Raw genomic sequence first — 56,832 nt, forward strand, 5'->3', positions numbered from 1 at the left:
ATCAAAAACGTCTTCGACCACTCCACGAGGAATCTTGACAGATCGGTCTGCCAGCTGTAGAGTGATAGATGTTGGTTTCAACTCCCCAAGACCTAACTGCTCATAACAGAATATGGCAGTAGGTTAACACTTGCACCTAGGTCTAATAACGCTTTATTGACCGTGTGTTCTCTATAGTGCAAGAAATTGTTGGACAATCCTGGATCCCTAAACTTGGGTGGAGTTTTGTTCAGAATGATGGAACTCACCTGCTCGCTAGAAAGCACTTTTTGCCATTGAGCTTGCGCTTTTGAGTACACAAGTCTTTGAGGAATTTGGCGTAAGCAGGGATTTGCTGATTGCTTCAAGAAAAGGAATGTTTGATGTTGACTCTCTTGAACAGATCTAACATCTCATGTAATGGGTACTTTTCTGTTGATAGATCAATCTTTGAGGAAGGAGCAACAGGAAGATGAGTTGGCAAAGGGACATTCACAGCAGTAGAATTGTCAGATTTTCCAACTTGCTCAGATTCTTTGATTTTCTGGGGTTGTGGAGACAACGTGGAATTTGCATCAGACTCATTAGGTTCGCCTACGTTGTTCTCGATGACTTTACCACTTCGGAGGGTGGTAATGGCATGGATTTGATCAGGTGAGGTTTCAGTGGCAGATGTTGTGCCTGTTGGAAATATCCTCTTTGGATTTTTGTTGGGGTTGGCTCGGAAGTTTACCTTTTCTCTCTCACATATTTGATCCATCTTTTGATCTAGATTTTCTGACTTTGCATCAAACTCTGGAACATTTCCTCTAAGGTGGATAATCTCTTGTCTGTATTGTGTTGAGGATATGATTGTTGTTGAGAGTTTGATTGTTGTTGAGGGTTTCTCGGGTGTTGATAACCTTGATTGTTCTGATATCCCTGATTGTTTTGATAGCTCTGATTGTTTTGATAGCTCTGATTGGGTTAGATGGTCCTCCTTGAGTGGGCCCTTTTGACCATGAAAGTTAGGGTGGTTTCTCCATCCTGGAGTAGTCTGTGAATAAGGTATGCTCTGGTTTCTGAAACATGGCAGTGCCTGTTCAGCCTAGACTCCTGGACTGCAAGCAAATCTGGACAATTTTGGAATGATGGTTGGGGTCGTTACAAACAACAAATAGATGAAACGACATGTTTTCTCGGAGAGTAGTGGTGGAAGGTTTTGAATTTTATGTAGTTCTAACTCTTCTAATCTCCTAACTATTGATGCCATGTTTGCTCTACCCTCAAAATCCGCTTCAATCCTAAAGCCCTTGCTTCGGATGTAGTCTTTCTGGTTTCAACGGATGGATTCCCACTGTTGCGTCTTTTCAGCTACTTCAATTAAGAAGTCCCAAGACGCGTCGCAGTTTTATCTACGAATAGACCCATTACACATCGACTCAACCGTTGTTCGGGTGGACCATCTAGACCTTCATACAAAATTTGCACAAGTCTCCATTTTTCAAAACCATGATGGGGACATTGGAGCAATATTCATTGAATCTCTCCAGGTATCTAGCTAAGGTCTCACCTCTAATTGCACAAAGCTATTCAGACTTTGACGAATTGTCGCAGTCTTGTGGTTCGGGAAAACGTTTTGAAAAACTCCTTTATGAGGTCATCCCATGTCATGATGGATTGAGGCTGTAAAGCATAGAGCCAGCCTTTGCCTTATCTTTCAGGGAAAAAGGAAAAAGCCTTAACTTCAGGGTTTCGTCGTCATTTGAGTGAAACGCAGAGTTCCACAATTTCCGCGAATTCTCTCACGTGGTGGTACGGGTTTCATTCTCAACACCTCTAAAATAGGAAGCATCTGTATTGTGCTAGATTTCAGCTCATAATGGCCATTAGCCTCGGGCAGCAAAATACAGGACGGTTGACTGGCTCTAGTTGGGTACATATAATCCTTGAGAGTACGTGGTTCTCTCCATTGTTTCTGGTTGATCTGGACTGTCTCCCTCAGAACTTAGAATTTCGATAGGTTTCGTCTGGGTTAATTCTAACAAGTCTGTTTGTCTGGTCTCTGTAGGTCACAATCATGTCCTAGTAGGTACCTTAACTACATGTTGGTCAACAGAAGACAAGCAATCGGAACAATTTGGCCCAAGGATTTGAAGATTTGGTTTTTGAATGGGTTTTGGTTTAAAGAAGGGGTTTTGTTTTTGGTTTAAAAATTTTGGGTTTTGAAAATTTTTGAACTAAACCTAGCATAAATTATCACAACTCATAAAGAAAAAAGAAAAATAAAAGAAAATAAAGAAAAACAAAAAGAAAATAAAAAAAATACAATCCCAAATAAAAAAAAGAAAAAAAAATAAATTATTACAATCCCAAAATATAATTAAATAAATTATTACAAGCCCAAATTTGAATTTAATGAGGCCCAAGTGGTTAACTCATGGGTTAGGCTTACTTGTTTTTGGAGGGAAGCCCAAAAATAGGCTTTTAGTCCCTTTTAGTTTGCAAAGGCCCAGTTGGCTTTAGGATCGTCCTAGCAGCTCACGTCCAAGCCCAGCAGCAGCAAGTGTAGCAGAGCCCAGCAGCAGCAGCAACGGAGCCCAGCAGCGAAGACCACGAGCCCACAACAAGGAGGCAGAGCCCAGCAGCACTTGGTGAAGCCCAATTCAGAAAAGTACAAGCCCACTAGAAAGGGCAGAGCCCAGCAGCTTCACTTCAGTTGGCAGCCCAGCAGCTTCACTTGGCAGCAGCAGTTGCTTTGGTTCACCAGCAGCAGCAACAGCAACAGCAGCAGCAGACTTTGGCTTGGCAGCAACAGCACAGCACAGCTTGGCAGAGAAGGCACCAGCACCAGCAGCAACAGCAGCACAGCAACAGCAGCAGCAACAGCACAGCAGGCTTTGCAGCAGGCTTTGCAGCAGGCTTGGCAGCAACAACAAATAATGCACAGCTCCAGCAGCAGTTAGCAAGTGAACAAGATAGCAATGAACACACAACTATGCAAGCACAACAAGGCCACAACAGCTATGAAACTTCAAAAATATGGCAGCCAGCTCCCCGGCACGGCGCCAAAAACTTGGTGTGATGATTAAGATGCACACAATACACTTGCAAGTATACAAGGTCAAGATTTATAATATAATGATGAGTAGGGGTTTGTCCACAGGGAGAGGCATATAAGAAGTTTTCCTAGCTAAGGTGTGTAATGAGCTAAGGGCAGGCAAGGTTTCAGGCAGAGAAATAAGAACACAAGTAAAGCAATAGAGAAGCAGGCTAAGAACCAAAGCAGGGTAAGCAATACAGAAGCAGTTAAGAAAGGCAACAAACAACCAAGGCTTGGCAGCCAAGGGCAAGAGGCAGGATTGTGCACTGACTTCAGTGCACAGTAGCTACAAGATGCAGGGAAATAAAAGCAAGAAAGTAACAGGTGATACAAGCATACAGGACTGAAATTAAAAGTGACTGAAAGAGTAGTGGTGGTAAGCCAAGGCATATGATCCACCTTGTATCCTAATCAAGTGACATGGTCTAGGTTAAGTTCATTCCTAAGCATACAACTAGAAATGAAAGAACACCAACTTGCTCACTAGTCTACCCCTAGCATTGGCTGTCTTTTGACAGTACAGCCAATCACAGGCTCGATGAGCATTGGCCTCTCTCAAATACACATTCACACACAGCAACAGGAAGTAACCACTAGCTCATTCACACTTGACAGTGCACAAGGCTCACTGAGCCTTGGCCTGAAGATGATTAGCTCATGCTAACCATGAAGTGACACATGCATACACTAACATAGATAATTCATACATAACTAGCCATATCAGATAATTCAACACATAAGCAACTTGCACTGTTAACTGAGAAGACACTGAAAAATAAATTTGAACCAATTCTCTACTGGCTAGTCCAGAGAGGTAAATAGTGTCTTTCTAATGCTTCCCCCAACACCAATTTATCCCATTACACAAAATTAGGTTTTCCCCCAATTTTCCCCAAAGTCAGTAAAATTAGGTTTTGCCAATTACCTACTGTTGATGAAATTCTCGCTCCATCTCGTCGACCCATCCTTCTATTTCTCTTCCTGAGTCATCTCCCGCTCCAATTGCTGCTCTAAACTCAACTTATATCTTCAATTTCTCACCTAGGGTTTCAGTCGGCAGAGATGAGAAATTGAGGAGATTAGTTGATGTAAAACGTGATAGTGATGAGGTATAGGTAGAGTGATTTGGGGAGAAAATATGGAGTGATTTGGGGTGAGGTGGTGGTGATGGAGACGGACATGGTGGTGGTACAGAGTATGGTGGTTCTGCAGAGGGGGTTGATGGAGGAGATGGTTCGATGGAGAAAGGGAAGGGTGCGTTTGTTGAGGTGTAGGTGCTCGGTCGCTAGGGTGTGAGGCGAGTGTATCGAGTTTGATGATCTGCGACGCTGAGCCGTGGGATAGGGAGATGAAAGATTAATCTGACGGTGAGATGAAGTGAAGCTTGTAGCGACCGCTGGATTTTTTATACAACGAAGTTAACGGCTCTAGATGGGGTTAGGTGTTGTAGTGTAAGGCGGAGATATCAAACGTTGATGAACAGCAAGGGAGCGACCGTTGGATTCAACTACCATCTAATCTGAAGGCTTGGAATTTCAGCGCTGTGGTGCTCGGCAGAGACTTCAGATTTTGATGCTCTATGAAGGAGCGACCATCGGATGCTTCTGAGAACTGATCTGATGGCTGAGAACGGAGGCGCTTTTGTGTGTAGAAAATGAGGTTGTGCGCACCATTCTTCGCGGCTTCCTTGCGTAATTTCTCCCGGCTTTTCACTACTTTTCTGCTCTTTTCGCTCCGCGACTCATCCGAACTTTATTTATTACCTAAAAATGCAAAATTAATTAATAAAAATATTTATTCTTGAAAACAATGAAAATACAGAATATGGGATAAAATGTAGAATTAATGCATAAAAGATGAGTTAAAATGCCAACAAAAAGGGATAAAAATATACAATATTTGGCACTCATCACGAACCCAAAGACGAAGACTTGACAATAAACAAATCCATCTCACACAGACAAGTCTATAAAAGGATCAATTTGTCTCCCACAGATAAACCCTAAAAGGTTTTGTTCCGTATTTTGATAATAATCAAGGTGAACAGGAACCAATTGATAATCCGGTCTTATATTCCCGAAGAACAGCCTAGAGTTATCAATCACCTCACAACAATCTTAATCCTATGATAGCGTTACAAGATGTTGCGAAATCACAAACAATGAGACGAAGATGTTTGTGATTACTTTTTATATCTTGCATATCGGAGATATCAATCTCAAGCCAATCAATCTGATTGTACTCGTATGATAGAAGATGCAAGATCAGATCACACAACTACGATAAAGGTAGTATCGGTCTGGCTTCACAATCCCAATCAAGTCATTAAGTCGTTAACCTGGTTTTAGAAGAAGAAAACCAAAGGTTAAAGGAGAACTGACTCTAGTATGCAAACTAGTATCACACGTGAGGTGTGGTGATTAGTTTTGCACAGATACTAGAGTTCCCCTTATATAGTCTTTCAAATCAGGGTTTGCAATTAAGTTACCTTGGTAACAAAGCAATCAATATCCACCGTTAGATGAAAACCTGATTTAGATTCAAGCTAATATTTCTCAACCGTTAGATCGAAAACTTAGCTTGTTACACACACTTGACTATACACGCTTCTAGGTTTGTTAACTGTACCCAAACGTATGCACTTGTTGGTTCAACAATAGTTAACCAAAAGGTTATCCATATGATCTTTCCATATTAACCACGTTCTTCTTCATCATAACTAGTTCAAATGATTTCAAATGAACTAGTTAGAGAGTTGTTCAATTACAAGGAAATCTCATATACTACACAAGACACAATTGAAGCAAAGATGATATGATTCACTTGAATCAGTTCATGAACTTTTATAGCCACGGTTTGCAAACTGCATTCCTTAGTCTTTTTAAGTTTAAGTTCAGAAATCATCTTCAGATATATAACCTTCTCAAGTTCGCAGACTAGGTTTGTGGACTTAAGTTACCGGGCAGAGTTCACAAACTCCACCAGAAATTCTCGGGTATGAGAACCTTGCCGGTTCGCGGACTGAGTTTCACGCAAGTAGTTTGTCAATTCCACCAGAAATTCTCGGGTTTGAGAACTTCGGAAGTTCGCATACTGAGTTCGCGGACTTGGCTCACGCCATTCTTCCGGTTCTCTTGATCAACAAAGTTCACAAACTTTGATTCAAGGAATAGGACTTATACATAAGTGTGTTTCCACAATAATGCTTATGTCCACCATTGGTTATGTAATCTAAACTCTCATTTCAATCATTGAAACATTCTTAGAGGACGTTATATAGTTGTTACACCATTTCTCGTCAAAGCAATTTTCAAGATGATTGAAACATATCATGACTTTCGTCACATGGTAAAGATAAACTTGGTTAAAGCGAAAAGCTTACCAACTCATATTTCGAGATATGGTTAGGCGAGGTATACTCGGCTCGAAATACCAAATGTGTATAATCAAATTCTATATATATAGCATACGACTTCTTGTCTCAAAGAGTAGGAGATAGAGTATATAGACTTTTGAGTGATAGATAAGTTCAAGTCTTCACATACCTTTTTGTCGAGAATTTCCACCGGCTCCTTGAGTAGTTCTTCTACTTGTATGATGAATCACCATGAAGTCCTTGAGCTCAACTACACTTTCTATCCTAGTCCGAGACTTAGCTATAATAGACTAGAAATCAAGACTTATAGTTTTGATTACTAACATTGACAGCCATGCTTGAGATAACAACGGATGCGAGTTCGACCGAGCAATGCTCTAACAATCTCCTCCTTTGTCGATTTTAGTGACAAAACTATCAATACATATGGAATACAAAAAAGATAAATAAAATTTAAACCAAGCGCTGCATGGGAGGCAACCCAAATGAGTATCTCTTATCTTTTAATTTTTCTTGGCTTGTATTTATTTTTTCTGATTTCTTGTCACTTTTTATGTAAGATTTCCAACCTTGACTTTCTTTGGACGATTCAATTTACATTGAGGACAATGTAAAGTTTAAGTGTGGGGGAGTGGTTAAGCATTTGCATTGTAAATTTTTCATAAATTTTCAAATTTTGTGTGAATTAGTGAATAAAAAACTCCAACTTGTAGTTAGTTTAGAGTCACATAGTATATATGTCGCTAAGATTATATCGAGATTCTCACAAGAGTGACTGAACTTAAAGATGACAGAGAACATGATCGGGTTTCTTATTTGTATTAGAGTTAAAGTTGGATTTAACCATGGCAGTGGAAAATGAGGTGCGGAATGAAATCGGTATTAGAGTTGTGGTCCCCTATAGTGGAGACTACCCATGTTACATAATGTGAGGCACCGACCTTCAATTCTTTGTACGTGTCTAAATATGTGCTTTTAGAGTGTGTGTCACCGTACGTAAACTCCGGGTAGAATGGTGAGCTACCCAACCTACCACCAATATAAGCACTACTTTGATCTCTTGGGTGCTATTTTATCAATCATGATGGTGACATCGAATTCCTAACTTACATACCACTTGTAATCTTGTTCGCAGTTAGCACCATCCACTTTATGTCTCTCTACACCAACAGGTCCATAGAAACATTATCATCATCAATAAGAGGAGCATCACAAATTCTAAGGAAAGTTGAAGACATTTAAGGTTTACAAGCAACGGTATAGAAATGAGCAGATTTCAGATTCAAGTAAAGCAACAAGACAAGGAGTAGAATTTTTACAAGTTGAAGACTTATGTACAAGAGCGAAGATTATCAAGATGAGAGTTCAAGAAATTTGTGATATCGAGACATACAAGTTGTGAAGAATCAAGTGGTAAAGTACTTACACCATGTCCTGTGTACTCGCATTTTTATTTTATTTTATTTGTACTTTATTTCTCTTGTCTTCAAAAAAAAAAAAACTTGGGACATGGTCATCATTATGCTAGGTCCCTTATCCAAAAAAAAAATATTAAAAAAAATGAAAAAAAAGAGACAAGACAAAATTCTGTTCATTATTAATTTTATTATTTTGTTTTGTTTTGTTTTTGCTTTATTTTTCTTGTCTCAATTAAAAAAGAAAAGAAAAAAGAAAAAAAAAGGAAAAAAAAAAAAAAGAGACAAGAAAAATGTGTTGTATCATTTTAGTTCGTTTTTAGTTTTGTTCTTTCATTAAAGCCAATGGAAAGAAGGAATATTCATAATGAAGTTTCAAGCAACAAGGAATTAGAGGAAAGAATCACGTTGTCAAGATTCTACGAAGTTCTAGAGTCATCATCAAGATTTGAAGACTGAAGAGGAAGACAAGGATTGAAGACCGAAGACGTTACTATGCATATTATGAGAGTGGTGCTAGCTTCACGTCGAACGGATAACGAGATAAGTAAGCATATTCCCACCTTCGTTAAGTGGTTGATTTCCTTTCGTAGAGATCGTCAGGAAAAAAGGTTTTCAAAATGAATAAAAGATGTGGGTTTTCAAAATAATTCGGAGGGTTATACCTTCCTACCATTCAACGTGTCGCGGGATTCTCTCTTCACTCCTACCTGGACACATGTGTGACCCATAAAAAAGTTGTTTATTATTGAGAGCAACTTCATAAAACCTTTTCTTGTGAGGCAGAGTCGAGACTGTTGATCACTCTGAACCCGAATTTCTTTCAAGAAGGGATGGTTATTTCTCTCTCAACTTTTAAGGATGAGATTGTGTTCATATATATGTATAACTTCTTATGGATAGGTGTGCAGAATTTCTATGCCTTCTTAGCGCGTTGGATGCTATTATTTCGGAGAACTAGTAAGTTGGAAAAGTAGGTTTTGGGGTATATCTCTAGTAAGCCCTCACGAGACTATAACTCGTCCACTAGGGACACCTAGGGGTTTAAAGGCTTTTTATACATTCTAAGTGTGACCATAGCCTCGACGACACGGAGTTGTATATATTTTTAAAGTTTGTTTTGTTTGATTTGTTCGAGGACTAGCAAAGTCTAAGTGTGGGGGAATTTGTTAGGTGTCTAAAACACCTAATTTTATATCTAGTATTTATGCTTTCTCTGCGAGTGATCTTGTGAATTATGTATCTTATGATTACATTTGAGCTTATCAGGTACTTTGGAGTTATTTGGAGCAAAAGAAGAAGAAATTACTCATTTAGAGCGAAAAGGACAAAAAGATCAATTCACAGGCGAGAGATACATTGAGCAAGCTAGGTTGCGCAAGAAGGAGCTGAAGAATGTATTGTCAGTTCCACAGAACAGAACTGACAGTTGAATTGAACAGAAATTTTAAGCTGTTGGTTATTCGGAACCGACAAGCCTAATAATTTTGGATTTCCCTTATCTCAAGCAGTGGGTGCCAATATCCATTCCAGTGTATTAGATCCCATCCAGGACGAGTTCACTTTAGAACACAGAATTGGTTCTTTCCATCGAACCAGAGCTGCAAGCTTCTTTCTGCCGGCAAACCAAGGTCTGAGGTCACTACCAGAGTTTGAGCGGAGAAAATGAAGATCGAGAAGGAAGAATTTGTAATGGATTTGATGGTTGAATTTATTAAAGACATCTCGTGGTGGTTTCAGTGGGGGTCGAACAACAGTGAAGATGTGGGAGAAATTAGATCTGATGGTGGTTTGTCTGGTTTCTGAGGTTGAGAAGAGTTCTAATTCAGATGAGAAGGACTGAGAAATTGGTGATCTGTCACTGTTGGTTTGATAAATAGTTGGATGGGTTTGCTTCACAGTCAGATTCTAAGTGAGATTGAAGTGTTTAGAAGGGGGTTTTGGGTGAATTAGGCATTAAGATTGAAGAACTTGAATCCGAGAAGAAGAAATTGCTGCTGTTGGTGGTCAGAAGTTACAAGGTTGTGCCGATGCTATAGAGAACAACACAGAGAGATGGCGGAAGCAGGTTCTGATGGGTGTTTTCTTTGTGTTGGTTAATGAGCTGCAGATAATGGAAGTTGTGCATTTCGGGGAAGCGGTGTAGTTGAGCTGAATTAAAGTGTAGATGTATGTTAGGTCTACAGGGAATGTGCTAGCATTGGTGGTGACTTTGTTGAATTGCAATTGCATTGGTGGTGACTTTCTGTAAGGGACTGAATTTGCAATTGAGATGGTGAAGCTGATGATTTCGGTGCAGCTAAAGATGGTGCAGTTTGAATTGCAGTTGCAGAATCAGCTGTTAGAATGGGAAACAATGAGAGAATGGTGCAGAACAAGTACAAGAGTTGGTGATTCTGGCGAAAGAAGAGGTTGCAGTTGAAATTGGAATGGGTTTGTTGGTGAGCTAATACTGATGCAGGGAACTTGAGTTTAACTTTGGCAGTGTGGTTGAGTTGGAGATGGTCTTAATGCTGGAGTTGAATCAGTTGCAGGCAATGGCGTTGGGGAATGGCAGTTGGCATTACAGGAAAATTAGAAAGTGATATTACAGCTGAATGGAGAAGTTGGTCGATTTGTTGGTGCGGGTACTGAATGAAGCTGATGTGCAGTTGCAGGCTGAATCTGTGTTGCAGTTGCGTCATACATGGGAGTTCCAGTATTGTTTGTGCAGCTGAGCTAAGGGGTTGAGTGTTGATACAATGAATGGCTGAGTGAGATAATGGTTGCAGGTATATGTGCTGGAATACATGAACTGCAGGAACTGGAATTGATGGTTCATTGTTAGCTCGGTGTTGAATAGATGAATGCTAGGAATCAATGCAGAGGAGGAGTGAATTGTGCCGTTTACTGGTGAAGGTAGAAAGGCTGAACTAGCTTGTCGGTTCCACTAAACTGACATGCTTAGTAAACTGAGTGGGCTGTGATTGTTATTGGGCTTGGACTGAATTTCAAGAGGGAGTAGTTAAGGAGGTCGGCTGTTTGGGTTTGGTAGGCTACGACCTAATTTTGGGAGAAACATATAAAAAGAGAATTCCTTTTCCGAATATCTTATCTCTTGCTCTACTTTTTGTTCTAGGGTTTACAAACATGAAAGTTTTTCTTTTTCTTCTTGTTATGAACTCCATGAATATGAGCTAGAGTTTTATTATTGGATAATAATTAAGTTGATTTCACATAACATGGTTCTTTGATCCAATATATTAGTTTTGTCTCATAATTATCGTTCATGATTCTCTGGAAATATAGTTATATGATTGACGTATTATAACATGATTTGATTGTTTGTTTTGTCAAGTTGCAAATTGGTAGAACTTGTAATCACATCTATTGCTAGTTTAGGGTTAATCATCGAGCGATAATCCTTGAACACAGGTAGCATAAATATGGTTATAGGCTTGTAGTGATACATCCTTGTAAACATATGTGAATCGTGGCCTTTGTTAAATTGTTTGCGCAATGTATTTCGATTGCATTGATTAGCCTTGTTTCATGAATCTTAATGCTCCATGGGAACTGAACTTGATTAGCGCAAGGCGTTAGGTTATTCTTTTGGTAGAATTCATATTCGCATCTTTTAATGCGTTTGTTGATGAAATTAAGAAATTAGAGGGATATTCTTTCGATAAGGTATTCTAGGGCTTTTGATAATGAGAGATTAAATATCAATTCTAATTACTAAGACAAGAACATGTTAGTGAAGGAAAACGAAATCCTTAACCAATATCTTTACATCTTTGATTTGCTTGTTTATTTCTTTGCTTTGCTTTATTTGTTTTTAGTATAACTTAGTTTATTATAAACCAGAAATCCCCCCTTGTTCTATATAGGAAACCGAAACATATTGACAACCCAAGATCTCTCTATGAGAACGATCATTTCTTACCCTTGCTATATTATATATTTTGAGTAGTGAGAAAGTAATTTATTTTTGACGCATACGACAACGATCATTTAGAAGTTACCATTCAGTGCACCATTAGCCAAACTGCTCCTATGATGGTCATTGTTTCCAATGGTGAAAAAACTGTCAGTACTGATGTGTGTCCTCAGCTACAATGGATTATGCAGTGACATAAATTTGTAGAAGACTTGAGAATCTTACCTCTGAGAGGGTGTGATTTTGTCCTTGGAGCAGATTGGCTCGGAAAATTAGGTGATGTCCTTTCTAATTTCTCTAAGTTAAGCATTTCCTTCAAACACCATAACAAGAACATTACACTACAAGGTGCTCCACCACACACCTCCCTACTCATGATGAGTGGTTCAGCTGTCAAGAAATTCTTCTCCAAAACTACTCATGGAGTTATAGGCCACTTATTTTCTATTTCTGCCACTCCTACACATACTACAACTTCTACAGCTCTATCACCCTTGTTACAAGAGTTCAATGATATATTTCAGGAACCTACCCAACTTCCACCTCAAAGAAGTTTGGATCACAAGATTCCATTGCAGACACTTTCAACACCTGTTAACCAAAGAGCTTACAAATGCCCATACATTCAAAAATCTGCAGTTGAGCAAATTGTGCATGACATGCTTCAAACTAGCATAATTCATCCTAGCCACAGTCGTTTTACTTCTCAAATTCTCCTAGTCAAAAAGAAGGACAATTCCAGGAGATTCTGTGTGGATTACAGAAAGCTCAACAACATCACCATCAAAGATAAATTTCTCATTCCAATTGTGGATGAATTATTTGATGAGCTGAAAGGAGCAATAATCTTTACTAATATTGTTCTTAGAGATAGCTACTACCAAATTAGAGTTCATGACCTGGACATCTTCAAAACAGCATTCAAAACTCATCAAGGGCATTATGAATTCAAAGTTATGTCACTTGTCCTCGCCAATGCACCTGCTATATTCCAGGCATTAATGAATGAAAATTTTCAACCTTATTTGAGAAAGTTTGTTCTTGTTTTCTTTGATGACTGATTTGATTTGTAGATAATGGTAAAAGAGGTTCGATTCTCAGACTTGTGAAGGATATTAATTAGACTTAAATTCTAATATTAAAATAGAAAACTCACTTAAAATTATAGCAAACTCAATGAAAGATGATATCAATACTAAAAGAAACACTGAGGCTAAGATTCCACTATTTTCCAAGTTCAAAGTGATTAAACCACTACTTATATTTATGCAATTTTCTCGTTTAATTTGGTTCTAAAATATTGCAACAAGTAGATTTTCAAAAGTAGTAATTGTAAATACCAAGTATGAAGCATCAAAAGTCTTAAAACTAAGCATACTCCACCAAAATAGATCACAATCACTCAAATAAAAATCATATTCAATAATAGTTCAAGGCAAATAATCATATAATTATTGCAAATAAAAAGATAAAATAGAATATACCACTTTTTGTTGGAAAAATAGCTTCCTCTATCGCCTCAGCAATGGGGTTTAGCTCCTCATATTAATCATGATCTCAAAATATGTGTTTGTTGCTCAAAAGATGATTAAAAGAGTGAAAAGTAATAACACAGACTGTTTGCAACAGTGTATTGGTGTTGCAAAACAGCTGTTACAATGGAACTGTTACAGAAAACTGTTGACTGTTGCTTTGTCGCTGATTTTAAGACCCTAGAATACGACTGCCCTGACAGCTTAATGTTCTTCAGCTGTTAAACAACGACACTGTTCTGCGACTGTTTCCGGCGTCAATGTTCTTCGCGTTCTTCTCTTCAGCAGCAGCAGCAGAACAGAGTTTGGTAAAGCTCTGATTTCTTCTTCTCTGGCTCTCCTTAGGTTCCCAAACTCTCGACACCTCTTCTATATGACCCAAGACATCTATTTATATCAAAAATACCGATTAAATCTCTCCCAAATCTTCCAAAATCTCTTTCCTTCTCTTCACGGCCAAGTTGCGGCAATTTCTTGTTTTAGATTTCTACGCGTTTCTGAGCTTTCCTTTTTATTCTAAACTCTTCCTTAGATAGATACAAATCTTTGGGAAGGTTTACAACGTTTAATCTCTCTAAAATTCCCTAAAACAGGTCACACACGTGACTTTCCATATTTTCTGTTGTGAGAAAAATCCGTCGATTGAGCCCATCTAATCGATTTAAACACCCATATCAGATTCCTAGACCCATAAGGAGTCTATCCTATGAAAATCAGAGGTTTAATCGACCTCAAACTCCTCCAAATCACGATTGCCAAAACTGTTCTTCACTGCACTATTTTCCCGCCAAAACCTGGTTTTTGAATGTTGAAGATGGTTGCCCCTTATCCAGAGTAGGGGTTTAGCAACTGCCTGGAAATGGGATGCCCCTTAGTAATTAGGTTACCCCTTATCCAAAGTGAGAGTCCGAATAGCAAATGTCCTCCGGGTGCTTTCCGACAACTTTTCGAGCCAATTTTTTCCAAAAATGTTTATAGCCAAAAATACCTACAAATAAATAAAACACCATAATAAGTACAAAAATGAGCCCTAACAATATATAGAATCGAGACAAATCGGACACAAAAATGTCTATCAAATACCCCCAAACCTATTATTTGCTAGTCCTCGAGCAAAAATAAAATAGAAATAAAATCCTAACTCACTGTCGCAGGCATCGTCGATTGCATTTAGCGTATGCAATAAGCCTTTAAACCCCTAGGTGTCCCTAGTGGCGGAGTGTTGTCTCCGGAGGGCTTACCAGAGGTATACCCACAAAACCTTTACTCCAGACCCTAGCTATCTACACAGAACCTTGGAAGGCACTAAAGAATCTCCTTGGTTGGCATACTTATTGACTACAGGAGGAAGTACCCTGATGCGAAATTCCAATTGTTGTACACGAGTTTGCACTCAAGCATACTAAAATTCATATGAAGTGACAGAGCTCTACTCAGATAGTCGCACTATGGACATCAATATCCGGAGTCAAAACTAATCACATGGATAGATCAAGAAGATGGATATAGAAAAACATAGATGGTTTTGATGTTTACTAGGTGAACGGTGTTTCTCATATCTGTCTGAAGGCCTCCAAAATGAACCTATCCTAATGGACTGAGATACGTCTGACTAATATCAACACACTGGCATATACAAGGGAACCAGTGATTGATAATCCTAACTCTAGGTCAACACAACTGGCATATACAAGGGTTCCAGTGGTCGACTTTATTGAATTTATTCCAGTTGGTCTGATGGTCTGGTCTCTTTTTTTTTTTTTTTGTATCTCAATCACTCTAATTCACCCTAGCATTGGTAACAACTTGAATCGTGAGCCCCACCTAATCACTTAGAGAAACATAGTTTAAAAACAAAACAAAATAAAAACAGAAGTGAAAAGGACTCAACGAGATATGGTGAAACTATCATGTTATTTCTAACAGACTCTGTGCTTTTATGAATAGACTCTTTAGATGTTGCCATCTAGTCAGATTGGTTCCTCAACTCCTACAACCAAAATGCTTCCATCCACTTAGATTGGTTAGTGCCATCCTTAATAGGGATAAATTTCTAGGCTCTGGAGTTTATTTATTGCAACGAAAAGGTAACAAAAAGTTCTACCCCACCCCCAAACTTAAATCTAACATTGTCCTCAATGTTTCTAATCAAAGAACAGTACCAAAAATATAAGTAACATGAGGAAATAGTAAAGAGAGAAGTCGGAAAGATAGTACCTGGGTGAAGTGTAACCAAAAACCTACAAAAATATTATACAACATACAAAATCGCCTCGATGGTCAATCAAGGTAAACAGGGTCCTCCAGAGGGACCTCCTCAACATCACCTGTAGGAAAAGGCTCTAAAAAGGGCTTCAATCGCTGACCGTTAACCTTCGAAGAACTACTACCATCTGGTGTCTCAATCTCAACAGCGCCATGAGGAAAAACAGTACGGACCACAAAAGGACCGGTCCACCGAGAGCGCAACTTCCCGGGGAATAGATGCAAACGAGTGTCATACAGAAGAACTTTTTGACCTGGAGAAAATGACTTTCGTAAAATATTCCTATCATGCACAAGTTTCATTTTGTTCTTATACTCCTTAGCACTATCGTATGCATCTCTACGAATCTCGTCCAACTCATTGAGCTGGAGCTTTCTTTGAGCTCCTGCCTTGTCAAGTGAAAAGTTTAAGTTCTTAATAGCCCAATAGGCTCGATGCTCTAACTCAACAGGCAGGTGACATGCCTTGCCAAACACTAAACGATAAGGTGACATTCCAATGGGTGTCTTAAACGCAGTACGGTAAGCCCATAAGGCATCAGTAAGCCTCGACGACCAGTCTTTCCTATTTGGATTAACTGTTTTCTCTAGAATACGTTTAATTTCCCTATTGGAAACCTCTACCTGACCACTAGTCTGAGGGTGATATGGGGTTGCTACTTTATGGGTAATACCGTATTGTTTCATTAAAAGAGAAACGGTCTATTACAAAAGTGTGAACCTCCATCACTAATTATAGCTCGCGGCGTACCAAAACGTGTAAGTATATTCTCTTTCAAAAACTGGACTACGACCCTGTGGTCATTCGTTCTACACGGAACCGCCTCAACCCACTTAGACACATAGTCTACAGCGACAAGTATGTAAAGATAACCAAACGAAATAGGAAATGGACCCATAAAATCAATGCCCCACACATCAAAGACCTCAATCACTAAAATAGGGTTCAAAGGCATCATATTTCTACGGGAAATGGTTCCTAACTTCTGGCAACGCTCACAAGAAACACAATGACTATGGGAATCTTTAAACAACGAAGGCCAGTAAAATCCACACTGCAAAATCTTAGCAGCAGTCTTCTTAGCACTAAAATGACCCCCACATGCATGTTCATGACAAAAGGAGATAATACTAGACTGGTCACTCTCAGATACACATCTCCTAATAATCTGGTCCGGACAATACTTAAACAGATAAGGATCGTCCCAAAAGAAATGCTTAACCTCGGCTAAAAACCTAGAACGATCTTGCTTACCCCAATGTTGAGGGGTTCGACCAGTAACAAGATAATTCACTATATTTGCATACCAAGGTGATTGGGAAACAGAGAACAATTGTTCATCAGGAAAGCTATCCCTTATAGGAAGGGAATCACTAGGGGAACTAACAACTAGCCTAGACAAGTGATCTGCTACTACATTTTCTGCACCCTTTTTGTCTCTAATGTCTGGGGAAAATTCCTGTAACAATAGGATCCATCTAATCAATCTAGGTTTGGTATCCTTCTTAGATAAAAGGTATTTCAAAGCAGCATGATCTGTATAGATTATGATCTTAGAACCTAATAGGTAGGACCTAAACTTATCCAAGGCAAACACGATGGCTAAAAGTTCCTTCTCGGTAGTTGTGTAGTTCATTTGGGCATCATTCAGAGTTTTGCTAGCATAATAAATCACATGAAGTAATTTGTTTTCTCGTTGTCCTAAAACGACGCCTATAGCATAATCTGAAGAATCACACATAATCTCAAAGGGTAGGTTCCAGTTAGGTGCCTGGACTATCGGGGCAGTAGTGAGTAAAGTTTTAAGCTTCTCAAAAGCCTCTAAACAAGCATCATCAAAGACAAACTTAACATCTTTTGCAAGCAAATTGCAAAGAGGTCTAGAAATCAAGCTAAAATCCTTAATGAATCGACGGTAAAAACCTGCATGCCCTAGGAATGACCTAATATCTTTTACGGTTTTTGGGACCTGTAAAGTCTTAATAAGGTCAACTTTGGCTTTGTCTACCTCTATACCCTTTGAAGAGACGATGTGCCCTAATACAATTCCTGATTTAACCATGAAATGGCATTTTTCCCAATTAAGCACTAAATTTTTTTCCTTACACCTAGTCAACACTAATGTCAAATGATGCAAGCACTCATCGAAAGATGAACCAAACACTGAAAAATCATCCATAAAGACCTCTAAGAACCGTTCTACCATATCAGAAAATATGCTCATCATACAACGCTGAAAAGTTGCAGGGGCATTACATAGCCCGAAAGGCATGCGTCTATACGCAAAGGTACCAAAGGGACAGGTAAAAGTGGTTTTCTCTTGGTCTTCTGGGGCAATAACGATCTGATTATAACCGGAGTAGCCATCTAAGAAGCAATAGTGACTATGTCCAGCTAATCGCTCTAGCATTTGGTCGATAAAAGGAAGGGGAAAGTGATCCTTCCTTGTGACCTTGTTCAATTTCCTATAGTCAATACACACGCCATCCCGTGGTCACTCGGGTTGGGATTAATTCATTATTATCATTCTGGACTACAGTGATACCTGATTTCTTGGGGACAACCTGAACAGGGCTGACCCACTTACTGTCTGAAATTGGGTAAATAATACCCGCATCTAACAACTTAAGCACCTCTTTTCGAACTACCTCTTTCATGTTAGGGTTCAGTCGACGTTGCATCTCCCTAGAAGGTTTGGAGTCTTCCTCTAAATGAATCTGATGCATACACACAGTAGGACTTATACCCTTAATGTCTGCTATAGTCCACCCTAAAGCTTCCTTATTGTCTTGAAGTACATTTACTAGCCTACTTTCCTGATCACTATCCAAATTGGAAGCTACAATCACAGGTAAAGTCTCAGATGGGCCTAAAAACACATACTTTAGAGTATCGGGTAGTGGTTTAAGGTCCAACTTTGGGGGCTCTTCTAAAGAAGGAATTAGGGTAGTCTCAGAAACTGGTAACGGTTCGAACCTAGCTTTCCATCTATCAGTGTCTAACACAGGGGTAGAATCTAATAGAGCATTCACCTGTTCAATAGTGCTATCGTCGTCAAAATCTAAACCAAAATGGGATAGACAACTTTCTAATGGGTCTTCAGACAAGATGTTTGGTAATGACTCCTGAACTAAGGCTTCTATCATGTTCACCTCCTCAACACATGTGTCATCTAGCTCATGAGGTTGCTTACTGACATTAAAAATGTTCATCTCCATAGTCATATTACCAAAAGATAAACTCATCACACACCATTTCGACAGTTAATGATCGCATTAGACGTAGCTAAAAATGGGCGACCTAAAATCACAGGTATCTGGTTCTCTGGGTCAGGGACAGTTGGGTATCTAGACCACGAAATCCACTGGATAAATAAACTTGTCGACCTCAATAAGAACATCCTCATAACACCTCGAGGGATTTTAACAGACCTATCATCTAACTGCAGTGTCATCTGAGTAGGTTTCATTTCACCAAGTCCTAGTGTAAGTATACATGGAATGGCAGTAAGTTCACACTGGCTCCTAAGTCAATAAAGCTTTTCTACCCGGAAGTTACCTATTGTGCAAGCAATGGTAGAGAACCTGGGGTCTTTGTACTTTGGAGTTGTGGTGTTCTGAATGATTGAACTTACGTGACTAGCTAAAAAGGCTTTCTTATGGACGCTAAGTTTTCGCTTTCGCGTACACATATCCTTAAGGAACTTGGCATAAGCAGGAATTTGCCTAATTGCATCTAATAAGGGAAGGTTTATGGTAACTTGCTTAAAAACCTCCACTATGTCATTAAAGTTCGATTCCTTCTTTGTTGGTACTAATAGCTGAGGAAATGGGGCTCTAGGCCTAAAATCAGACCTTTCAGGAACCGAATTCACATCATCAGAAACTTTATCAGTCTCTTCAGCTACTGGTCCTGAGAGGTGAGATCCTGAGGGGTGAACTACAGTATGTTCACTATCGGGCATGGTTACCTTATTGTCTACAACTCTACCACTTCTAAGGGTTCTAACAGCATTCAATTGATTCGATGGTTTTGCACCTAATTCATGAACTCCTCTAGGGTTGGGTTGTGTTTGACTAGGAAACTTACCTTTTTCTCTCAAAGAATCACTTATCAGACCAACCTGGGTTTTTAACTCGGAAATAGCCTGACTATTTTCTTGTCCTATCCTGTTACTAGCTTGTAGACTCTGTTCTACGGATAACTGGAATTTTGCAGTTTGCTGAGTTAACAAGGCGAGAGATTCCTCTAAACTTAGGATTTTTTATCTGACTGATTCTGAAACTGAGCTAGTCCTGAAGGATTCTTAGTATAGCCAAAACCTGGGGGAGCATTAGAATTACTAAACTGACCTTGACTTTGGCCCTTAGACCACGAAAGGTTCGGATGGTTTCTCCAACCAGGATTATAGGTTTCTGAATATGGGTCAATCTTTTGACGGTTATCAAATCTAGTGTTATTATAAAGAGCATTGGCCTGCTCTTCAATATTCTGGCCTTCCCAAAAAGGCTCCACTCTACCACTAGTCTGGCCCACTTCTAAGGCTTCTAACCTTTTTGCTATAGCAGCAATTTTGGCATCTGATTCATAGCCTCCTTCTACCCTATTAACGTTTCCTCTACTTAAAAGAATTGTTTTCTGGGGTGCCCTACTATTTTCCCATTGCTGGGTTTTTTCGGCGATTTCATTAAAAAATTCCATCGCCGCATCAACAGTTTGGTTTTCAAATCCACCAGTGCATAGAGACTCAACCATGGTCGTTGTGGAATAATCTAAACCCTCATAAAGGATCTGAACTAGCCTAACCTTTTCTAAACCATGATGAGGACACTGGGATAATAAATCATTGAACCTTTCCAAATACCTATATAAAGATTCTCCCTCTTGTTGTGAAAATGTGCATATTTGCGTCCTAATAGACGATGTTTTGTGCCTAGGGAAAAACTTATTGAAAAAGGCAGATGTAAGTTGTTCATATGTCTCAATTGACTCGGAGTCCAAACTATACAGCCACGACTTGGCCTTATCTTTCAGGGAAAATGGGAATAACCTAAGTTTCAAAGCATCATCATCTAAGCCTCTAATTCTTAGAGTACTACAAATTTCCTCAAAATCCCTAACATGGTAATAAGGGTTTTCATTTTCTTTCCCTAAAAAGATTGGGAGCATCTGTAAGGTCCCAGGTTTCAGTTCATAGGGTGCCTCCGTTTCAGCTAACTTAATACACGAAGGACGGGTAGTCCTAGTTGGATTCAACAAAGCTTTCAAAGTTGCCATTTCTGGCGCTATCGGAGCAACAGGGATTCTCTCCTCAGTCAAAGAACGTTCAAAAACAGACTCTTCAAAAGCCGGACTTTCTAGATTAAGGTAATCGAGACGCTTCGAACTACTAGGTTTCTCTTTAACAAATCTACCTAGTGCGTCTCTTTTACGTTCAGGCATACAATAGAATTTTCTAAATTGGAAGGGTAAGCAAACACAGATCAAGGCCGACTCAACCAAATCAAACCTATTGATTTCTAGCAAACAAAAAGCATGATGGCTCCACTTAGATTGTTTCTAGACCAGCTTCTAATCCTTCGAACGGGAATTCGTTACAATTTAAGCAAACCCCTCTGGAATCAATCCGAGTTAACGTAAGTTGAATAGAGGCGAGGGAAGCTCGGTGGAGCTTTGATACCCAAGGCCTCACCGGTATTACAAGGCGGCGCAGTCACGCATTCAACTTACAGAAACCGTCAAGAACTTCGAAGTATGCTTAAAAGAGTAACCAATATTTTTCGAATGACTTTCCTGTTAAGCTCGTTACCCTATCGGTCTCGTTCTAGTCAAAATTTTAGGCTTAGGTTCGCGTAGGTTACGTGTTCCTAAAGCGGGCAAGAAGAGAACGGTGATGAAATCCGAACCCTTATCTTGTATGGCCAGGCCTTGCCCTTTACTAGAAAAATAAATGTCCGTATTCAGTCCTCAACATATATGCATACGAAGGAGTCCAGTAACTCGCTGACAGGGGATTCGCGAGTGTTTAGAATCTTACCTCCCGTTCCAGACGGGGGATGAATCGGTTGTAGTCGACTCGGGCCACTGACTCCGATGTCTAGTGTACGAACCCAAGGTGCAGAGACAATATCGTAATTGTCCTCCTTCTCTGCAAACAGTTTATATTTAAAGTACCCTTCCGTAGGGTAATAAAAAAATAATGTCCCAAAGTCCAAAAGTCCAAAAAAATAAAGAAAAATTACAAAAATAAACCCTAATACAGTTTTTTTTTTAAATAAAATAAACAAAACCCTAAACTAAAATTGTCTAAAATAAAATTGTCTTCTTTTCTGTTCTTTTTGCTTTCTTTAGCTCCAAGTCTTTATGAAATCACCAAACTCCTTGGCTCAATTTTCTTTATGATCCAGAACCTGTAGACACAAGATAAATACCCAAAAACATAAAAAGGACAAAAAATAAAAAAATAAAATAAATAAATCTAAAACCCTAAAAACAAGTCCGCGTCGGCGGCGCCAAAAATTGATGTGATTTGTAGATAGTGGTAAAAGTGGTTCGATTCTCAGACTTGTGAAGGATATTAATTAGACTTAAATTCTAATATTAAAATAGAAAACTCACTAAAAATTATAGCAAACTCAATCAAAGATGATATCAATACTAAAAGAAACACTGAGGCTAAGATTCCACTATTTTCCAAGTTCAAAGTGATTAAACCAATACTTATATTTATGCAATTTTCTTGTTTAATTTGATTCTAAAATATTGCAACAAGTAGATTTTCAAAAGTAATAATTGTAAATACCAAGTATGAAGCATCAAAAGTCTTAAAACTAAGCATACTCCATCAAAATAGATCACAATCACTCAAATAAAAATCATATTCAATAATAGTTCAAGGAAAATAATCATATAATTATTGCAAATAAAAAGATAAAATAGAATATACCACTTTTTGTTGGAAAAATAGCTTCCTCTATCGTCTCAGCAATGAGGTTTAGCTCCTCATATTAATCATGATCTCAAAATATGTGTTTGTTGCTCAAAAGATGATTAAAAGAGTGAAAAGTAATAACACAGACTATTTGCAACAGTGTGTTGGTGTTGCAAAACAGCTGTTACAATGGAACTGTTACAGAAAACTGTTGTAATTACTGTTGCTTTGTCGCTGATTTTAAGACCCTAGAATACGACTGCCCTGCACAGCTTAATGTTCTTCAGCTGTTAAACAACGACATTGTTCTGCGACTGTTGCCCGTGCGTCAATGTTCTTCGCGTTCTTCTTCTTCAGCGGCAGCAGCAGAAACGGAGTTTGGTAAAGCTCTGATTTCTTCTTCTCTGGCTCTCCTTAGGTTACCAAACTCTCGACACCTCTTCTATATAACCAAGACATCTATTTATATCAAAAATACCGATTAAATCTCTCCCAAATCTTCCAAAATATCTTTCCTTCTCTTCACGTCCAAGTTATGGCAATTTCTTGTTTTAGAATTTCTACGCGTTTCTGAGCTTTCCTTTTTATTCTAAACTCTTCCTTAGATAGATACAAATCTTTGGGAAAGTTTACAGCACTTTAATCTCTCTAAAATTCCCTAAAACAGGTCACACACGTGACTTTCCATATTTTTTGTTGTGAGAAAAATCCGTCGATTGAGCCCAGTCTAATCGATTTAAATACCCATATCAGATTCCTAGACCCATAAGGAGTCTATCCTATGAAAATCAGAGGTTTAATCGACCTCAAACTCCTCCAAATCACGATTGCCAAAACTGTTCTTCATTGCACCTATTTTCCCGCCAAAACCTGGTTTTTGAAATGTTGAAGATGGTTGCCCCTTATCCAGGGGTGCGATTAGCAACTGCCTGGAAATGGGATGCCCCTTAGTAATTAGGTTATCCCTTATCCAAAGTGAGAGTCTGAATAGGAAATGTCCTCCGGGTGCTTTCCGAAAACTTTTCGAGCCAATTTTTTCCAAAAATGTTTATTGGCCAAAAATACCTACAAATAAATAAAACACCATAATAAGTACAAAAATGAGCCCTAACAATATATAGAATCAAGACAAATCGGACACAAAAATGTGTCTATCAATGACATACTTATTTACAGCTCCAGCATGACTGAGCATTTAGAACATTTGAAGATTGTTTTTTCTCTCCTCAGACAACATCAGCTAATTGCTAAGTTGACTAAGTGTTGCTTTGGAAAACCTTCCTTGGAGTACCTTGGTCATATCATTACAGTTGATGGTGTTTGTGATGATCCAAATAAGATTGCATGTATGCAGAATTGGCCAGTCCCTAAAACCATCAAGAAGATGGGTTTTTTTTTGGGACTCACTGGTTACTATAGGAAATTTGTGAAAGGATACGGTTCCATTAGTAAACCAATAACAAGTCTTCTCTAGAAAAATTCTTTTCTATGGAGCCCAGCTGCCACTACTGCCTTTGAACAGCTCAAACAAGCAATGACTACTACTCCAATTCTGGCATTACCAGACTTCACTAAGTCATTTACTGGTGAGAGTGATGCTAGTGATAACTGTTTAGGTGCAGTACTACTTCAATAAGAGAGACCAATTTCCTTCTTCATCAAACCATTAGGTCGAAGAGCTCAAGCACTTCCCAATTATGAGAAGGAGTTTCTTGCCATTGTCATGGATGTGCAAAGATGGAGACAGTATTTGCATGGCAATAAGTTCATTATCATAACTGATCACCAAAGTATTAAATATTTTCTTAAACATAAACTAACTACTCCCTTGCAACAAAGATGGCTGATAAAACTCCTTGGTTTTGGTTATGATATTCAATACAAAAGAGGATCTGAAAATGTGGTGGTTGATGCTCTCTCCAGAAGACCGGCAGAGTCTGGTGCTTGCCTCTCATTAGTTCTCTCTACAACAACATGGGTTCAAGAAGTCACCAACAACTATATCAATGATAATAAGGCACATCAGCTCATTTCACAACTTTTACTCAATCCTGCTAGTGTTCCAAATTTTACTTATAAAGATGGAGTTTTGAGATACAAGGACAAACTCTACATAGGAGGGGAGGAAATATCAGAAACAATCTTCTTACATCCCTTCATGCTTCTTCTATTGGTGGTCACTCGGGTATCCAAGCAACTTCTGTTAGAGCTAGAACTATTGGAAAGGCATGCATAGAAACATTGTGCTTTTTTTTCTCAATGTGAGGTTTTTCAAAGAAACAAAAGTGACCACACAAATGTTGTTGGGTTACTTCAACCCCTCCCTATCCCTGAGCAAGCATGGCAGCATATCACTATGGATTTCATAGAGGGTCTCCATGTCAACAATAGGAAAAGTGTAATCATGGTGATTGTGGATAGATTAACCAAATATGCTCACTTTGTATCTCTTCAACACCCTTATACAGCTGCTACTTTGGCCAAAAATTTTCTCACTCAAGTCTTCAAATTACACGGCCTACCTTCTCCCATTGTGTCTGACAGAGACAAGGTCTTCACCAACCACTTTTGGCAAGATTTGTTCAAAGCCTTGGGGACAAGTCTCAACTTGAGTACAGCTTAACATCCTTAGACAGATAGTCAAACTGAAAGGGTTAATGCATGTTTGGAAATTTACTTGAGATGTCTCACAGGTCACAAGCCTAGCAGATGGAGTGAGTAGTTAGCTCTGGCTGAATGGTGGTACAATACTAGCTATCACACCATCTTGAAGATATCTCCATTCCAAGAACTTTATGGGCATGTACCTCCTCACTTGGATTTCCCTTCTCAAGTTACTACTTCAGTTGAGGCGATATAAATTTACCTCAAGGAAAGAGAAGCTCTTCTTGATGTCCTCAAAGAATCTCTTCAAGAGTGAATGAAGCTATATGTTGATCAGTCACGGAAAGATAGGTCCTTTAAAGTGGGTGATATGGTTTATTTGAAGATTCAACCTCACAGACAAGCTTTTATGTCCTTGCGAAAGAACTTTAAACTCCCCTCCAAGTTCTATGGGCCATTTCAGGTGTTGCAGAAAATTGGGTTAGTTGCTTACAGATTAGACCTCCCTTCTCATGCTCGCATTCACCCTGTATTTCACGTCTGTCAGCTCAAGCAACATATTGGCCGTAAGCACACTCCCTCTCCTACCTTACCAATTGTTGATCATGAAGGTGAGATTATAATGGTTCCTCAACAAGTCTTGCGCACTCGCACCATCCTCAGAGAAAAGAAATTGGTTCGTCAACTTTTTGTTCAGTGGACTAACTCATCACTGAAAAACGCTACATGGGAAGATATTTCAAATGTCACTACCCAAAATTTATCCTTGAGGACAAGGATCTTCTTCAAGGGAAGGCAATGTCACAGTGTGACAGTTAGAGTTATTACTGCATGGTAGTTAGATTAGTTACTGTCGAGTCTGATGTTAGTAATTCAGTTGAGTGCCCAATCAAGTGTTTATCGGAGGAATAGGATTGCGACACGTGTGTTGCATCCATTGAGTCTTAGCTAGGGTTATTGATTGGTATTTAGGCTTGTAAGAGAAACTCTTCTCTAGCTATCTGAAATTAAATGAAGTTCTACTTCTTGGTTGCGCTATTATAGCACAGATCTAGGCCTGAGTTTCGATTCAGGGCGTGATTCATCACCATTTTATCCAAATTCTACCCATATGCTTGACAATTTGTTGTAACTATACAACAATACCTCGAATGAATAGAAACTGGTAATCGAACACTTTCGTGTTCAGAGAATTTAGGAGATTGTGGAAGAATTGAGTCTACTAACTATTCTAGGCTTGTTGTTTTTTAAGGAAAAAAGGACAAATTGGAAAAGAGAAAAAAGAAGTACATGGGTGTTTACCGGTGAATGTACAAGTTGATTAAAAGATCAACCAAAAGAAATAAAAACAAAAACCCAATTACATAACAACAACGTCATCCCAGTTATGAATGATTTGATTCATTTAGAAGTCACGAAAAATTAACATATCCGTCCTCCACAACTGAATGTTCAACATTACCGTATGCACCAATTCATAAAAGGATTTATGTCTTCCTCCACGCACCCTGTTATTTCTCTCCAAACAAACTTTCCATAAAATCGCAAAGGGAAGAAGTTGTCACACTATTTTCCTACGCCTTACAACATTATGAACACTCCAACTCAGTAGCATCTCCATGATATTATTCTCCATAACGCACGACACCTGTAACGAAAAGATAAATTTTTCCCAAAAGTGACCAGCCTAACTGCAATGTATAAAAAGGTGCTCTACAGTTTCCACTTCTACATTACAAAAGACGCAAAACCAACAAAGGTTTGATTGGACTGGAACTCCCCTGTGTTGTAACATACTTTTTGTTAGAACATAGTTGTGTAGTAAAGCCAACGTGAGGAACACCACCTTTGGAAGGACACACTTGTTTGACAATATCCCACAGTACTCTTAATTCAGCTCTGAGTCTGTGAGTTTAAGGTAGAAAGCCTTCACCGTATAGTTACCTTCAATCCTTCCCATCTTCTTGGGCATCGTTTAAAACCACATTCCTATGTCATGTTTGATCTCCAAAAGGTCAATTGTCTTAGCATGATCTAAAACCCTAGTAAACAAGAAATTCCATGTATTGGTCGTCATGCTTGCATGCTTTTGTTTACTAATCTCGGATATTTCTTGTTTAGAGCCTTCTTCTCGATCCACCAGTCATGCCAGAATCGTATCGATCTTTCATTCTTAACCTTTATAGATATTGAATCAAAAAAATATGCATTAGGGACCAAACACAAGTCATCTGACTTATATTTTTCGCATGTTAACATCCTCCACCAAGCTGTAGATTCTTTATAATATTGAATATGTCACTTAGCCAAAAGCAATCTATTAATTTTCTTTAAACTATGAATACCCAATCCTCCCTTCCTAATTGGCTTACTGACGGTCTTTCATGTAACCCAACTCATCTCCCTATGATTCTCATCCTCTCTCCATAAATCTTCTCGTTATCCTATTAAGATTCTTCTTAGTAGCTAATGGTAAGTAATATAAAGATAAGAAGTACGTAAAAATACTTTTTAGACAGCTTTTTATTAAAGTCACCCTACCAGCTTTATTCAGAAACTTTATATTTAGAGATCATAGTTACATATCGATGAGATTCACGTTCCGTGGCCGATAAAGAGTCCACGATCATTCAGATCTCAATTTTTTGCATGTATTTAATTTTATAACGTTAAATAATTTCTTTCATAAATTTATATTAACAACTTTAACTTGCTACTCTCTTCCGAATGAACCTGCTTGTCAATGTACTACTAGCTAGTGTTAAGAGAAGTAAGGAATATATCTTTTGCGAGTTTGACACCTCGTAAAATATTTTAGACTTCAATATCTTTGTTAATTGTAATATCTTCTCTATATCGAGAAAAATCATCTGCATAATGTTTATATAAATTAAAATCAAAAAGCTTGGTGGAGTACTCTATACCCTCATCTTTTCACTTTATGCAACAAGTAAATGTAATCTTCAACTATTTTTCACGTAATTCAACATGTAAACAAAAAATAACCGATGAAATGGATTTCGCATTAAGATGTTGAATTACTATTTTCACGTAATTCAACATGTGAACAAGTACTACGGTAGGAAAACTGTTGTACTAACTGTCCCGATAATGTTTAGCAGATGCTTAAAGACTTATTATTTTAATGTGTTTAGGATTGCTAGAACTCTCTTAAACACTTCTAATACTGATTACTTAAACACTTATATGTTTGTATCATGATTAATTTTTTAGGTGTTTAAATGAACATCAAATATCTTTCAGTTCTTTGGTTAACTTGTCAAACTGAACATTCATTATACATGGTTTCGTAACCGAACCTATGTGTATAGACTTTTGTTGTATTATAAGACCTAAAGTGTTTTGATTGGTTCTCAAGTTATCTTACATTGAATTCTAAGCTAACCCTGGTCTTTGAACACTATAAATAAAGCATCTTTATCAACTGGGAAAATTAATCCTTGACACTTTGTGTCATACTTGATTTTAGAGTTTCATTTATTAACCTTATAGGTCTACGACTAAAAAGACTTCGCTTGGGGATTCGTGAAGCCAGGTCCGACTACCTTTACCTTGATAGTTCGTGAATCCTGATCTTTATTTATGTTATTGAGGTTTTGATAATCTCTTTCAGGAAAGAGAGATAGTAATCACAAAGTTCTCTTCATCTCATACTTTGTGATTCCTCAAGATAGATATCTAAAGACTGATCTTAGTTTATCTTTCGACGAGTGTTGTTGAGAGGTGTCTAAGAATCTAAGGTTCTCTTTAGGAGTCGTAAGTGTTAAAGCACTGCTTGGTCGAACTCGCAAGCGTTGCTATCTCAAGCTTGTGTGTCAAGTTTAGTTGCCAAAACCTATAAGTCTTGATTTCTAGTATACTTATAGCTATGTCTCGGATTAGGATAGAATGTGTAGTTGAGATTTAGACTTCACGACCTTAATCGATTGAAGACGAAGAACTACTAAGGGGAGCTTGTGGAACTTCATCAATAAAAGGTATGTGAGACTTGAACTCATCTATCACTCAGAAGTCTATTTCTATTATATCTCCTATTGAGACAAAAGTCGTATAGCTATATAGACTTTATTTTATACACGTTTACCTCGCTTATATGTTTCTCGAAATATGTGTAGGTAAGCTTTCGATTTAACCAAGTTCATCTTTTATTCTTGACGAAAGTCAAATGAAAATCGCCTGGTAACATCTTACATGATTTGTGTGAGACAGTTATTTGATGTAGACTCGAGATATTTCGTATTGATCTATTGATCAATTGAAAATTGCTTTAGAGCTAATAGTTTGTGTGAGACAGCTATTCCCGTCTTCTAAGAATGTTTCAATGATTAAAATGGAGTTTATAACAATTAATTATTGAATGGATATAGCACAGTATGCATACTTGTATGCTATCTGTAGCAAGTTATTCCAAGTACGGGAACCATAGTATGCATACCAGCATGCGTACTGGTTTAACAGTTGAAGTCAAGGAACTTAGTATGCATACTCGTATGCGTACTGGCTTAACAGTTCAAGTCCGGAAATTTAGTATGTGTACCCGTTTGCATACTAATTCAACTGAGTTCGGTCGTGAACGGCAGTATGCGTACCCGTTCGCACACTAGCGGACAGACCAAGTCCGGAACTCTAAGTATGCGTGCCCGTTTGCATACTTGAGTAGGTTAAGTTCTAAGATCGGTTTATTCGTGAACAAATACATTTATATAATAAGGAATGCAATCTTTTGTGAACCTTGGCTATAATGTTCATGGATTGATTCGAGTGAATCAAAATCGATTTTGCTTCAATTGTGTCTTGTATACTTATATGAGAATATAAACAATTGAACAACTGTATAACTAGTTTTATTTGAGTCATTTGAACTAGTTGTGATAAAGATGAACAAGTTTGATATGAAAGTGTTCATATGGATAACTTCGGTTAACTATTGTTGAGACAACCATGTGTACACGTTTAGGTACGGTTACCCATATTTAAATGAAGGCACATTTCATTTGTATGTAACAATCTAAGTTCAATCTAACTGTTGAAAGATATTAGCTTGAATCTAATCAGGTTTTCATCTAACGGTGAATATTGTATGCTTTGTTATCAAGGTAGCATTTATTGCAAACCCTGATTTGAAGACTATATAAGGGATAACTCTAGCAACTGGGATACCTAATCCCCACACCTCCTATGTGATACTAGTTGCGACCAGAATCGATTCTCCTTTAACCTAGGTTTTTCTAAAACCATTATAGGTTAACGACTTAAAGAATTCATTGGGATTCTGAAGCCAGACCCAACTATTTTCTCTGTAGTTGCGTGTTCTGATCTTACATTGTTCTATCGTATTGAGTACTATCTTCTCTAAGATTTTCTCGAGATTCAATCTCCGATAGGTAAGATAAAAAGTAGTCACAAACATCTTCGTCTCATCGTTTGTGATTCCGCAATATCTTGTTGCGCTACCGTACGGTTAAGATCATTGTGAGGTAATTGATATTACTAGGTTGTTCTTTAGGAATATAAGTCTGGTGTAACAGTTGGTTCCTATTCTCCTTTATTTATCAAAAGACGGAACAAAAACTCATAGGTATTTCCACGGGAGACGGATTTATCTATTCACTACACTTTTCCGTGTGAGACAGATTTGTTTATCAAGTCTTCGACTTTGGGTCGTAGCAACTCTTAGTTGTGCGTGAGATCATCTAAGGGAATCAAGTGCGTAGAGTCCTGTTGGGATTCAGAGGCGTAAGGAACGCGACTGTACCTTAATCAGTGTGATATTGGTTAGGGCTCAACTACATTCCAGTCCGAAGTTAACTTGTAGTAGGCTAGAGTTTGTAGAGGCTTAATATAGTGTGGTTTTCAAATTTGGACTAGGTTCCGGGTTTTTTCTGTATTTGCAGTTTCCTCGTTAACAAACTTTCTGGTGTCTGTGTTATTTCTTTCCCACATTATATTTTCTATATAATTGAAATATCATAGGTTGTGCGTAGTTCAATTAATTGTTGAATCCAACCTTTAGTTGTTGATTGAAATTGATTGACGCTTGTATATTGGTCTTTGGTACCATCCAAGTTATTTCTCATATTAATTCGGCTCACAGATTTGTATCTGTTCGATTGTAGGTTGATTTGAGAAATTGAGATATAACTCTTGGATATATTTTCCTTGATTGAGTCTGACTTTCTAGTTGATTCTCTTGGAAATATATTGGAGTTAGTCCATACATATTGCCTAAACAAAATATTGGGTGTGGTTGTTAGACCCCCGCTTTTTCAGTAAGTTTTGGATTTGTGAGGTTCGTTAGCTAAAAGAATCAAGTGCGTAGAACCTTGAGAAATTCAAGAGACGTAAGGAGCGTGACTGTAACTGAATCGCTTGTAGGGTGGATTCAGTCTCAACTATGTTCCAGTCAGAAGTCTGATAGTATGCTAGTGTCTGTAGAGGTTAATACAGTGTGGTGTTCAATCTGGACGAGGTCCCAGGGTTTTTCTGCTATTGCGGTTTCCTCGTTAACAAAATTTCTGGTGTCTTTTGTTTTTCCTTTTCCGCATTATATTGCTTTTCTTTATAATTGGTTGTCCATAGGTTTGTACGTATTCAGTCTAAGTAGATACGTCCACTTAATTGTAATTGATTACGGAACTAGTTTCTTGTAGAATTCGTATCTTGAAAGATAGATAACAAGTTTAATCACTAAGCAGAATTCCGATTGAATTATTTGGATACAACTAGATTGATCTTGGATATTAATTTTTGAGATCGTCCAAGTAATCTGCTTAACAATCAAGTTCGCAGACCTTGTGTCTATATACATATTGATTGAGTATAGGTTGAGATATTAACTCTATACATATTCTCAAGGATCATTAAGTTGGTCTACTTGCAATTGTGTTAAGTTTTGTCTATACAGGTTGAGAAATGAAAAGGTTGGGTGTATTTTGTATGGTGGAAAATAGAAACGTTCTTGCAAGCTCGTGATTTCCAAACTTGGATTCGAGCAATCAAGAATTATCTTCCTACAATGGTCACTGTGAATAACAAAATTATTTCGAATGATATAGATGAGTATGACGATATTGAAATCAGTGATGCAAAACGTATTTCTGACGGATTTAATATTATTATACATGCCATAAACCAAGATATCCAACATCATGTGACTACATGTGAAACTTCGAAAGAAGATTTTGTAAACTGTATTCGAAGGGAATATGTAGAGAAAGAAGAAAGGCTTCAAAACCTAGCATCTGACTGGGAAAACCTTTGTATGTGTGATGATGAAACCTTTAGTGAATTTAACTAAAAACTCTCTCCGACAGTTAACTCCTCGCATTCGTTAGGAATAACTATTTCAGAGAAAGATATTTTGTGTGAAATTTGAAGGTCTCTACCATCAAGATAGGATACTAAAAAATCTGTAATCATAAAAGCAAACGATCATTCAAAACTAACAAAGAGTGATCTAGTTGATAAATTGAATATCTTTGATAATGAACACCGGTTTGAATATGAGATAGGTACTTTTCTTAAAGTTAAGCAATTCCAGTCCCTCTGAGAGCAAAAGTATTGTGCCAGAGACTAAGGATGATACTCCACGACAATTTATAAAAATCTTAAAAAACAGGAAAAATGGATTTCTAAAGATACAACATCTATCTATCTTGCCAGAAAAATATTACGAGAACCTTGATAACAGAAAAGCGAGATCAGGATAACTATCAAGGTAAAGATAGTCGGGCATGGCTTCACGAATACCCAAAGTGAAGTCTTCTAGTCATAAACCTAATTATGTTTCTCAAAGAAAACCTAGGATCATATAGGATGACTCTAGCTATTAACTATGACAAAAAGTCTCACGGATTGGATTCCCCAGTTGAAAGAGCTTTTCCATTTATAATTTTTCAAGACTGAGGTTTGCTTAGAATTCAAGCTAAAATAACTTGAGAATCAAGCAAACAATTCCTCTGTATAAATGACACTCTAATTAAGGTTTCAATTAACAAACATGAGAATTAATCTTGAAAATACAATGGAAGAATATACATGGTGGTCCAGTTACGAAACTGTGTATAATTACCATTCTGATTTAGCAAAAATGCATGTCGAACTAAAAGCAAGTTGATATTTATTTAAACACTCAAGAGTTTAATCATGATGCACACATATAAGTGTTTTAGTGATCAATGAAGTCTTAAAGTGTTTTAGTGATCAATGCTAAAAATATATAAAAAATAAGTCTTTGAGCATCTGCTAAATTCTGCTTGGACTTGGTGAAACTGTTCGTGAACCGTAAGGCTAAAGCTCACGAGTTAGGGAGTTACGGTTCGTGAACCGGGTTCTTTAACCCTTCTCAGCTCGAGAACTCAGATGTACATTGTTTGCGAACTGGGATCGCCAACCGTACTCGGTTTATGAACTCAGATGGACATAGTTCGTGAACTGGGTTCAACCTTAAGCCTTTTATATCAACACCAAAAATTCAATTCACCATAGTTCGTGAACCAGGTTCGTGAACTGTTCCCAACTGAAATTTTGGTTTGCAAACTGGTTCTCCAACCTTCCATTTATTTCTGAAATCATATATTTATAGTTTGCAAACTGGTTCACAAACCTACCCTGAGCAGAAATATCATAAGTTCATGAATTTCTCTCTTATGATGTTTAAAACATTCTCAAAAGATAAAATAACTTATATGGCGATTTTCAATTGTTCCATAAATTAATTCTTGAACAATAAATTTTTACGAACTAATATTGTTATGGACCTTTGAACATCTATGCTTGAATCATATTTCAAGATTTTTAACAAGGCAAGCTTGACTCGAAACTTCTTCTTTGTAAATCTACTAGAAGTCATACGACATAGTGTCAACAAATAAAATGGTAAGATAGTGAGAATAATAGAATGGTTCAGTCTTCGCATACCTGATAAAAGAGGTTATCCAGATGTCTTTGTCGATCTTCAGTCTTCGAGGGTGATGTCTGATACACAACTACCAAATTCTAACCTAGTACGAGACTTGAATTTGTAGACTAGAAATCAATATATATTTTTGATTATCTAACATTAACAACAAGCTTAGCAAAACTTGTGGGGATCAACTGAGCATTGCTCTAATATATTCTACATGTTTATGTTCAACGTTTCTATGATTCTCATAGATATTTATAGGACAAATTTATTCATAGAATCACTTCGTGGTTGTGGATTATTAAGTAGTCTTGAGTGTTATTAAACACCATTACGATCTTATAGGTTCAAAGGAGGCTGAGGCACTACGAACCATCACTGTGCATGGTTCCATTACCATGGAACATAATGCATATTCTTATGGGTAATTTCTTGGCTAATTTCTCACATGCTTACATGAATTCCTAATAAGAATTTCATCTAAACAGAGAAAGTGTTTGCTTGAATCTCAAGATATATCATCTTAAATTCAAAGTTACTTACAGCCTTCAAAAAGCTATAAATAGAGAGACTCTTGCAACTGGATTTCTTAATCCCTGGAACTCTTGTATCCTAGTTGTTAAGCTAGAGTCGTCCTCTATAACCTAGGTTTCTTCTGTGAAACATAATTATTTATGACTTTGAAGATTTCACTTATGTTTTCGTGAAGTCCGTTCAGACTATCTTTTACCTGATAATTCTTGAATCTGAATCTTGTTTTGACTGATCTTTGAGGTTTTCGTAATCTCAGATCAAGAACGAGATAAATAAAAATCACAAAGTTCTCTTCGTCTTGGAATTATGATCCCTAAAAATATGTATCTAAAATCTTCTTCGATTTGTTTAGATTATTCTTGAGATGTGGTTAGTAATACAGGCTTCTCATCTGACTGAGTGTAAGTGTTCCGGATTCATGAGGTTTATTGGGCTTTGTCTACTACAAGCATAGGTTCAAAGATCAAAATAGAAATCAAATAGGCTTGTATGTTAGATACAAATAGGTATATTCACTTGGATTGAAATAACTCTTCGGCTGTTGTTTGAGGGTGAAAACGATTTCTGCTGATTTTGGTAATTTCGTGTGTGTGGGTGAGAAACGAGTTAAAACCCTAAACAATATACTGCAAGGGAGTACTTTAGATTCGAGAGATCAATCTGTACAAATCCGGCCTAAACCAAGAAATGGCCGTTCCAGACTTTCTTCGGTCACAAAGTGAAGAAGAAGGGTTGGTTTTGGGGAGGGAAGTGAAGAGAGAGTTGAGACCAGAATAGTTGATTCTGGAAGAGTAGTTGTTTCACGACTTGTATCAGAAAGTGGGAACCTAACAGATGGAAAGCTAGAAAATATTTTCTGAGTGTTGATCCTCCTGACCTGAACTTGTTGTTCGGTGGAAATAGGTAAGACCTATTTATACAAGTCAAAGTGAAACGTACTCTGGTCTCGTAAGAAATGGAAAACAGATGAGTAAGTGGGAGGAGGTGGTAACCGATAATGCCTGGAATTGATGTTCCATAAAATAAAGCGTTTCACCATTACTCCCTGTATTTACCAACCGCCTCATCCTTATGACACTGTCTTATAATGGGCGTAGTGTAAGCCGCACATTGTAAACCACCAAACCAATACCCAATGAGCATCCCCCAGTTTGTGACATGTGTTGATGTCTCGAGTGTTTTCGTGGAAAACATGTAGCATGTTGTTGTTCGGCAAGTTGAGCCTGGGAGACTTTCCGGCTCAGTGGTGACCTTCGACGGTCGAGATTTTTCATCTTGAGAGGAAGGGTAGCCGTTGATTATTGCAACCCTTCGTTTGGTAGCCAAGGGCATGAAAGCATGGTCGGTACGGCTTTAATATGGCATAGTTTAAGCGCAGCCAAAAGTTAGGGTTTTGGCTTTGTTTGTGCGCGATCAAACTAGGGCTTGGCATCGGGTCAAAGGTGGTCATGCGTTAGCTGGTAACCTTGGACGGCTAAGATCTGCATTTTAGATGGAAAAGTGGTCGTTGATATCCGCAAGCCTTTGTTTTGGTAGCCGCATAGGGAAGGCCGGCATGGTATGGCGCGGCAAAGTGGTTGGCATGCCATTGGCACATGTGGCATGGCTGGCATGCCTTGGCGCGGTTTGGGCGTGGCCAAAACAAAGGTTTTGGCGTTGGGCCAAAGGTTACCATGCGTTGGTTGGCGACCTTGGACGGCTATATTCGCATCTTAGATGGAAGGATGGTCGTTGATCGTCTCCATCCTTTGTTTTAGTAATCGCAGAGAGAAAGCCAGCATGGTATGGCGCGGCAGGATGGATGGCATGCCATTGGCACATTTGGCATGGCCGGCATGCCTTGGCGTGGTTTGGGCGTGACCAAAACTAGGGTTTTGGGCCAAATGTTACCTTGCGTTGGTTGGCGACCTTGGACGTCTAAGATTTTCATCTTAGATGGAAGGATGGTCGTTGATCGTCGCAAGCCTTTGTTTTGGTAACCGCATAGGGAAGGTGGCAGGCCTTTAAAGGAGTAAGAAAATAAGACAAAGGATAAGGGGAGACAGAAAGGCCTACATGTTAAACTGCAAGTGCACAGTTGTCATTGTAGTGTGTATGTGCAAGAACAGGTCATCTCCACAGGGACTAGGGTGTATAGTTGAAGCTTTATGTTTTCCTAAGCTAGTTCTCTAAGTGCAAGGCAGTGAAGTAAATGTGACAGTGAAGTAGAATAAAGACAATGAAGCAAAGGTAACAGTGGCAGTTAACAGGAAACAAAGCCAAATAAACCAAGGCTGTTAGCCAAGGGCAGGGAGGAGATTGCAGCTGTGGCTAAGCTAAGGCTTAGAATCCACCTTGTGTCCTAGCTAAACAATGCAATTCTAGATTTAAAACTTAAGCATCCAACTAGAATGGGAAGAAAATCAGCTTGCTCACTGATTTGCCCCCACAGGCATATCAGAGCACCAACTACTTCCCATTACTCAAGCAAAACAGGCCTTCCTAGCAATTCATCATTCATTAGTGCACTAAGGTTTCATCTGAGCCTCAGCAGTGAACTCAGAACATAATTAACACTACAATGGAACTAAACATGATTAACAGGAACAACACAACATTTAAATTACTAAACAGTGAATGAAAATTGCAAAAGAAGAACCCTAAAAATTAACAGTGGAATTAAATTAACATTAAATTGACCCAATTAGGGGGTTTCTCGGCTAACCAAGAACACCCTTTTACATTCCCTGCAACTTGCCTTTTATAGCTTTTCAAAAAGCCCTAATTTTGTGAAACCCTAAAATTCGAAAACCTAAATTTCTAATTGAAAAAATTCCTTACTGTTCTCGCGATTTTGATGTCGACCCATGCTTTATCTTCTCTTCCTCCTGCTCCTGCTACGTTTCTAGCTTCATAGCCATCAACCTAGTTCGTCACTTTCACACACCAACAGTGAGAAGAGGGGCGTGAAATCGACGAACTCGACTGATAGCTAGTAGGGGAGGTCAGTGGTGATGATGATTTTTAGTTGTTAGGGTTGTATGGTGGCTGTGGTGGCTGGTAGGGGCGGAGAAGGTGGTGGCAGGGAGTAGGTGGTGAAGGTGAGGCTGTTGCAGACGGAGGTGAGGGAAGATGGAGTCGATGGAGAAGAGATTAGGTGCTGTTTGGTTTAGGGTATAGGGTTCGGTTGTTATGGTGTGTAGCGGGATCATCGAGTTCGATGTTTGGCGAATCTCGACCGTGGGATATGGAGATGAAAGATCAATCTGACGGTGAGATGAAGTGGATCCTGCAGCGACCGTTGGATTATACAATACAACAAAATTAACGACACCAGATGGAGTTAGGTGTTGTAGTGTTAGACAGGAGCTTCCGATTTCGATGAACGACGATGAAGCGACCATTGGATGATGAGATGGATCCAATCCGACGGCTGAAGATGGAGGCGGGTTTGGATATTGGAAATGGGTTTGGGTGAGGGTTTTGGGCCTTGGGTATGCCAAGCCCATATCTTCTTTAAGAACAATTCTTCCTTCTTGAGCCCATTCCTAGCTTTTTGGACTTGTGCGCACCATTCTTTGCGGCTTCCTTGCGTAATTTCTTCCCGGCTTTTCACTACTTTTCTGCTCCGCAAATCATCCAGACTTCATTTGGTACCTAAAAAATGCAAAATTAAGTAAGAAAAAATATTTATTCTTGAAAACAATGAAAATACAGAATATGGGATAAAATGTAGAATTACTGCACAAAAGATGAGTTAAATGCCAACAAAAAGGGATAAATATATACATTATTTGGCACTCATCAAATACCCCCAAACCTGAATTTTACTTGTCCTCAAGTAAAACAAAACTAAGGAAATCCTAACTATACCACTGTCGCTGGTCTCTCGAATGCATTTAGCGTATGCACTAAGCCTTTTAAACCACTAAGTGTCCCTAGTGGACGAGTTAAGTCTCGTGAAGGTTTGCTTAGAACGTACCTACAAAGTTCTAGGTCAAAATATAAGCTCAGATTCCATCAAATGTGATATGTGCAAGTCAGTTTAAGCTCACAGCAAAATGGAGATGTCAATCTAGCTATCAAAGGCACAATCCTAGCACTGATAACAAAAAAAGACATGTGATAAGAGTGTAAAGTGTATCTACACATGTGTAAAGAAAGATCGGAAGTTATGACTACTAATCACCAAGAGATAGTTTCTCAGGCTAAGAACCAAGGTCGAAATCTAGCTAGCTGTCCGGACTTTACGAGAATTGTGAATGAGTTGGAGGTATTTCACAATTACTCGCGTTGTACATCAACGGCATACACCCTCCTTGCTTATTACAATAAAACACAAAATATGACTCTTTACATGACTCTTATTTACATTGACTACTCACTTTTATTTTTGGAACAAGAGAGGATGGAATTGATAAATACTTGATTTTTTTTTTTTTTCTGTTTTTTTTTTCTGTTTTTTTTTTTTGCATAAGGAAACACTTTTGATACATATACAAAAGGAAACAAAAATTACATGACACTTTGCAAGAGGTAGCCCTTTTTGATGCACCCAGTTAAATTCGATGGTTGTCTTTCTTAATGTAACATCCACCTTCTATCCCAACCAACCAAAGAACAAGCTAGTCAAGTTTCGTTCAGTATTCTAAAGTGATTGGCAATCGTAACTTCCTATCAAACACCTTGAAGATCGAGGCCATACATGTATTGGTAGATCGTGCGCGTGCAAATTTCTTATCACTATGTGAATTGTGCTAGAATCAGGGTGCCTAAATATCTAGACTAAGACTCCTAAAAATTACATATTTGCACAAGAGTCAACATTTCAAGGTAAATGAGCTCCATTTTTATGATTTTTCATTTTTTAATTTTTTTTAATTTTTTCGATTTTTTCAAAAGAAGAAGGAGTTCGTTTTCAATTATAGCATATTATCAAAGTATCTACTTTTCACCCCCAAACCTAAACTAAACATTGTCCTAAATGTTTCAAAATATGAATAAAATTATAATACAACATATGAAGAGGATCATGTTGAGTAGAGAAAAAGGAAAGAGAATACCCGATTTCGGCGAAAGCAATATTAGAACTCCGTTATTCAAGGAAAAAAAAAATCCAACATATTTCAGCCGAGATCATATTGGATTAGCAAAATATATACAAAAGGAATAAAAAGGGTTTTAAGAAATTGTATCTACTGGATTATATACAAAAAATTCACCATACACTAACAATCTAAAGAGTTGAGGATCAACCCAAAAGACAAGGTGTAGAGGTTTCAACAGCTTCACACAATAATAATATGATAGGCATGCAAGTGAAGCTGTGAAACAAAATGAGCTACCCCCAACCCTGGATTTTTCAACGGATAAAATTTTGGAAACAAAATCTCGCAGTTTTGGGGGTTCATCATGCACAAGGTCTAGCTCGAAATGAACTGTGCTAGGGACGGGCAAACATGCTAATTCCAACTGTGGTTCCTCAAATGTATTATACTTAGAAGCAAAATAGTCCAAGAGGACTTGGGAAGCACACAGTTCCAAACCTAGATTAGGGACTCTCAGAAAAGTCGGTTTGACAGTATGGGTACAAATCAAATCTAGGTTGGGTGGAAGGCCATCAGATTGTGACTTATGTAGGACGATAGGCACATCATTATTAATCACATCAACATCTCCTAAGTCTTCTACAAGTGTCACAACATGCTCACAATCATCAAACAAATCGGCAAGATCACAATCAGAGTCATCAACATCATCAACAGATTCATTCTCATGCATCGGCAACTCAGGAGAAATATCACAATGTGACCTAGGTAGAGAATCAGACACATCAAATATATTTTCATGCATATTAGTGTCTACAGAAGATTCAACTATTCCTATGTCATGCTCATCTTCACAGAATAATTGTACGAATCCCATGTCAATATAAAAATCATATGAATTACAATGAGTATTAGAAAGAACAACATGCATGAAGGTCGAGGGCGAGAAGCCATATGTTTTTGAACCAACAGGTTCCACAATATTTTCATGTTCTTCTAACATATCATCATAATCATCATAATCATCATCATGGTAGCATGCATATTGGTCCTCATTAACAGTGGTGGTGTCATTAGTCGATTCATGTTCCTCTAAATTAGGTTCATATTCAACATTATTTACATGAATGGGACTAGACACTTCATTAGGGACAACATACATTTCCTCATGAATTTCCTCCTTTTGTAGGTGAAGCAAAATATGATCTAAATATGCATGAATTCGTGATGTAGATCTATCATAGTCTTGCTTGCAGAGGCTTAAAGCTTCTGTGGTGGAGTCTAAATTCATGGGAGTACCAAATTCTTCATGTTCAAATTGTGGTGAATGGTACATGTGTGCATGGTCATTAGGGTTTACAAAATATTGATCGCAACCCTCAAAGGATTGATTATGGTCCCAATGACTACCATTCTCACAATTTATGGGCATTTCATACCTTGGATTTTCTCTAGATTGCCTAAAATTATGCAAAATATGACAATTCTCAACAGGGTGGTCTAAACTACCACATGCGGGACATGCATAGATTTCAGGTTGCCTAAGAAAATTAGATGTGACAGATTCCTCATGTGATTGCATTTCTAAAGCTGTGATTCGAGCTTCTATTTGATCCATAAGTGATGATTGTGTGAGTGAGGCTCTAGCAGAATGTTCATTTTCACGTTGCGATGAATGATGCATGTATGAATAGTCATTAGGGTTCATGTATTGCGGCTCGGGACTTTGAAAATTTCCATAATAATTCCTATGAATATTGACATCATGGTCCGTGGAAGGTTCATAACGTGGCACATGCCCATAAGCAAGTTCTCTAAGAGTTTTATTTCCATCCCCAGGAGCAGACCAAAATCCAGACATGATTGGCTCAAAAGCTAAGTAACTATGTTACAAAGCCCAAAATTTGGTTTTTAATGGGTTTGGATTTTTGGGAAAAATTTGGTTTTGGTGGGAGACATTTTTTTGGTTTTTTTAAAATTTTGGGAGCAAGTTTGGTTTTAATGGGTTAAAGAAGAAAAAATTTGGTTGTTAAAATGGGAGCAAGTAAAATTTGGTTTTTGAATGGGAGAAAAGTTTTGGTTTTTGGAATTAGGAGCAAAATTTTGGTTTTTTTGGAAGAAAATAAAATTTGGTTTTTGAATGGGAGCAAGCCCACTGTTGGTTTTGTGTTTGCTTTGGCTCAGCTGGTTTGAAAACGTTTGATGAAACTGAGTCCAAAATCTCGGCCTAGAATTTGGGTACTCGGCCCACTAACGAGTTAACCTAGCGTGATCGGTTACAAGCTCAGCTGGGTTTAAAAACCCAGAATACAAAATACCAGTCCAAATTAAACAAGCTCACAAAAATTAAATACAAGCCCACAAATTAAACAAACAAGCCCACAAAAATTAATTACAAACCCAACAGAAAATAAAAAGCCCAAAAATTGGCTTTAATATTACAAGCCCACAATTAAAAATTGGAAGCCCACAGGTTGGGTTCTCTTAATGGGTTTAGGCTTACTTGCTTAAGCACAGCCCAGCTGCTCAGTTAGGTTGCAAAAGCCCAGTTGGGCTTTGGATCATCCTAAGCTTTGGCTTTTCTGAGGCCCAGTTGGGTATTTCAGTTGCAAAGCCCAGTTGGGCTTTGTTCTTTTTTAGCTGCTTGGAATCAGCCCAGTTGGGCTTTGGATCATAGTAACAGCAGGACCAGCAGGGGGTAGCAGCAGCTTGCCTTTGCACAGCAGCAACAGCTGAGGCACAACAGCAGGACCAGGTAGGCTTCAGGCAGCAGTTCTTGGCAAGCAAGTCTCAGGAGGGGCAGTTCAGCAGCAACTCAGGGGCAGCCTCAGCAGCAAGAGGCTCTCAGGCACATCAGCAGCTTCTCCAGCACTTGCCTTGGCAGCAGCAGCAGCAGACACCAAGGAAGAAAAGCAGCAACAGGAAGCAGCAGCAGCAGCAACATCTGTTGGCTCAAAAAGAGAAGTAAGTTTCTTGCTAGAAGCTAAGAAATTCAGCTGCACTACACAGCAGCTACTAAAACAGCAAGTTACACTAAAATGCAAGAATGCAATGCATGATGAGTATGCTAGAATGAAACAATATGCAAAAGAGTATGCAATGATGAAAATGAACTAACATGCAAAAACAGCCAAGAAAAATTCAGCACAACACAACCAAGTCCCCGGCAGCGGCGCCAAAAACTTGGCAGGCCTTTAAAGGAGTAAGAAAATAAGACAAAGGATAAGGGGAGACAGAAAGGCCTACATGTTAAACTGCAAGTGCACAGTTGTCATTGTAGTGTGTATGTGCAAGAACAGGTCATCTCCACAGGGACTAGGGTGTATAGTTGAAGCTTTATGTTTTCCTAAGCTAGTTCTCTAAGTGCAAGGCAGTGAAGTAAATGTGACAGTGAAGTAGAATAAAGACAATGAAGCAAAGGTAACAGTGGCAGTTAACAGGAAACAAAGCCAAATAAACCAAGGCTGTTAGCCAAGGGCAGGGAGGAGATTGCAGCTGTGGCTAAGCTAAGGCTTAGAATCCACCTTGTATCCTAGCTAAACAATGCAATTCTAGATTTAAAACTTAAGCATCCAACTAGAATGGGAAGAAAATCAGCTTGCTCACTGATTTGCCCCCACAGGCATATCAGAGCACCAACTACTTCCCATTACTCAAGCAAAACAGGCCTTCCTAGCAATTCATCATTCATTAGTGCACTAAGGTTTCATCTGAGCCTCAGCAGTGAACTCAGAACATAATTAACACTACAATGGAACTAAACATGATTAACAGGAACAACACAACATTTAAACTACTAAACAGTGAATGAAAATTGCAAAAGAAGAACACTAAAAATTAACAGTGGAATTAAATTAACATTAAATTGACCCAATTAGGGGGTTTCTCGGCTAACCAAGAACACCCTTTTACATTCCCTGCAACTTGCCTTTTATAGCTTTTCAAAAAGCCCTAATTTTGTGAAACCCTAAAATTCGAAAACCTAAATTTTTAATTGAAAAAATTCCTTACTGTTCTCGCGATTTTGATGTCGACCCATGCTTTATCTTCTCTTCCTCCTTCTCCTGCTACGTTTCTAGCTTCATAGCCATCAACCTAGTTCGTCACTTTCACACGCCAACAGTGAGAAGAGGGGCGTGAAATCGACGAACTCGACTGATAGCTAGTAGGGGAGGTCAGTGGTGATGATGGGTTTTAGTTGTTAGGGTTGTAGGGTGGCTGTGGTGGCTGGTAGGGGCGGAGAAGGTGGTGGCAGGGAGTAGGTGGTGAAGGTGAAGCTGTTGCAGACGGAGGTGAGGGAAGATGGAGTCGATGGAGAAGAGATTAGGTGCTGTTTGGTTTAGGGTATAGGGTTCGGTCGCTATGGTGTGTAGCGGGATCATCGAGTTCGATGTTTGGCGAATCTCGACCGTGGGATATGGAGATGAAAGATCAATCTGACGGTGAGATGAAGTGGATCCTGCAGCGACCGTTGGATTATACAATACAACAAAATTAACGACACCAGATGGAGTTAGGTGCTGTAGTGTTAGACAGGAGCTTCCGATTTCGATAAACGACGATGAAGCGACCATTGGATGATGAGATGGATCCAATCCGACGGATGAAGATGGAGGCGGGTTTGGATATTGGAAATGGGTTTGGGTGAGGGTTTTGGGCCTTGGGTATGCCAAGCCCATATCTTCTTTAAGAACAATTCTTCCTTCTTGAGCCCATTCCTAGCTTTTTGGACTTGTGCGCACCATTCTTTGCGGCTTCCTTGCGTAATTTCTTCCCGGCTTTTCACTACTTTTCTGCTCCGCAAATCATCCAGACTTCATTTGGTACCTAAAAATGCAAAATTAAGTAAGAAAAAATATTTATTCTTGAAAACAATGAAAATACAGAATATGGGATAAAATGTAGAATTACTGCACAAAAGATGAGTTAAATGCCAACAAAAAGGGATAAATATATACATTATTTGGCACTCATCAGAAGGCCGACATGGTGTGGCACGACAAGGTGGATGGCATGCCATTAGCACATGTGGCATGGCCGACATGCCTTGGCGCAGTTTGGGCGTGACCAAAACTAGGGTTTTGGCGTTGGGCCAAAGGTTACCATGTGTTGGTTGGTGACCTTGGAAGGCTGAGATTTGCATCTAAGATGGAAGGGTGGTCGTTGATTGTCGCACGCCTTCGTTTTGGCAGCCGTGAAGGGAAAGCTGGCATGGTATAGTTTAGGCGCGGCAAGGTGGCTGGCACGGCATGCCATTGGCACATGTGGCATGGTCGGCATGCCTTGGCGCGGTTTAGGCGTGGCCAAAACTAGGGTTTTGGCGTTGGCCCAAAGTTTACCATGCGTTGGTTGGTGACCTTGGACGTCTAAGATTTCCATCTAAGATGGAAGGGTGGTCGTTGATTGTCGCACGCCTCCGTTTTGGCAGCCGTGAGGGGAAGGCCGGTATGGTATTGTTTAGGCGCGGCAAGGTGGCTGGCACGGCATGCCATTGGCACATGTGGCATGGTCGGCATGCCTTGGCGCGGTTTAGGCGCGGCCAAAACTAGGGTTTTGGCGTTGGGCCAAAGGTTACCATGCGTTGGTTGGTGACCTTAGACGGTTAAGATTTGCATCTAAGATAGAAGGGTGGCCGTTGATTGTCACACACCTTCGTTTTGGCAGCCGTGAGGGGAAGGACGGCATGGTATGGTTTAGGCGCGGCAAGGTGGATGGAACGACATGCCATTGGCACATGTGGCATATTCGGCATGCCTTGGCGCGGTTTAGGTGTGGCCAAAACTAGGGTTTTGGCGTTGAGCCAAAGGTTACCATGCGTTGGCTGGAAAACTTGGACGGCTAAGATCTGCATCTCAGATGGAAGGGTGGTTGTTGATTGTTGCAACCCTTCGTTTTGGCAGCCAGCAGCATGTAGCGGGGCTGGCATGGCTTTGGCATGGAATCGTGGCTGGCATGGTTTGCCATTGGCACGGTGGCGCGGATGGCATGGTTGGCATGCCTTGGCGCGGAGACGTGGCTGACATGGTTGGCATGCTTTGGCGCGGAGATGTGGATGGCATGGTTTTCCATTGGCACGGTGGTGCGGCTGTCATGGTTGGCATGCCTTGGCGCGGAGACGTGGCTGGCATGGTTTGCCATTGGCACGGTGGTGCGGCTGGCATTGTTGACATGCCTTGGCGCGGAGATATGGCTGGCACGGCTTGCCATTGGCACGGTGGCGCGGCTGGCATGGTTGGCATTCTTTGGCGCGGAGACGTGGCTGGCATGGTTTTTCATTGGCACGGTGGTGCGGATGGCATGGTTGGCATGCCTTGGCACGGAGAGGTGGCTGGCATGGCTGGCATGCCTTGGCGCGGAGACGTGGCTGGCATGGTTTTCCATTGGCACGGTGGTGCGGCTGGAATGGTTGGCATGCCTTGGCGCGGAGACGTGGCTGGCATGGTTTTCCATTGGCACGGTGGTGCGGCTGGAATGGTTGGCATGCCTTGGCGCGGAGACGTGGCTGGCATGGTTTTCCATTGGCACGGTGGTGTAAGAATTTAGGGTTTGGTGTACGAAGGTGATGTCGGTCAATACTAAGGTTTCTACCCTGGAACATGACACATATATATGTTAAAAAAAAGGTACCCTGGTAATTCTTATGTAGGCGTGTTGAATGATTCAATAAATGCACTAGTGGTCCTAGTGACGTCATGTCAGATGTAAGGTTTTACGATTTTAACCCTTAGCTAAAAACCACCATCAACATTAAGTCCCCTGCTTAGCTCGGAACAGGAGCATTGTTGCGAGGTAAGCATAAGATGGTGACAGGCGAGGACAAAATCGAAATGAAAAGTCGTGAAAAGATGGTCAAGAAGACCCGACCAACCTTTTTCGAGAGGTAAAGAGAGTTCGTGATTCTCGTGTTGGCGGCCTTGCATAGATTCTACTTGTGGTGTTGCTGGCTAGACCGTGAAGCGGTGAGATGTAGATTGTCGGCTTGGAATGGGAGCCGCAGGCGTTGGTCGGCTTGGAATGGGAGGAAACTGTCTTCAGTCCGCAGAATGGTGTAAACTGGTTTCAGAACTTCGGCCACCAAACGATGGTGATGACGCTGGAACTTCGGTTATCAAATGGTAGTGATGGCGCCTGGCAATTTTGTCGAAATCATGGTTTGGGATGCCGAAACCCTAATTAGCGCTCCTTACTAAAATCGTTGTAGAATTCTCGTACGAACTCGGATTTTGACGGTCTGCCCTTCCATCTGACCGGAAAAGAATTTCCTATCTCCTAACGCGGGAATATTTAGGTTTTGAGCTCGTTTAGGAGGTGAAAACGTCCCGACAGTGAAACTCAGGAAGAATTCAGGAGGGATGTTGCGGGTCCGGGGTAGCATAGTCGCGCCGAGTCATATGTTCCCGTTCATGGAGAAAGAAGGGAACTTTATTCTGTGCAAAACTCTAGAAACTCCGTCTGTATGAAAAGAGGTATTGTCCTTCTTCTGTTTTCTGTTGCTCGTTTGTATCCGCGCTTTGGTCTGCAGTGTCTCTCCAGTGGATTCCAAAATTTACCAAACTCCACTGCATTCTTCGGACGGATGGATGGAATATATGCTCGGAAACGATCATGTCAGGGTTAATCTTGGAGATTATGGTTGCGGTGTCGGTCCATCCTCCGCTTTAGGTTATTGAGTGCCTGGACCTTCTGATCGTGATGATGATGTGCTGTGAATGCTTGTATGGTCGAAAAATTCTGGCGCCTCTGGATGAAATAGGGAGATGTTCTGTTGCCGATGTGATGCTATCAAGTCTTCCAGGACTTTGTTCCAAGCGACATCCTTCGAACCATCTTCTGAATCTTGGACTATCGTATGGAATGAGATGTGGTAAGAAATCCCCAGTTATACTTCGATTTGATCCGATGGCATGGATGAATATGTGAATGTATCTTTGTGGCGTGCTCTTGAAGTCTTCGGTTTACATGTACGGCTTCGTGTTGAGAAATTCATGCGGCTCGTGAAATTTCTACAATGATGATGTTGAAATCAGAAATAACCTGGTTGAGGGGAGTGAAAGCGTCTCATGCTGATAGTCCCCATGTGTATCATATTTTCATTGCATCGCCTTGAATCCACGCCCACGTGATTTGATACAAGCTTATCGTACTCTTCTAGATGTGAGGCTGGGATGCTCAGGATATCGCATGGACGAAATATTCTGGATATCAAAGATGTAGGAATGAGAGAGTTATGTTGTTTATCATGGCTCCCTATGTTTCTTCAAGAAAATGTTTCAGCCGCGTCTCTGGAGTTATCTTATGAGTCTTTGATGGTCATCGATGGACTGCGAAGAGAAGTCTCAGTCGCATTTTTCTTCAGTTTCTGAAGTTATTTTTCTCTGAGCAGGCTTGGGATCCTCCGTGGCCTCGTAAAGTGTTGAAGGCGTCTTCTAGACAGAGAGGTGATGATATTCTTGTGATGCACCCTTGAAGAGTAGATGACCTTGTTGCGGCTATGGCCTTTTGGTTGACTGTGTCTTCTGAGCTTTGACAGTGAAGGGATTCCGTGTATTTCCTCACTCCTCAAGTATGGTTTACATGTTTCCATCTTTGTAGTGATTGATGTTGTGGTGAAGCTCTGGATGGTATCAACAAATGAGCGGCAACAATTCTTGGTAGCAGATGTAATCAGAAGAGACTAAATTGTCGTGGTAACAAAGTAGGTTGGCTGGAATTGTATGGGAATCCGTGGAAGTAAAAGGATTGGCTGGAGTTGTACGGCATCCGTGGAAGTAAAAGGATTGGCTGGATGCGTAAGCAAGCAAACTGTCCATGACTACGAAGATTGGTTGGCTGTGATCATGATCCTTAACATGGGGAGCGTGGTGGTACGACCCTTTGCAGGAAGAAGCGTCGTTGAAGCAGCTTCGGCTCTTGGAGAAGATGTTGAAACTTAAGAAGCCGAACGCTGAAGCCTCGTCTTTGGATCCTGGAGAAGATTATGGATAGAACGCTGAAACCTAGCGGCTGCTGGAGCGAGCATTGAAGCGGAGCGGCTGTCGGAGTGATCGTTGAAGCGTTGTCGTTGCTGGAGGATGTTGAAGCGGAACGGCTACATTAATCAGTGTGATGTCAAACTGGACACTCTTCAAGCGAACAATGGTTAGGAGTCCCCAGTTCCATCTATCAATCGTGCTTTCCATGAGAGGTTGGGGTTTGAGAACGACTTCTCTGGTTGGAAACAGCTGCTTCTATGATGCAGTGCGGTTGAGGGCTGCAAATATGCCTTGACATTGCGCCTTGGGGAAATATTGAATCTCACATAAATGTTTCATCATAGACTGCACGATTTTGCAGGAGAAGTCCCCAGAAATCATGCATCTCCTGACAGGGAAAAGAGTCTCTGTGAACTCAGAGGGGTTGCTGATTTTTCTTTGCTTCGATTTTGAAGAAGTCGTTCCTTATCTTTTCGTGTAATGAAATTGGATTGCTGATTCCCTTCTACTTGGCGTTCAAGAGCAATGCTGGAAGGATGCAAGTTGCTGGCGCAGGGAAGATGCAAGCTGTTAGCGCTGGAAAGGATGCAAGCTGCTGGCGCTGGAAAGATGCAAGCTGCTGTGAAGATGCAAGCTATTAGCGTTGGAAGGATGCAAGCTGCTGGCGCTGGAAAGAGCAAGTTGTTAGCGCTGGATCGGCTTGGAATGGGCGCTGGATTGGCGTGGATGATGGCTTGGCATGGACGCTGGATTGGATTTGGTATGGCGCGGACTGTCGGCTGGGCATGGTGTGGACTGTTGGCTTGGCACGGCGCTGGCTTGGCGTGGCGTGGACTTGTTCTTGCGGGCCCAGTTGCCTCTTGCCATACGTAGCTCAAATAGGAAATCATTTCCTTATTCAAATTCCAAAAGTGTTGTGCGTATAAAAGGGGTTGGCTCTCCTTTATATCTTGTATCTTTGTTCTCACATCCTGGTGTTAGCGGTAGCGCGGTAGCAATAAAGTGGGAAAGCATATTCCAGCTATGTACTCCAGCGTTTCTCTTTCAATTTGTTTTCTTGTGTTTCTGCAAACCCTAGCCATAGGTATGCCTTCCATAAATCTGTAGAAATATTGTTTTTCTGAACTGGTGTAAACCCTAGCCGTGGGTATGCCTTTCATAAACTTGTAGAAACACTTCGTCATAAACAATTCCTCTTCGAATATCACCGTAGTGACATCGGCTACCTCAGAATAGTGACGGGTAATCATTATTATGCAAAGTAGGCACGTACGTGGAGGTGGGTTTTTTTTTGAAAGGAAAACAACGCGCTTGGTTTATGGTTTTGATTTTCTGGACTTTTGGGTTGATAGACAAGTATTACCCTTGAGGGTTTTGGATTATTATTTGGAATGAACTGTTTTAGAATATTGATATTTTTGGTTATGAATATAAGTGGCATGAGTACCCCAGGGAAGTCATGGAATTGTGAATGATGTGCGATAGTAGAAAGCATGAAACACGGGAAAAATATGGCTATCGGTTTTTTATCTCCCCTGTGAAGATTTGAAGTAGTATACCATGTATTTTGTCTAGCAAGACTTACTCGGTTTTTCGGATCTCTTGATGAAAAGGAATCTCCCAGGTGTAAGACCGAGTTTTGTGGGAAGCAACGCCATGACTGTGGAAAGTCCCAAGTCATCCCTTATCGTGTCATTACTGGTAACCAGGCCGTCTGGTAACTGAGTCGTCGATCCCTGGGCGGGGCGTTTGGATTATACCATCCTGACGTCTAGGTCGAAATATGAGATCGAGGAATGAAAGTTGACATTGTAACCGAAAGATCAATCTCCCACTTTGGTCGCCAATTGTTTGAGGGTGAAAATAATTTCTGCTGATTTTGGTAATTTCGGGTGTGTGGGTGAGAAACGAGTTTAAACCCTAAACAATGTAGTGCAAGGGAGTACTTTAGATTCGAGAGATCAATATGTACAAATACGTCCTAAACCAAGAAATGGCCATTCCAGACTTGCTTCGGTCACAAAGTGAATGAGAAGGGTTGGTTTTGGGGAGGGAAGCGAAGAGAGTGTTGAGATCAGAATAGTTGATTCTGGAAGAGTATTTGTTTCACGATTTGTATCAGAAAGTGGGAAGCTAATAGATGGAAATCTAGCAAATATTTTCTGAGTGTTGTATCCTCCTGACCTGAAGTTGTTGTTCGGTGGAAATAGGTAAGACCTATTTATACAAGTCGAAGTGAAACGTACTCCGGTATCGTAAGAAATGGAAAACAAATGAGTAAATTTGGGAGGAGGTGGTAACCGGTAACGCCTGGAATTGATGTTCCATAAAAGAAAGTGTTTCACCATTACTCCCTGTATTTACCAACCGCCTCATCTTGATGACACTGTCTGATAACGGGTGTAGTGTACGCTCCATGCTGTAAACGCCAAACCAATACCCAATGAGCATCCCCAGCTTGTGACATGTGTTGATGTCTCGAGTATTTTCGTGGAAAACATGTAGCATGTTGTTTTTCATCAAGTTGAGATTGGGAGACTTTCCGGCTCGGTGGTGACCTTCGAAGGTCGAGATTTTGCATCTTGAGAGGAAGGGTAGCCGTTGATTATTGCAACCCTTCATTTGGTAGCCAGTGGCATGAAAACATGGCCTGTACGGCTTTCATATGGCCTAGTTTAGGCGCGGCCAAAAGTTAGGGTTTTGGATTTGTTTGGGCGCGACCAAACTAGGGCTTGGCGTCGGGCCAAAGGTTGCCATGCGTTAGCTGGTAACCTTGGACTGCTAAGATATGCATCTTAGATGGAAAAGTAGTCGTTGATCTTCGAAAGCCTTTGTTTTGGTAGCCGCATAGAAAAGGCTGGCATGGTATGACGCGGCAAGATGGTTAGCATGCCATTGGCATATGTGGCATGGCTGGCATGTCTTGGCGCGGTTTGGGCGTGGCCAAAACAAAGGTTTTAGCGTTGGGCCAAAGGTTACCATGCGTTGGTTGGAGACCTTGGACGGCTAAGATTTACATCTTAGATGGAAGGATGGTCGTTGATCGTCGTCGGCCTTTGATTTGGTAACCGCATAGGGAAGGCCGGCATGGTATGACGCGGCAAGGTAGCTGGCATGCCATTGGCACATGTGGCATGGCGGGCATGCCTTGGCGCGGTTTGGGCGTGACGAAAACTAGGGTTTTGGGCCAAAGGTTACCATGTGTTGGTTGGCGACCTTGGAATGATGTCTGTTGATCGTCGCAAGCCTTTGTTTTGGTAAACGCATAGGGAAGGCCGGCATGGTATGGCGCAGAAAGGTGGCTGGCATGCAATTGGCACATGTGCCATGGCTGGCATGCCTTGGCGCGGTTTGGGCGTGACCAAAACTAGTGTTTTGGCGTTGGGACAAAGGTTACCATGTGTTGGTTGGTGACCTTGGACGACTGAGATTTTCATCTAAGATAGAAGGGTGGTCGTTGATTGTCGCACGCCTTCGTTTTGGCAGCCGTGAAGGGAAGGCCGGCATGGTATGGTTTAGGCGCGGCAAGGTGGCTGGAACGGCATGCCATTGGCACATGTGGCATGGTCGGCATGCCTTGGCGCAGTTTAGGCGTGGCCAAAACTAGGGTTTTGGCGTTGGGCCAAAAGTTACCATGCGTTGGTTGGTGACCTTAGAAGGCTATGATTTGCATCTAAGATGGAAGGGTGGTCATTGATTGTCGCACGCCTCCGTTTTGGAAGCCGTGAGGGGAACGCCGACAAGGTATGGTTTAGGCGCGGCAAGGTGGTTGGCACGGGATTCCATTGGCACATGTGGCATGGTCGGCATGCTTTGGCGCGATTTAGGTGTGGCCAAAACTAGGGTTTTGGCGTTGGGCCAAAGGTTACCATGTGTTGGTTGGTGACCTTGGACGGTTAAGATTTGCATCTAAGATGGAAGGTTGGCCGTTGATTGTCGCACGCCTTCGTTTAGGAAGCCTTGAGGGGAAGGCCGACATGGTATGGTTTAGGCGCGACATGGTATCGTTTAGGCGCGGCAAGGTGGCTGGCACGGCATGCCATTAGCACATGTGGCATGGTTGGCATGCCTTGGCGCGGTTTAGGCGTGGCCAAAACTAGGGTTTTGGCATTGGTCCAAAGGTTACCATACGTTGGCTTGCGACCTTGGACGGCTAAGATTTGCATCTCAGATGGAAGGGTGGTCGTTGATTGTTGTAACCCTTCGTTTTGGCATCCAGCGACATGTAGCGGGGCTGGCATGGCTTTGGCATGGAATCGTGGCTGGCATGGTTTTCCATTGGCATGGTGGCGCGGAGACGTGGCTGGCATGGTTTGCCATTGGCACGGTGGCGCGGCTGGCATGGTTGGCATGCTTTAGCACGGAGACGTGGATGGCATGGTGGTGTGGATGGCATGGTTGGCATGCCTTGGCGCGGAGACGTGGCTGGCATGGTTTTCCATTGGCACGGTGGTGCGACTGGTATGGTTGACATGCCTTGGCGCGGAGATATTGATGGCACGGCTTGCCATTGGCACGGTGGCGTGGCTGGCATGGTTGGCATGCTTTGGCGCGGAGACGTGGATGGCATGGTTGGCATGCCTTGGCGCGGAGACGCGGCTGGCATGGTTGGTATACCTTCCCGGAGACGTGGCTGGCATGGTTTGTAATTGGCACGATGGTGTAATAATTTAGGGTTTGGTGTACGAAGGTGATGTCGGTCAATACTAAGGGTTCTACCGTGGAACATGACACATATATATGTAAAAAAAGGTACCCTGGTAATTCTTACGTAAGCGTGTTGAATGATTCAATAAATGCGCTAGTGGTCCTAGTGACGTCATGTCAGATGTAAGGTTTTACGATTTTAACCCTAAGCTAAAGACCACCATCAACATATGTATAGGACGTCAGCTGAGGGAATCAAGTGTACGAAATCTTACGGGTTTCAAGAGACGTAAGGAACAAAGATGCAGCTCAATTGGTTTGAGGGTTAATTCGCTCTCAACTACATTCCAGTCTGAAGTCTGATAATAGGCTAGTGTGGTGTTCAAAGCTGGACAAGGTCCATGGGTTTTTCTGAAGGTGCATTTTTCCTCATTAACAAAACTTTTGTTGTCTTTTGTTTTTTGTTTCCCCCTTATAATGTTTTATCATTATAATAAGTATAACACAAGTATTATGTAATCAATCTAGATTTTTTATGTCTTTATTATTTGAGATAAAAAACAAAACTTGTTCTTGTTAAATTCGTATCTTCAAAAATAGATTGCAAGGTTCATACTTGTTAGAATTCAGATCCTCTTTATTTGTATTCGACTAGATTGATCTTGTATATTGATTTTTGAGATCGCCCAAGAAGTTTTCTGCACAATCAGGTTCATGGAATTTTAGTTTAAACATTTTGATTGTGGAAGAATAAGAGATAAAATCTATACGCGGTATTATTCAAGGGTATTTGCTTTGACCTACTTGTGATTGTATTATATTTTGTCCATGCAGGTTGCCGAGAAAAAAAGTTGGTGGTGAACTTGGTAAAATCTCCTTTTCACTACCCATTTAATGTTTTTTCCATTTTAATACTTAGCATATCCTTCTATCTCACAGGAGCATCGTCTCACTTATTTTCTTCAACGAAGTAATATGCATGAACGAGTCTTCAATGACAAAAACCAACGTAGGTTTGTAATTCACTTTCTTCTGAAGGGGAATTTAGTACCAATATTTACACACTCAATAATATAATAAAAAAAGTATATATCAATATTGATAAGCGATTTTATAATTTTACCATATTAGAATAACCAAGTCACCAACACTAAACTCATTATAACAAAATCCTCAAGTTGTGTTTCTAATGAGTAAAGACTTATAAGAACAAAGATAGAAATGGAACAAGTCAAGTTTGTAGTTACTAACCTCAAGCTGAAGAATGAACTCTTTTTTGTCTTCAATACGTCTTCTTATCTTGAAGAGTAACTAAAGAAAATCTCAATATTTCTATTGTTCCTTGTCAACCTAACGATGTTGACTTTAGCTTACCTGTCAAATAACTCGAGTTTGCAACTAAACTTGATATACCAATGCTTGGTGGGTTCAACCGATCAAAACTCTAACAATATCCCCTTACATAAATTTTGGTGACAAAACTCTTAAATTTGGAGAATATAAGAATTAATAGAAAATTACAATTATGTAACATCCCTTAATTATGTCTACATATGCCAGATTCAAAAATTACAATTACGTAACATCCCTTAATTATGTCTACATATGTCAGATTCAAGTTTGAACAACATATTCCATTCCTACAAGTATTCAAAATATGTGTTTGTTGTTGAAGCATGCATATAACAATAAATGTAAGTTAGGAATATATTTACTCCGAACAGAATTGTTATCCCTTCGTGGTATGTAATACTACACATCATGATATGTTTCTCCCCCTTAATCAATATTTTATCTTTTTTTCGTTAGATATGTCATTTATAAGCACATATATTCCTTCACAAGTGATCCGAAACCATTCTATATACTTTTTCTTTTTTTGTCATAAAAATGACAAAGTCCCTAAAAATAAGAAAAGAATCCATGAATATTACCCATTTTGTCAAAAGTATCAAAAATATGTTGACTCTTTCTAAACTATCAAAACTGCGTTGGTTGGAAAACTAGCTGGCGTCCGTGTGTGTTAGACTTTTAGGACAAATTTACCTTTCCTGGTCGAGTTAATAGTTGGAGTTAGGATTATGATAGAGAAGTTGGTTAACTCTTAATAGCTAGCATTCATTCTTACCCAAAAATTGTACTGAAGTAGCAAAATCCCACTTATTTGTTTTCTTCTATTTTATTCTCTTTTTCCAAAATAGAGTCGACTATTGCGGATTAAGTATCATCATCATGTCGTGGAGTTATTGATCATGATAAAGTGGATTTAGTTAAGTGAGATCAATGGGGATCTAATTATGCTCTGAAATGACGAGGGTACCAAGTACATCACAATCTTTTCGATATTCACCTATTCAGGGAACACCTTGTGTGATTTAATATACACATGAACTGTCAAGAAGATGACAACCATAAGACGTACACTTGGTATATAGCTAAGTTCGAAACCGAACTGAACTATGGGATTAAACCAAGTGTTTGATTAACTTACTAGTGTACTTACTTTAATTATAAAGAAAAATCAATATGCAGAAGTAAAGTAAATTACACGACACATAAAATTTTGTTAACAAGGAAACTGCAAATGCAGAGAAACCATGGGACATATCCCAGTTTTGAATACTCTCATAATTAAGCCGATATACAAAGACATACAACCAAGTTTATATAGTTGAGACCAAGTAAATTAACTCTAAGTTACTCATTTCCTTCAGTACCCCTGCGCCTACTACCAACCCGGTCTGCACACGTGAATTCTGAGATAAAGTTCACTATCTTAAGTCGCTCCACATGTTGTGAAGACTTCTATCACTCATATATTTAGATTGTATTCCGAAACAGTAAATGACTGATCTATTTCGGCAACCGCTCTATCAATCTCAGTTCGTTAACCAAAGATATGTATCGAGTTACAAAGGTTCTTTTGTTTAAATAATATAAACTCCTTTGTTTTTGTTTGATCCACTAAGATCAAGATTACCGAAATAATCAATCTTAGTTCATAACCTACCATAGTAGATCTCAAAGAGAAATACCTAATAATAAATCACATATCTATACAACAAGCTATAAAAGGTATATCAAGTTAAATGAGCTTGTCGGATTCCAGTCAATCAAGTGTGTACAAAGTATCACAAAGATTAGAACACCAATAAGAAAATCTTCTAGTCTCCAAATCTTTAGTTCTGAAAGTAACTGACAAACATCTTGATTATACTCATAAGCGATCATGCACAGAACAAAGTCTGTTAATAATGGATAATCACAAGTCATATCTTGAGATCTAAAAAGATCATATATGAAATATTTGATCCTTGAACTAGTTCGAGTGACTTTATATCAGAAGAGAATGATCACAGTATAAAAAAATTAGATCTATCAAGGTTCAACATACCGTTAGTCAACCAAATCAATAATCGAAAAATAAATAAACAATACGATCTAGTTTCCCAGACACTTCTTGATCCCAAATAAATTTTTAAAGGAATAACACGTAAGACATTTCACCAAATTAGGATACGCTCCTCCCAAGTGAGTATTACGAGAGTACTACTAGTGGGCTTCCTCACACTAAACAAGAAGTTCCATGTTTTACGCGACAAGTATGCAAGAAATACAAACT

At 39.7% G+C, this 56,832-nt stretch overlaps 1 pseudogene; it reads left to right on the forward strand.

Annotated features, from left to right (window-relative positions):
* The first annotated feature begins 20,382 nt into the window (after positions 1 to 20,382).
* Positions 20,383 to 20,482, forward strand: LOC113319765 (annotated as a pseudogene).
* The last annotated feature ends 36,350 nt before the right edge of the window (positions 20,483 to 56,832 follow it).

Source organism: Papaver somniferum, chromosome 10 (assembly GCF_003573695.1).
Source record: "Papaver somniferum cultivar HN1 chromosome 10, ASM357369v1, whole genome shotgun sequence".
Lineage (NCBI taxonomy): Eukaryota > Viridiplantae > Streptophyta > Magnoliopsida > Ranunculales > Papaveraceae > Papaver > Papaver somniferum.